This window comes from Macaca fascicularis, chromosome 11, assembly GCF_037993035.2.
Source record: "Macaca fascicularis isolate 582-1 chromosome 11, T2T-MFA8v1.1".
Lineage (NCBI taxonomy): Eukaryota > Metazoa > Chordata > Mammalia > Primates > Cercopithecidae > Macaca > Macaca fascicularis.
In genome coordinates this window covers 121,394,384-121,466,472 of record NC_088385.1, presented here as the reverse complement: position 1 = coordinate 121,466,472, position 72,089 = coordinate 121,394,384, and the positions used below count along the sequence as shown (strand labels likewise).

The 72,089-nt window shown below is 43.2% G+C and overlaps 2 long non-coding RNA genes across 3 annotated transcripts; both read left to right on the top strand.

Moving 5' to 3' along the window:
• Positions 1-35,809: 35,809 nt before the first annotated feature.
• On the top strand, positions 35,810-66,235 carry LOC123567589 (uncharacterized). Of its 2 annotated transcripts, XR_010579602.1 has the most exons (5): positions 35,810-35,921; positions 45,283-45,400; positions 54,654-54,684; positions 58,221-58,304; positions 65,688-65,995. It is a non-coding gene; the product is annotated as an uncharacterized lncRNA (long non-coding RNA). The 2 variants fall into 2 exon arrangements; XR_010579603.2 differs by lacking the exon at positions 58,221-58,304 and having other exon boundaries at positions 65,688-66,235.
• Positions 66,236-68,610: 2,375 nt separating this feature from the next.
• On the top strand, positions 68,611-71,079 carry LOC141407982 (uncharacterized). Its single transcript, XR_012419777.1, has 2 exons — positions 68,611-69,663; positions 70,621-71,079. It is a non-coding gene; the product is annotated as an uncharacterized lncRNA (long non-coding RNA).
• Positions 71,080-72,089: the final 1,010 nt, after the last annotated feature.

Below are 72,089 nucleotides of genomic sequence, written 5' to 3'. Positions count from 1 at the left end.
GTAGCAACCTTGCCCATGGCTGTTATGTATGTATATGTGTATATGTATAACTATACAGATATGCAAATATATGTATAGGGCTATAAAATACGGAGAAAAATACAGAGGTATACATACCAGAGGAAACGTAGGGAGGAGAAAAGGAGGAAGAATAAGTAAAAAAGGAAAAGAACAAAAGACTGCACATACGTGCAAGGCATGTAGGTGATCTCACCACGGATTCATATAAAATTGTGTATGTGGTAAGCATATACTTTCAGAAACTGCATATTTAAAACATGTTTTAAAACGATCATTCACGTCTGTGGGTCTAAAGAAGATTATAAAAGCTTTTATACCTTTAGAAGTGCTTTAACACGTTGGTTCATTTAATCCTATAAATTCAATGTGGGATAGAAGTTTCTGCATTTTACAGACCCAGAGAGGCTGAGTGACTTAGCCAAGCTCCTGAAACCAGTCAGCCGCAGGGCTGGGGTGGTCTCCACCTGTTCGACTCGAAACTTTGTGCTCTTTCCATTCCCTGGTGGAGGTAACACGCTAGGGTGAAAGGTTTGGGAAGGACAAAGAGAAGCCACGTAGCTTACAAAATCAGTTTCCTTCACACAGCTGGGAGCAGGCTTGGCATGTGGCTTCTTTTCCTTTCTTTTCCTTTTTTTAAATTTTAAATTGGCAATAATTATATATATTTGTTGGGTACAGTGTGATTATTTTGATATATGTATACATGGTGGAATGGTTAATTGAGATAATGAACTTATCCACCATCTCGAACGCTTATTTTTTTTTTGTGGTGGGAACATCTGAATTTTACTTTCTTAGCAATTTTGAAATATACAATACAGTATTATTAACAATTGTCACCAGGCTGTGCAATAGATCTCAAAAATTTATTCCTCCTATCTGACACTTTGTACCCTTTTTGATTTTCTTTTTTTATGTTTTGTAATTTTAAATATATTTACACTCATTTTTCATTTATATTTCAAACACCAACTCGAACCAGAGGTTTGTATTCTTTGGCCCACACTTCCCCCTTCTCTCCCCACCCCCAGACTCTGGTACCTGCTATTCTAATCTCTACTTCTGAGTTCAACCTCTGCAGATTCCACATATACATGAGATCATATAGTATTTGCCTTCCTGTGTCTGGCTTATTTCACTTAGTACAGTGTTCTCCAGGTTCATCCATGTTGTCAAAAATGACAGGATTTCCTTTCATTTAAGGTCAGAATAATATTCCATTGTGTATATATGCCACATTTTCTTTATCCATCCATCTGTCAGTGAATACTTAGGTTGATTCCATCCCTATCTTGGCTATTGTGAATCATATTGCAATGAGTATGGGAGTGCCGATATCTCTCTGACATACTGATTTCATTTCCTTTGGACACGTATCAGGAGTGGAATTGCTGGATCATATGATAGTTCCATTTTCAGTTTTTTTGAGGAACTTCCACTCTATTTTCCATAATGGCTGCACTAATTTGCCTTCCCACCAACAGTGTACAAAGGTTCCCTTTTCTCCACACCCTTGCCAACACTTTTTATCTTTCCTTTTTAAATTTTAGAATATTTTTAGGTTTACATAAAAGTTGTAAAGATAATACAGAGAGTTCCTATATAACTCACACCCTATCTTCCATGCTGTTAACATCTTACACTACTCTAGTACATTTGTCATAGCTAACAAACCAATATTGATATATCATCATTAAATAAAGTCCCTACTTTTTCCAGATTCCCTTAACTTTTGCCTAATGTCCTTTTTCTGTCCCAGGATCCCATCCAAGATCCCACATTACATTTAGTCCTCAATTCTCCTTAGGATTCTGTTGGCTGTGAGTTTCTCAGACTCTCCTTGGCTTCGATGACCTTGACAACTTTGAGAAATGCTGGTCAGTTATGTTGCAGAATGTGCCCCAGTTGGAATTTTTCTGATATTTTTCTCATGATTAGACTGGGGTTATGGGATTTGGGGAGGAAGACTGCAGAGTTGAAGTGTCACTTTCCTCATATTCTAGCAAGGGTACATGCATGACATCATCATGGATAATTTCCTTTGATGGGGTTCAGGACACGATAACCCAAAATATAGCACTTTGGCATTACAGAAAACAGCAGCAGAAGATCATAAAGCTTAAGAAGGTCACTCTCTGACCATTCATTCACCTGCCCTTCTCCCCTGAAGCAGGTCATTTGAGAGATACCCTCACTAGATAAAAGAACATCCTTAACCCTGAAGCCACAGAGATGCCAAGAATCTAACCAAACAGGCCTTGTTAAGTTCTCCCAGTTTATTACTATTAGATTATACCTTTTGTTCTTCAATCATCCTTCCCTGCAACCATTCACTCTTCATCAAACCTAAGCATACAAGTTTTCCTGTTTCCCTGGGTCTTCATTTCTGCAGGCTTTCACGTCCCATAACATTTGTATTAAATAATTGTGTGAGCCAGGCACGGTGGCTCACACCTGTAATCCCAGCACTTTGGGAAGCCGAGGCAGGCAGATCATGAGGTCAGGAGTTCGAGACCAGCCTGGCCAATATGGTGAAACCCCGTGTCTACTAAAAATACAAAAATTAGCCAGGCGTGGTGGTGCGTGCCTGTAGTCCCAGCTACTCAGGAGGCTGATGCAGGAGAATCACTTGAACTTGGGAAGCGAAGGTTGTAGTGACCTGAGATCATGCCACTGCACTCCAGCCTGGGCAACAGAGTGAGACTCCATCTCAGAAAATAAATAAGATAAAATAAAATAAAAATTAAAATGTATGTGCTTTTCTCTTGTTCACCTGCCCTTTGCCTTAACCATGAACTTAGTGATGGGTGAGAAAATGAAATCTTTTCTCCCCTACCACTTGATCACCTGGTGTAGGTACTATTTGCCAGGGTTCTCCACTGTGAAGTTATTCTTTGTTCCCCCTTTCTATACTGTACCGTTCGGAAGGAAGTCACTACACTCAGGTCACCCCAAAGGTGCTGGAGTTAGGCTCCACTGCCATGACTGCAGAGAATCTACATCGATTATTTGGAATTCTTCTGCATAGGAGATTTGTCTCTTCTTCCTGGAAGGAATGTCACCTTTCTTCTGTGTTCCCTGGCATCGTGCACAGAGATCTGTTAGACAGCTTGATGCTTCCCATCCTGGTTAGAATATCCACTGGGGAGCATCTCCCCAGAGCTTGAGAAACAGGCTCAACCTCACATCGGAACAGGCAGAAAGAACTCTGGCTGAGGTTTGGGGAAGCTGTATTCTAAACCCTGGTCTTGCCACCTCCCATGGAGGTCCTGGGGCAATCACTTTCCATCTTTGAGTGTGTTCTAGTTACCACTGGTGAGTAACAAATTAACGCACCACTTGGTGGCCTGAAACAATTATTTTGCTCACAGTTTTGTGTGTCAGGAATTCTGGAAGGGCTTAGTTGGGGAGCTTTTGCCCAGGGTCTCTCATACAGTGCAGTCAAATGTTGGCAGATGCCAAAGACATTTGATGGTGCAATTGGTCTGGGGATCTATGGTGGCTTACTTATAGTTGCCAGGTGACACCGGCTGTCAGCTACTCAGCTGGGCAGTTGACCACAGCATCCACACATGACCTGACCATAGGGCAGTCTCAGGGAAGTTGGGAAGTTGGGCTTCTTATTTGGTGGCCCAAGGTACAAGCAAGAATGTTCCGGCAGATAAGGTGGGAGCTGGTTCACCTCTTAGGACTCAGCCTCAAAAACACATGGCTTTATTTCCTATATAGCCCATTGATTTTAAGAGGGTCACTAAAGTCAGCCCAAATTCAAGGATAAGTGACATAGAACCCATCACTCGAAGGGAGAGGTGTCAAAGAATTGACAGCTGTTAAACACACACACACACACACACACACAAAATTAATATATTTTACATATTTTGTACATATTTTACTCTCTCTCTCTCTCTATATATATATATATATACATATATATATATATATATGGAGCGTTGATCCATATATGGAGTCTTGATCCATCACACAGGCTGGTTTGCAGTGGCATGACCATAGCTCACTGCAACCTCAAACTTCTAGGCTCAAGCGATCCTCCTGCCTCAGCCTCCCAAGTAGCTAGGACTACAGGTATGTATCACCACACCTAGCTAATTTTTAATTTTTCTTGTAGAGATGAAGTCTCACTATGTTATCCAGGCTGCTCTCAAACTCCTGGGCTCAAGCGATCCTCCCACCTCAGTCTCCCAAGTAGCTGGGACCACAGGTGCGTGCCACCATACCTGGTTCGTTTTTTGTATTTTTGATAGAGATGGGTTTTCGCCATGTTGCTCAGGCTGGTCTCAAAGTCCTGAGCTCAAGCCATACACCCACCTCGGCCTCCCAAAGTGCTGGGATTACAGGTGTCAGCTACCATGCCCAGCCTAAAAATATTAGCTTTTATCAAAGGGTTTGAACCCCACTGGTGCTGTCTCCCTTTTATGAAGAGGGAAGTAGGCACTGTGGTGAACAAGTACAAACCTGAGTTCCCACAGCAAGCTAGGAGTCAGAGCCAAGACTCAAGACCAGGTCTCCAGGCACCAGGGGCTGTGTCTCTTCCTCAAAGTCTCACGACCCTGCAGAGGGAAGTAGAGAAAGTGGCCCCGGCTCAGTTGCCAGACAAACCCCCAAAGAACCCGGCCTTCCTTTGACACTGCGTAAGGGTTTTCTGCCTCCCATTCATTAACTCAAGAATGCGTTTATTCAGCAATATGCTTCCTGGCGACCATGCTTGCACACAAAGGTCTTTAGTTTGGGAGGTGGCCAAATTGGAGCTCTTGCCCTCTGAACTCATGTGGGTGAAGGTCTCGAGGGCACCGTCTGCTGAGAGAAACTGACAAATTATATGGAAATGGCAATTTCTCAAGCATCTTGGCTCCTTGTCAGGTTGGGAAGCCACATCCTAAAGGTAGGAACCTACACACCCAGCTTGCTGCAAAGACTGGGAGTCTCCATCCAAGGCTCTCTGGTTGGCCAGGTTCAAGATATTCACTGGTAATTAATACTATATTAATATTAATCTAGCAATGTGCTTTTTTTTTTTTTTTTGACAGAATCTCACTGTCGCCCAGGCTGGAGTGCAGTGGCATGATCTCAGCTCACTGCAACCTTCATCTCCGGAGTTCAAGCGATTCTTGTGCCTCAGCCTCCCGAGTAGCTGGGATTACAGCCACACACCACCATGCCCAGTTAATTTTTGTATTTTTCATAGAGAATTTGCCATGTTTCCCAGGCTGGTCTCAAACTCCTGAGCTCAGGCAATCCACCTGCCTCAGCCTCCCAAAGTGCTGGGTGGCGTGAGCCACCGTGCTTGGCCTGCAATGTGCATTTTCTTATGTATATTCTGGCAATGTGCATTTTCTTTTTTTAAATTTAAACAAAATTAAATTTTTGTTATTATTTTGAAAAAGGTTTGTGGGTACATAGTAGGTGTATATATTTATGGAGTACATGAGATATTTTGATACAGGCATACAATACATAATAATCACCTCAGGATAAATGGGGTATAAATCATCTCAAGTATTTATCTTTTCCTTGTGTTACAAACAATCCAATTATACACTTTTAGTTGTTGTTGTTTTGCCAGTCAAATGGTTTAAATGGGTTATTTATTTTTCTTCGACTTTTAAGTTCCAGGGTACAGGTGCAGCATATGCAAGTTTCTTACCTGCATGTAAATGTTACATGCAGGTAAATGTATGCCATGGTGGTTTTTTGCACAGATCAACCCATCACCTAGGTATTAAGCCCAGTATCCATTAGTTATTTCTCTTGATGCTTTTCCTCCCCCGGCCCCATCTTTTAGTTATTTTGAAATGAGCAATAAATTATTGCTGACTGTGGTCACCCTGTTGTGCTATCAAATACTAGATCTTATTCCTTCTGTCTGACTATGTTCACATCCATTAACTATCCCCACTTTCCATCCACTCCCCCACTGCCTTTCCCACCCTCTGGCAACCATCATTCTACTCGCTATCTTCATGAGTACAGTCGTTTTCATCTTAAACTCACATTAATAAGTGAGAACACACAAAGCTTGTCTTTCTGTGCCTTGCTCATTTCACTGAATATAATGATCTCCGGTTCCATCCATGTTGGTGCAAGTGACAGGATCTCATTCTTTTTTGTGGCTGAATAGTACTCCATCGTGTATGTGTACCACATTTTCTTTATCCATTCGTCTGTTAGCAGATGCTTAAGTTGCTTCAAATTTTGGCTGTTGTGAATAGTGCTGCAATAAACATGGGAGTACAATGTGCAATTTCTTATGCATATTCTAGCAATGTGCATTCAATCTTTACAATAGTAAGTACCAATATTATTCTCATTTTTCAGATAGAGAAATTGAACCATAGAGATTTAAGATCACATGTTCATACAGATTTATATCCAAATTAGTCTGACACAACATTTCCTTACTATAAACTATGCATCTTGACACTTGATTTTATTCCTTAGAGCATTATAATGCTTATACTATACACTGCATTCACTTGCCTTATGTTGCTCTCTATTTTTTTTTCAAGGATGTCAAACTTCATCCCAACCATACTGGGATACCTTGAGGTCTGGGACTAAGCTGCTTTTCTCTCTTTTCTCTGGTGGAGAGATACAAATGAATACTTATTAAATGTAACTCAGAATTGACTATTTATCTCTTTGCTTCTGACATAGAAATGTGGACAAGTTATAAACTACCTTGTACATTTAGACAAATTGTTTTTCTACAAATATTCTATGGAGTTTAAAAATAACAGCAAAAGATATGGCCATTCCTCACAATTGTAATGGCAATGAGGAAATATGCATTCGTGAAATGTATTAATAATTTCCTATCTCCAGAGAGCCAAGAATTTTAACTGTATTGTTTTTCCAGATCTGCTGACAAGTTGCAAACTTCAGTTGAGTGGGGCTTCACATTCTCTTCCACTTCACTGACAAGGCCGTTTGCAAACAAATCCAGTCCCACCAGTGGGATGTTCTATATGCAATTTTTAAAATTATATTTTAAGTTCTGGGATACATGTGCAGAACGTGCAGGTTTGTTACATAGGTATACGTGTGCCATGGTGGTTTGCTGCACCCATCAACCCGTCGTCTACATTAGGTATTTCTTAAATGCAATTTTTAAATCTAGTTACCAGAGACCATAATTCCATCTTTTCTCTTTTGTACCTTCGTTCCTCCAAGGAGTAGACTAGTGTGGGAAACAGAGTGCTAAATTAAGGGTTAGAATACCTGGTTTCTTTTTTCTTTTAAACTATAAAAAATATTCTTGAAAATTATAAATACATATATTCAGAAAATGTGTAGCTCAATGACCTACTGCAAAATCAACACCCACGTAACCACTACTGAGGTTTTGTGTGAGACACCAGGAAAGTCAGTTGAGTGACCAGTGTCCCCAGCTGTTTGAAAAGGATCTTCTCAACCATAGTATGTTTTATTTATGTATGTATGTATTTATTTATGTATTTATTTATTTAATTTTATTTTTTAAGTTCCGGGGTACATGTTCAGGATGTGCGGGTTTGTTATATAGGCAAATGTGTGCCACGGTGGTTTGCTGCACCTATCAACCCATCACTTAGGTATTAAGCCCAACATGCATTAGCTCTTTTTCCTAATGCTCTCACCCCACCCCATCCTCCCACGACAGGCCCCAGTGTGTATTGTTCCCTTCCCTGTGTCCATGTGTTCTCATTGTTCAGTTCCCACTTATAAGTAAGAACGTGGTATTTGGTTTTCTGTTCCTGTGTTAGTTTGCCGAGGATAATGGCTTTCAGCTTCATCTGTGTCCCTGCAAAGGACATGATCTCATTCCTTTTTATGGCTGTATAGTATTCCGTGGTATATATGTACCACATCTCTTTCTCCAGTCTATCATTGATGGCCATTTGGGTTGCTTCTTTGTCTTTGCTATCGTGAATAGTGCTGCAATGAACACGTGTGTGCATGTCTATTTATAAGAGAATGATTTATATTCCTTTGGATATATACTCAGTAATGGGATTGCTGGGTCAAATAGTATTTCTGGTTGTAAACATAATATGTTGTTTTTAATTGCTACCTCCTACTCCGTGAGTTGGATGAACTATAATGTATCAGTGTCTGTATTGTTGGCCCGTTAGGTGGTTTTTGTTTTCTTCTTTATTATGAATAACCTTTTAAGAAGTAGCTTGTTCCTCAATCTTGTTCAGACTCATAGTGATTCCTTAGGAAAAACTCACAGAAAAGGGATTTCTAGGTCAAAACGGAATGATTTTAGAGCCTTCACAAGGCAAACAATTACTATGAAGAAGAAAAAAAATTCTACTACCAGAGTCTATGTTGCCAAATAAACTTGTGTCATAGAAAACATTTACTCATTGAATGAAGATGCTGTTTTCGGGAACAGACAATCAAGAGGGAAGCATGCAGGCAAAGAATGGTCTACTTTGGAGGCAAAAATATTTCAAGTTGCCATTTTCAAAAATTGTAGTTTAGTCCAAACTCTCTTGCTTCCACAAGAGGCTTTGAAACAGTTTAACATGAAAGCACCAACATCATGAAGTCTAAAGCCATTACAAGCAGACCACAATGGCAACAGCCAAGTTGCAAAATTGCTTTTTAAAAGCACTCAACACCCAGCTCATGGTGAAAAATCTCTTTTAACGTCCAGCCAAGACTCGGCCGCTAGAGGGCACTAACAATACATATTTCCAGCCAGTACCAACACCGCAGGAACCGAGGTTGGTTTTTGTCCCTTTCCATCCTATCAGCCAGAAACACAAAAGGACAATGGCCCTGCAAGCTGCCCCAAACCAGTGGAAATCTTCTAGCAAATAGGCCAGAACCTTTGCTGGCATGGGTCTTCTATCTTCCAAATTCTGATAACTTTAATATTCTGTGAAAAAAGCTTGTAGCTTTAACCAGGAAAGGAAATCTATCAGCATACGGGGGGAAACAGACTTTGCTCAAAATAACCTGTGGCTTTTTAAACAAAGTTTTTGATGACTTTTTTCACTTCTGATAAATCAGTTTCACTACTGAATGACATAACCCTCATCAATTTCCTCTCTCTGCACCATTTGGCTTCCAAGGAGGTACTCTTGGCTTTTATTTCCTGTATGTTAAATAAAATTTAATAAGATTGATGGCTTAATGTATAGCCAAATATCATAGAGCCTATAACCAGAGTGTTTTGTAACTATTAATAATTAATACAAAATGGGTACCCTATGGGTGATGTACTTATTCTTGGCATCCCTAAAAGCAACTCCAAATCTCCAGGCTCTTTGAGCTGAGAGATGGGTGATAAATAGTAATGAATTAGAAGAATTGAATGCTTTCTAAGTCCCACAATGTTGGGGTTGCTAACATTGTATTTGTACAATGTTAGCATCTGTATCTGTTTGCTGTTTCTCTCAACAAAACACACACCTGGCTTCACTGAGGAGGACAGAAATGGCCTTAGACATTTATCCTATACCTCAAACCAAAGTAGGCTGTCTCTGAACAGTCTAAGCTTTCTTATTGACCAGGCTTCAGATTCCAATCCTGGCTTCAAAGAGAATTCGCTCCTCCATGAGCAGAGGGGAGAGGAAGAAATCAGTCATTGGCTTTAAATTGCCCTGTAGCTTTTATTCTTAATTGAAAAGGTGCCTGGAATGCTAATGTTTTCCCCCAACATTAGGCCTAAAGAAGAGGAACAAGTAAAGGCATTTGAGTCCAGTTTTGAAAATGGAAGTGCACTCATAATCATTCATGAGCCCCCATTTTAGCAAATGAAGTTGCCCCACATTCAGAAAATATCTTCTTGGTTACCCCCTTGGCTACAAAGACACATGTCTTCTTTTTAATGCTCTCTTCATTTATCCTCAGCGAGTTTCTGCACCCCTGAGCTTGAGTCTTTTTGGTTATCAGCAAACCACAGGAGCCTGATAATTTTGGAAGGGGCACATTCCGATGAGAAAGCACCTATCTCCATAACTTTCCGCTACGGAAAAAGAAGAAAAAGGCTTGGCAAAGATAAATGACTCTGGTTTTCATTCAGATCCAACATCCATCTTGGCAAAAACTAAAACCAGTTTGCAGGGATTAAAAACGTGGCACAGTGGTTAGACAGTCATTCCAGCAGATGAAGGTCTGTGAAAAGATAAGCCCAATTCTTTGGAAAATTAGACACTTTGACAGCTAATACCTTGACTTTCTTCATATCCTTTTTTTTTTTCTTAAGAGAAATTTCTCCTCTATGCTTTCCTTTTCTCGCTTGAATGTTTATCCATGGAAATGCTTGGTTATTTAAACCAATAACAAATCTCTAATATTGCTCTTGGCCGAAAACTTCTGAAAGAGGATGTGACAGAGACTTTCTTCAGAAAACAAGCACATGACCTTCCAAGTTGCCAGGCAGTACCTTAGACTCCATTAGAGCACAAAGAGAAAGAAACCCATTTAATCAAAGAGCCTTTTCCCACACCCTCCCCTTCCCCTGCTCAGTGTTTTGAATCCGCTGAGTGTTGTGTCAATGTTGGTTCCTAAGTTTGTGGTTTGTCAGAAGGGTTCAAAGGCAGCGTCTGATATTTGGATGTAGTATAACTCAATGGAATGTCTTGATCGTGTCTCAGAAATGCACTCTACCATGAGGCAACAGGTCAGTGATGGAGGCCAGAAAAATAAAAGACTGCCCAGATTATCTGGGGGAAGTTTACCCTCAAGACGGGGTGTCACAACCACCAGGCTGAGGGAGTCCTCTCTGTATTGCTGGCTTTTCTCCTGCTCTTTCTTGGATGCATTTGTGTGTTTAAATCTTCGAAGATCACTGGTCTTAGAGACTCAGAACTTGACAGTAAAAACTTGCTTTGGATCAGAGAAGTTCCCAACGTATGCTACAGAGAATTTAACATAAATTTAAAATCTAGTGCATTTTCACCTAGTGGGGACACTTCAAACTGAATGCCAATAAGTCTCCTGGGATCCGGGTAAGAATGACAGAGGAAAGGGCTATGAACACTTTGTGTAGGGTCAGGTAGATGTTTAACACCAAGTTAAAGATGGGTAAACAAAAGCCTGAGATGCACACCTAGAATCGGGATAGATCCAGCGGCTTGCCCAGGAGCACTTTCCAACCGATAGTGATGATGGTGGTGGTCGTGATGGTGATGGCGGTGGTGATTATGGCGGTAATGATGGTGCTGATGGTGATGGTGGTGCTGATGACAGTAATAACGATAGTAGTGATGGCTGGTATTAGTGCTGATGATGGCGATGATGGTGGTGATGGTGGGGATGGTGATGATTGTGTTGGAGAGGTGGTGGTGAGGTTATAGGGATGGTAGGGATGATGGAAGCAGTGGTAATGATGATAATTGTGTTGTGGTGGTAGTGGTAGTCGATATGATGATGGTTGGGGGGATAGTAGTTATGGTGGCAGTGGTGGTTATGGTGACGGAGGTGGAGGTGATGATAAATACTGGATTTCCAAATCTGAAGGTTCCTAGTACCTAACTCTCTTAGACCTTTAACCTGCTATGTTTTATTAAAGGATGTTGGAGTAAACATCTGCCACCCTGTTGATCACCAGAGTCGATCTGGCTGGTCTGGCTGGCTACGTGGGTGTCCCCTTCCTCCCTCACCACTCAGTGTGCATTCCCCCCAAAGCTGCCCGCTCAGTCAAAGAAGACGACTTTTACTGATAGTCGGCTTGTATTAGAGTGCACAGAATGTTGTAAGGGTGGTGTCAAGTTTTAATGTTTAACGTGTCAAGTTTATTTTATTTTTTCATGATAAAAATAATAAATACTCATTGAAGTATATGTGAAAAACATATAAAAGTTAAAGGATAAATAGCAGGTATATCTGAGAGGCACAATTTCAGGGCATGTTTGCTTCTGGTTTTCAATATGCATGTTTTGAAGGACAATTTTTTTTTTTTTTTTTTTTTTTTTACCACATATTGGTTTTGTTTTTGTAATCCGAAAAAAGAAAGAATTTAGAGTGTCAATAAGAGCCCTTATTGTAATGCTTCCCTGACACAACAGTGTCTATATAATCACTCTGATATTGTAAATGAGAAAACTGAGAGTCGAATTTGCCCCGGTATCCTACCGAGAATAAATGGCAGGGCCAGAGTTTAAACCCAGGTCTCTATAACTCCAAAGTCACGTTCATATTCAACGTATGTCACTGTCTCCCGAGGGTGGCCCTTTAGGTCATCACAGAAACACTGTCCCCAAGGATGACAACTCAAGGATGTGAGGGCGACCTGGCTGCAACATCTGCCACCCCACTGATCACCAGGGCTGATTTGGCTGATCTGACTGGGTAGGTGGGTGTCCCCTTCCTCCCTCACCACTCAGCGTGCATTCCTCCCAAAGCTGCCTGCTCAGTCAAAGATGACGACTTTTACCGATAGAAGAGCGCTGTTCTTCAACCAAGGGTGTAGGAGTAGCTGCTCTGCCCTCCCTCCTAGAACCTCCAGACAAGCCCTCCAGAAGCCTTATAATGTGGTCTTCTGATAGTTTTTATAATTCAAGCTTCTTAGACCACTTCATCCTGAGTTTTGTTCCAAAGCAAATGTTGCTTTAGCAAGATTCTTGTGAACTTGGGGTCTAGTCTTCCTGGAATCATAGTCTTTTAAGAATTGGACATGTTCTTGGCAGGCTTCTATTCCAAATTCTATCCTGAGTGCAGAAATGCTTTCTTAACATTCCAGGTAGATGGTCCTCACTTTGTTCATGAATGCTGCCTTGACAGGGAGATCTTGCTCCCCAACAAAGACACACACACACACACACACACACACACACACACACACACACACATGAAGAACTCTCCCTTTTAAAATCTCAACCACATGTTGAGCTGAAATTGACTTCCCAAGTAAACTTCATCAATTATTCAGAATGAGGCTATTTTCTCTTCAACAGCACAATTCTCTACATATTTGTGGGCAGCAGCTTCTGTCCCCAGGATTCGCAGTCACAGACCACTTCATCTGTTTGTCTAAACCTCTGGGATCCCTTCCTCTTGGTATTTCCCGTCCTTCACAAACACTGGAACCCCAGACCTGAATCCTAGTGCTGTTCCCATCCAACAGAACCTTGGTTCAGATGCTATTCTGTGACTGCAGTCCAACGTGCCTCTGAATTATTTTATTTATTTATTTATTTATTTATTTATTTATTTATTTATTGAGATGGAGTCTCACTCTGTCATCCAGGCTGGAGTGTAGTGGCGTGATCTCGGCTCACAGCAACCTCCGTCTCCTGGGTTCAAGCGATTCTCCTGCCTCAGCCTCCTGAATAGCTGGGAAAACAGGTGCACACCACGTTTGGCTAATTTTAGAGATGGGATTTCACCATGTTGGCCAGGCTGGTCTCAAACTCCTGACCTGAAGTGACCCACCTGCCTCGGCCTCCCAAAGTGCTGGGATTACAGGCATGAGCGACCATGCCTCATGCCTGGCCAACTCTGAGTTATTTCTTTAAACAAATTTATTGAGATATAAATCACACACATCACACAATTCACTCATTGAAAGTAAACAACTCAATGATTTTCAGTACTTTTACAGATACAGACAATTCACCACGGTCCATTTTTGAACATTCAAAAAGAAACACTGTGCCCTTTAGCTGATTCCCCTAACCCCTGTCCCTCCCAGCCCTGGTAACTAGGGATCTGCTTTCTCTGTATATAGATTTTCCTGTTCTAGACATTTTATATGAATGAATTGTGCAATATGTGGGCTTTTATAACTGGCTTCTGCATTAGTTCGTTCTCACTCTGCTATAAGGATACTGCCAGAGACTAGGTAATTTATAAAGAAAGGTTTATAAAGAAAGGTTTTAATTTATAAAGAGAGGTTATAAAGAAAAGTTTAATTTACTCAAGTTTCACATGGCTGGGGAGGCCTTAGGAAACTTATGATCATGGCAGAAGGCGAAGGGGAAGCAAGGCACATCTTACATGGTGGCAGGAGAGAGACAGCCAGAAGGGGAAAGTGCCAGATGCTTATCAAACAACCAGATTTCCTGAGAGAACTCACTCACTCTCACAGGCAAGGCAAGGGGGGAATTCACCCCCATGATCCAATCACCTCCCACCAGGTCCTTCCCTCAAAAAGTGGGGATTACAATTCAAGATGAGATTTGGGTGGGGACACAGAGCCAAACCGTATCAGCTTCTTTCACTCAACATCGTGTTTTCAAGTTTCATTCAAGTGTGGCACGTGTAGGTACTTCTTTCTTCTTATGGCTGAATAATATTCCATTGCATGGACAAACCATTTTGCTTATTCATTCATCAATCACTGGACATTTAGGTTGTATTCCTTGAGTTACCTTGATCTTATTATTGGTGGGTTTTAGTAACTCAAACCGTCAAGTTATAGTCACAGCAGCTGGGATGAAGCCACTTCTTTATCCTATGTTTTGGCATCACATTAAAAAATAAGCATGAGCTTAAATTTGTTACTTAACATGTTACCTAGCAATATTCCAAATTTTAGGTTCTTTTAAAATCACGCAAATCTGAGATATTCTTTTTATCATCTATAAACGGGGTTACCTTCAGGGTCGTTATTGGTGATAAGATGGACAGAGGTGTGTACAAGGCCAAGTTTGACACTGCAACAGTGTTTTCCCAAAGCAAGTTCTCTAAGTATCTAATTCCATGAGATACGAATAGATGTCATGAAAAAGTGAACCATCACCAAGAGGGCATGGACCACTTCTGTCCCTTAGTCTGTTTCTATCCAGAGACCAAAGAAATGTCATTTTTCTGAAGCAATGGGATCCTGTGGGAGATGGGCGCACAGGGACCCAGCGGGTCACTTGCACTAGACCAAGTTTGAAGACTGATCACCAATCTCCCTCTGCCACTGCAGTGAAGGTCTTGAGTAGACAGTAGCTTTCTGGAAAGAAGTTCCTCATTGTTTCTCTTTCTGGTTCTTGGGACACATCTTCCATCATCCCATAGGAATTAGTGCCAAGGCCTAAGGTGACTTTGGCTCAGTGAGAAGCTGCATTTGTTTTCCACCCAAATTCCATGTTGCAAGAATTCTTGGCTAGCAGATGAAAGGTGTGTAAGCCTGTATATAAGACTGGAATCTTCTGCCCCCCTGTAACACATTCACCCACCCCACTATTCTTTGCTCTGACAGGAAGAAAATTTACCCAGATATCAGAGAGGCCAACTTGGCAATGGTATTTTCCAGGAGGTCTCTGTTTTAGTTAAAGTTTAAATCAGAAGGGATCATGCAAACTCTAAGACTCCCTTACTGTGTTTAAAACATTTTTTTAAAGAGAAAGATCAAAGATTTAGGACCTCAGGGAGAAAGGGTTGGAGGGAAGAATAACGGCAAAGCATGGATAGAAATGTTTGTGTGGCTTAAAAGACAGGCCGGCTTAATACTTTCTTTTATTGTTACTGTTCTTCCTCAGGTAGACCCCAAATGTCTCCTCATAGTTATGTAATAATTGCAACATTTGGAAAGTGCTTTGCAGCAGTTTATTAATCGCTTGCACATATATTCTTTCTCCTCCTCTTCCTCCTTCTCCTCTTTCTTCTTCTCTCCTTTCTCCTTCTCCGGCTCCCCCTCCTCCACCTCCACCTCCTCCTTCTTCCTATCTCTTTTTGTCTTTCTGTCTCTCTGTCTCTTCCTCTGCATTGAGATCCTCACAATAACCCTTCAAAGGACATGAAGGACTTACTACCTACGAGAAAACTGAGCCTTGGGCAAAGAAAGAGACTAGCCTCCCAACTAGTAAGATGGCGGAGCTGGGCTTTGCTCATTCCCAGCTACCGTTTTCTCTCCACTCTACCAAGTTACCTCTCAGGAACAGAATTCTGGGCCCCCCTGGGCAGTGGGCTGGGGATTGGGGGTCTGCTAGTTATTGAAGCAAAGGCACTCACAGAAGCCTGGACTTCTCTCTGCCCTAGTTAATTCTTAATCAAGTGCATCGCCTCCTCCTCATCCCAGATCAGCTGCCTAGAGACAATTATATGATTTTATTTTGTTTTCTTTGTCTGTTTGTCTGACCTGCTTATCTTGCCCGCTTTAAAGTCAGCTTCTAAAGTGCACATTAAAGGTGATTAGAAGACTCGGTGCTGTCCTCGGTCATTAGTGAGTGCTTTGGAGAGAGTGCTGCTTCCAGCGCGCGGGTCCGGGTTCCCTCCATCATGCATCACTGACCGCCAGCAGGCCTGCCCCGTTCCTCTGGCTTCCCTCACCAGTGTCTGCCCCTGATGGAGCTGCAGATCGGAGGGGCCGGAGACGAGTTTAATTTAAAGACGAGCCCCCCTTGTGCTGCTAAAGGAAATGGCGTGTCAGCTACGTCAAAAATAGATACTGTTGCGCAGATATATGGACAGGGAGGTGGACGCCGCCCCTGCCATTCATTACCTGGATTGCCTTTAAATGTCAAAACAAATCCTTCTCCGGTCCTTCTCCAAAACTTAAATCATCAAGAGAGACAGGGTCAGCCTCTGCAGTTTGGAATGCTGGAGGAGAGGGGGATGGGGTGGACGATGGGGATGGGAGGGGAGTGGAGAGGGCTGCCTGTGCGTCTAGGCATCGGTGTGTCTCCTGAGCAAGGATTTTTCCCTGCTCCCTTCTGAAAGGTTGTTCAGTTGGAGCCTGCCACTGCTGTCCTGAGATGGATTTCACAATTCCGGGCGAGTGCCAGTAGTTGTATAATATAAATATAGATGTGGATGTATATAAAAGTAGTAATGCATATTGTGTACGAATATTAACAGCTGATGTGAGCATAAGTAATAGCATGACACAAATGTGACAAAAGTTACACAGGTTTACACTAGTCAGTGCTTTATGTGCAAGGCATCTGATTTTCATCTTATTTAATGCTAGAGCAACCCTACGAGGTTTATAATTCCCATTTTTCAGGTGAGGGAACGGAGGCTTGGAGAGGTTGAAGTACCTGTTTTAGTGTTGCACAATGCTACCAACTGGCAGCACTTCGAAGCCTGTAGAGTCTCAGGCTCAACACTGGATACGTCATCAAAAAGTTCAGACCAGAATTCTAGCATGAGGAGAGAAATGCAATGACTAGCTTACATTGGCATGGATGTCTTAAAGCCAAAGAATAACTAGATTGTAATAAGTAAAGTAATTTATATTGATTGAAAAAAATCAGTGCATGCATAGGAGGCTGGGAGTGTGAGCCAGACTCCCTGGCTTCAAATCCTGCTATTTCCTAACCATGTGCCCTTGAACACATCGTTAATCTTTTTGCTCCACAATTTCCTCATCTGTAAAATAAGGATAATAACAATACCTTCCTCTTAGAGTGGTCAAGGCAATAAAATGAATTGATACATGTCAAGCACTGCAATCATTTCCAAGCATAAGATAAACTTTTAATAAATATTAGCTACAATTAAGCACACATGTATTTAGTTTATTCTGTTTTTTAAATCCTCTCTACTAAATAACCATATGGCTTCCCAGTTAGAGAATTCTAAACCATTGAGATTTTCCTGAAAATGTGGAAAGTTCAGATAGATAGACAGATGGGGAATTTGTTTTGCAGCATTTACATATTTGAAGAAATCATTATGTTCTGGGTCACACATGCATATATAAAAACACTAGTGTTTTTCAAATATAATTAAAATTGCATAATTATAAATATATTTTTAAAAACAATCCAAATGTCCATCAGCTGGTCAATGGATTCATAAAATGTGGTTGGTTTAGTATATCCGACCATGGAATACTGCTCAGCAAAAAAAAAAAAAAATCTGATGCATGTTACAACATGGATGAATCTCTAAAACCCTATGCTGAGTGAAAGAAGCTAATAGCAAATGACTTCATATTGTATGATACCATTTATATGTAGTGCTCAGAAAAAGCAAATTCATGGAGACAGAAAGCAGATTAGTATTTGTGTGGGTCTGGAGATCTAATTTTATCCTATGAGTAATCTCGGTATAACACAGATGCTCCCATGCTGTGAACCGACCACATGCTGTCTTGGCCACCAGCCCTATCTGGATCCAAGGACTCTACTCTGAGAGTTTGTCCTACCTCCCTAACCCCATGCTTGCTCAATCTTCTGTCCCAAAGTTCAGAGTGACCGTGCTCTGCAAGTTACTCGCATTGGACAAGCTCTGGATTAATGTTCAGTGCCCCAAGCTGGGTTCCTGTGAAGTGTGTTCATCCGTGCCTCTCCAGCCTGTCCCAGATTTGGGACCGGAGAAGGTGTCACAGCCTCTGAAGGAGTGTTTCTCAGCTTCGGCACTATTGACATTTGGGGCTGGATGATTCTCTGTTGGGGGAAATGGGGGTGTCCTATGCATTGTAGGACGTTTAGCAGTATCCTTGTCTTCTACCCACTAGATACTAATAGCATCCACTGCCTCCCCAACCCCCCGTGGTGACAATCAAAGACGTCACCAGCTATTGCCCAGCGATCTTGGAGAGACAGGTCACTCCCAGTTGAGATCCACTGTTCTGGAGGAATCATCTCCTGTTTGTTTTTTCCCACCCCTCATCTTGGTGCTCTCAAGGACTTTGGTCACATCATAAAGCTAGTGAAATCTGGTTGGCTGAGGAAAAATCCTCCTAAGGAAATATTTGCATTTTTATTTTGGACAAAGCCACTTCTTGTTGACAGATCTGTTAGCAACCAGAACTTATTAAGTTTTGTAAAGAAAATGCAATCTATATTGTGTGATTACAAAGTCATTATATTTTTGTTTATACAATCAAACATTACAACTATATATAATTTATACAGTGACAGTTTCCCGGAAATCCCATACATTTAGAAAACCCCCATTAACATTCGACCTATGGGCTTCCATACAAATGCACACGTATGCAAAATACATGCACACTTTTTAGCATCTTTTCCCTGCCATGGAAAACGGGATGTGTCACTGTGTTAGCTCTTGCCACAAACAATGCTGCATAACAAAATTACTCCAAAGCTCAGTGGCTTAAAACTGTTATCCATTGTCATGCTCACAGGTCTGTGGGTCAGCTGTAACTCAGCGCAGCTATGCAGGACTTCAGCCTGCACCTTGCGTCCAGGTCTGGCTTCCTGGACCAGTGACCATCCGGGTCATGTGATCTGCTCCATGTGTCCATCCTGGAGTCCAGGCTGAAAGGGCAGTGACTACCTAGGACTTATTTTTCTTTCATGATAGATAATCAGAGTGCAAGAGATCAAAACCAACTGCACAAACACATTCTAAGCTTCTGCTCACATCATATCTAATAGCATCCCTTTGGTCAAAACAAGTCATGTGGCCAAGCCCAGAATCAAGTTATGGGAAAACGTACTTTCAACCACAGCAAAGGTGTGGACATGTGATATGACCTCAGAGGAGTGGGTCATTGGGACCAATCATTTAATCTATCCCATTTAGAAGAGAAGTGCAGACATGAAATGGTATCCGTGTCTTATAATCACTGGTTTCAGACCTTGCCTGACATGGTGCTCACATCATCCCTCCCTCTTCCCAACTCTATTTTATGTAGCTTAGTGGCCAAGATTTGTACCGACAGCCATAGGATCTCTGAAGAAGCAAGTAATCTGACATTGGGAAAGTTACTTAACATTGCTTTTCTTCAGTTTCCTCATTAAAAGTTGTGGCAAAGCCACATAACCTGAGAATCCACACATGTCCAGCAACCACAATGGGACTATTGAGGAGAAGCTTGAGAGGGAGGAGGGTGGGAGGAAGAGGGGTCCACCCCTGCCTCTGTGTAACTATAGCCTCCATGAGTCCAGCTCCAAGTACCTGGTGGAGAGACTGGGTCTGCTGTTGGTCAGGAGGATCAACAGAGCTACAGAGAACAGAGGAAAGTGAGGGCATGCTGGACCTGCTGACACCTCTGCACTTGTCACCTCATCTAACCAGGATGGCCCTCCAGGGCTACTGGCTGCTGCTTCATCTACCCTTCCACTCTTACAGAAATTCAGTTTTTGGCCAAGTCTAATTTGGACCTGGAGACCAAAAGAACTCTTGGAAACACAATTCCAGCTTAACTAAGTTGACACTCTACAAACCACCCCATAGCCCAGAAATAAATGTGTTGAGTCTGAAGTATCCACTCAGAGCCCTACTGTGTGATGCAGAGGCTATTAAGAAGACATAAAATACTGTTTGTGGTTGGGCACAGTGGCTCACACCTATAATCCCAGCACTTTGGGAGGCCAAGGCAGGAAGAGCACTGGAGCCCAGGAGTTCAAGACCAGCCTGGACAACATAGTGAGAGTCCATCTCTACAAAAATTTAAAATTTAACCAGCCATGGTGGTTTGCACCTGTAATCCCAGGTACTCAGGAGGCTGAGGTGGGAGGATCACCTGAGGCCAGGAGTTCGAGACTACAGTGAGCTATGATGGCACCACTGCACTCCAGCTAAGGTGACAGAGTAAAACTGTGTCTCTAAAACAAGCAAAGGTACTATTGTGTCTTTTGTCTGAAATTTTGCAGTAGAGACAAGACAAAGACACGTGAACCATTAAGAGACCTCATGGATATGCAGGATGCCACCAAATACATATGGCCAAGGCCCTGTAATCTGAATGGAGGAACCTTTGATGTCTCTGAAGTGTTGTAATCTTTGACAAAGACAAGGAAAAGTGAAAGTTAGCAGTGGACAGATACTGGGTTTCCCACATGTGAGAGATGGACTCGTTATTGGCAATGTAAATTCTCTATACTTGATATACACATCCACACTCTTTGACATGTGACTTTGCAAGATTTCCCACTAGAATGGGTGGACTCTGCTCCACTTTCATTAGTTTTGGCATGTGACCTGATATGGCCAATCAAATGTTAGGGAATATGACACAAATAGAGGCTATAAATGCTTGGTTCTTATGCTTCTTCCATTCTCCATGTTAAGAACATGTCCTGAGTGGCCACTGGTCCAAGAAGCAGTGAGAGAGATGATAAATCAGACCTTATCCCAATCTGGAAATGGAGCCCTCCCAGCTGAGCCCAGCCATGAGCAGCTGAACTACAGTCAGCTCCTGGATTCTTGAGCAAGAAATCAAAGCTTGTTGCTTTAAACCATTGAATGTGGTGGTGAGGGAGGGATTTGTTGAATGCTGAAAGCATTCTTGCAGCACCGTGGCCAATATACCGCATAAGCCACTTAGTGATTAATCTGGAAAGACTTGAGATCTACTAAAACGTCGTGATCCCCATGTAAGGAAATTCAGGTGCAAAAAGTGATAGCTCAGTATAGCAGAAGGAAATACATGTGGGTAGGTCACTAACATCCACTTTTTATTAGGATGACTGACTGAGTAGTGGAGTGGGAGATTGAACCTTTAAAACAAACCACCCTGCTTTAAGGGACCTCTAGTTCTATACAGAGCTTGCATGTAAATGTACCCTTCTCTCAAAATATTATGGCCCCTCACACTAAGATTTCTTCATGATATTTATTGTTCAGTTGAGTTATGTTTTCTGTAGAAAACGGGAAAATAGGCCAGGCGTGGTGACTCACACCTGTAATCCCAGCACTTTGGGAGGCCGAGGCAGGCAGATCATGAGGTCAGGAGATCGAGACCATCCTGGCTAACACAGTGAAACCCCGTCTTTACTAAAAATACAAAAAGAAATTATCCAGGCATGGTGGCGGGCGCCTGTAGTCCCAGCTACTGGGGAGGCTGAGGCAGGAGAATGGCGTGAACCCAGGAGACAGAGCTTGCAGTGAGCCAAGATCGTGCCACTGCACTCCAGCCTGGGTGGCAGAGTGAGACTCCTTCTAAAAAAAGAAAGAAAAGAAAAGAAAACTGGGAAATAAAATAAAACAATGAAAACAATGTTTAAAGAACCTAATTCCACCACCCTGGGACAGCTTCTGTAAGCTTATTAGCACACAGTCTTCTGTATGCATATTTTTTAAAAGTGGGATCATACAGTGTGCCGTGTTTTATAACCCACCCAGTCTCCACTTACAAAGAGACTATGCATATTTACTTTTTGTAATAGTTTCCTAAAATATTAAACATGCTGACATAATCTAATCGACCAGTTTCTGATTGCTGCACACCTACATTCTTTCTGGTTTCCTTCTATTATAAATAACACTGCAACGAACATCTTATACCTAAATATTGGTGCAGAGTTCTGATTATTTCTTTAGGATAAATTCCTAGCAGTAGAATTACTAGACATCAAGGCTTTTAAAAGTATGTTTTAAATTTTCCCTCCAGAAAGGTTTATTGATGTGTACTCCTGTCCTCGGAGTTTAAGAATGGGTACTGAGGCTTAATGAAATCAAGGAATTTCAGAGTTAGTCCATATTTTCAGTTAGCAGTGAAGTTCATCAGGACCTTTCAGCCTGGGCTCCAGCAACGGTTCATGTATTCAATAAAAATTTGTAGAGTGTATACTATGTGTCAGGCACTGGGGATATAGCAGTGAACAGAGCAAATAGACATTTTTGCCCTGGATATTTAAGGTCCAAAGAAAAAGCCAACATTGAAAGATTGGCTACTTTTGGAGCTTGACATATACTCGCGGGGACCCATTTCTCCAAAATCGTGGAGCAGTCACTTTACTCTCTGAGCAGATCGGCTTTCCTGCTATTTTCAGGATTCCATTGTTCTATCCCAGACACCACAGAAGAAAGTCAAGGAGGTAGGTAAATTCTCCTCAAGTGAAAAGGAGAAGTCCTGACAAACCCCTCCCCTCGAAAGTGAAAGGGAGAAAACTAAATGAATTAGGTCAAATAAATTTAGATCTGCCCGCCCCATCCGCCCAGGAGACGCCGCCTGGTGTTGTGATTTCATAAACCATGGAGCACTGTGCGGGGAGTTTGGGATGACGTCACCTGAACACCAGGATGTATTTATGGCTTCATGCCTAACGCTACCTTTCACTTCTTCTCTTTGGGTAAATACATCATGGGCCCATCACGGTGAAGCCAGCGAGTGCTGGCTGAGTGGTTTATGGCTGTGCCTGTGCTGGGAGGTGTGTGTGCAGGACTGCTTGGCAGATCCCTAGGTGTGAGTTTCTAAGATGCTGGGCCCTGGATCCAAAAACCAGGGTATCATGAAGCCTGCTTTTGTCTCTTTCAGGATGTTTTCTTCCCCCTTGCTTCCAGCCCCTGTCCTCAATGTCAGCAAAGCCCACTCCCCTTTCTCCCATCTTTTCTTTCTTGGGTGATAGCCAAAGAAAGAAACCAACTTCCTCATCGACCTCCCTGAACCAAATTCAAAAGCACTTCAGCTGACACCTCTGCTATGTTGACCTTTTGGCTTTTGATTTGGGTGAAATTGAAGGTAAAAGAGACATGAATCCAGCAACTGAATTTGACCTCTTAGGCAGTTTGAGGAACAGGGGTGTCCCCAGGAGATGGCAGGGGACATGGTGGGGAGAGGACAGAACAGAGGGACTTTGGGGGATACCAGCTCCTCTGGGAAGACTTTGCTGCCTCCATTCCCAGGTGAGTTAGTTTTATGTTTTCTAGGCTCACCTCTGACATGGAATCTATCACACCTCAAAATAACACAGGATGGGAGTGCTCAAAGGTGGAGTCCATGGGCCTTGCATACAATCAGTATGCAACAAATGCTTATTTAAAAAGTGAATGCCTGAATAAATGAATGAACACATAAATAGAAGTTTCTCTTTCAGCATCTGGGCTTCTTCCACTTGCCATTTAACTTGGTATTTTGCCCATCCATTCAACAAAATGTAGGGATCCCTGACCGTTCATCAAGCTCTAGATTACACTGGTATTAGTTATTTACACAATGATAATTTCCTGAGTGCCTACTGCGCATCAGATTGTGGGTTTGATTCCAGTGCTAAAATGTGATTAGTAGTTCCCAGTTTCATGATGTTCAGTTGAGACTGGAGAAAAAAATTATCAGGCAATTTCAATTTCAATTGTTTCATGGATGGGGAAATTGCACTATGACAGAAAAGGGAGTTCTGAATCAGACTGGTGGGATGTCCTGAAAGTCTTTTTGAAAAAGAAAAGATGGGGGTTCTTGTAGACTTGTTTTTGGAAAAGACTTCCTATTAGCTGTCTGGCTCAGTTGTCAACACACAAAAGTCCTTGGCCACCAAAGAGACCACATGGTATACTTAATAATAATGCCTCCCATTTTTAAAAATTGCTGCCATTTGAAAAACAACTGAGTTGGCAAGGATGTGAATGAGTGAGACTTCCAGACCACTGTTTAGAAAATGGCAGGATAAAATGGTGTAACTGTGTTGGAGAGCAAATGAACAATAGCCAATAACTTCTATAGGATGCATGTACATTTCAACCAAGCAGTTTAACACCTGCTGTGGCTCCTAGAGAAACTCTTATATATATACACAGAGAGCTATATACAAGACTATCCACTGCAATATTGTTTGTGATGCTAAAATCCTGGAAACTACCAACATGGTCATTAACTGGACAGTGAGTGAGTAAATTGAGGTGCATATGTTCAGTGGAATGCACCACAGTGGTTAATAATAACCAACCAGAAATGCATATGTCAACATAGGTCAGTCTCAGAATTACAGTGTTAAGCAAAATTTCCACCAGAATATGGACAGAAGTTTTTTAATGTGAGAAACAACATCCTATGTTACATAATATATATTATTTAAGGATAAATATATACATCCAAGGTAAGAATGTAAAGATATGCATAGGAATGATAAACCTCAAAATCAGGGGGTTGGTTATCCTTGGAAAGGGAGGATAAGAGAGGCAATTATGGAGAGTTACGTAGGAGGTTCCACCTGGATCCATAAGTTTTTATTTTTTAAGCTGGATATTGAATATATGAGAGTTTATTATATTTATTCTCTATACTTTTATGTGCTTGCAATACTTCAAGACGCAAATTTTAAAATGCTGCTGTATACATACTATTATGTTCTTTGCTTCTCATGGAACTTTGTGAAATAGAAAAGCAGGAAATGTTATTTTCCTGGCTGGGCTTTCAAAACCCGTTGTATGGATTATTTAAGACTCATCACAGTAGCACCATGAGGCAGGTGTGATGATTGTCCCCATTTCACAGATGCAGCCACTGAGGCCCACAGACGGAGCAGCTTGCCCACCTCATGCAGTTATGGCGATTTGGGGCAGCAGGGTTTGAATTCATGACCCACAGCCTCTTTGCTCAGGAGGCATAGAGTGTAGGAGTTAAAAGGGTCACCTCTACCACATTCCTAGGCTAAACTCACAGCTCTACCTCTTCCTACCTGTATGACCTTAGGCAAGCTCATCTCTGTGCCTCAGTTTCTTTACCTGTAAAATGGGGCTAATTATAGTAACTTCCTCACGAGGTTGTGTCATGAGGATTAAAAACATTCAGAAGTTACAACAGTGTCCGGCACATAGTACATGCTACGAAAGTGTTCCTTGTTATTGTTTCTAATTATGCCTGAACTCTACACACAGGTGACCTTCAAGCCATGCTACCATCAGGCACTGCTTGGAGCTGGGTGGTGGTCAAGTGTGGGCTTCCAGCTTAGGGAATGAGGGGACTTTCAAAGACACAGGGACCCATAATTTGGCCAGCAGATGAAAAGAATCGCTGATAGATGCATGAACCAGGCACTTCTCCTCCCTCCATTTATTTTTCAGCCTTTCCCCCTCACCATCACTCACTGGCTCTATAAACAGACTTCCCAGTAATCGTTTTCCTTCCCTTTGAAGTCTCCCATCCATTCTCTCCTCACTCTTAGCCCACTCCCCTTCCTCTCCAAGGAGGACCTCGTGTTGGCAACAGTTTCCAACTGGACGGGGCAGAGATGCAGTTCATAACACCCTGTAGAGGGTTAGTTCAGTTCAATCCAACACGTTTCTCTAAACACCTACTGGGTGCCTTTGAAAGAACTTGGCTGAGGAGAGAGAGCCACAGGGGATGAAAGAGAAAGACTCAATCAACTAGGTTGGAAACCAGGTTTTGTCAGAACGTCTCCTGGAAAGCTTCCTCATCTTTCTGAGCCTCAGTTTTCCTATCTGTACAGTGGGGAATAATAATAACACCAACTTCACCGTTATATGGGAGGTAAGTTATACACTAAATGTGAAGCATTTGTCACCACGCCAGGAATGAAGCAGCTGAGCTAATGACAGTTTTCTTATTTCTGTTGTTATTGGTGTGATGAAGAAGTAAGAAATTTGAATAATGTCCAGCTTGTGGTCTAGAAGATTCGGTAAGGGGAACAGCCATCTGCTTAGATCCAGAACCCAGGGGAAATCCAGGTCTTGAGGGAAGAAGACCAGTTCCATTTGGAACATGTTGAGTTTGAGATAGCTGAGTATGGTCCACATGGAGATATCAAGGGTGCATCTGGCAATACAGGTCTGGAGTCTTGGGGTTCAAGTCAGGGAACAGTCATAATTCCTGGGATCCTGATTCCCACTTTTTGCAATGACCACACAAACCCACTCTGGAAGCTTGCATATGGTAGAAGAGGCTTTTGGCGGTCCCCTTCCCCCTATGCACACAAACGTCACTGAGCCAAGTCCCAGAGATATGCCACTCAAACGAAAAGCCCAGTTTAGACAATGACCAACTATAATGCCCTCTTCACCAGAAAACAACATCCAGCCTTCTCCTCCAACTAGAGAAGGAGACCCAGAAGAAGGGGCAGTGATGATGTTTCAGGGAGATTTTCACTTCCAAGAGCTCATAGCACACCTGAGATATAGATCCCACACATGTTCCACATGAACAGCCCAGTGTATGCATCTACATCTATACTATACTATACTACATCTATAGTATTGAGTAGGTGACAGCTACATGGCCCAGAGGAGGAGAGTGGTCCTCTGAGAAGCCTGGCCCATTGGCCCAAGAGTCTCCTTGATAAATAGGAAGAATGTGACTGGAAGTGAGAGAGAGTGGGACGCCTGAAGAGTGGCATTCAGGCAAGGCTCTTCTGGCCCAAGACTAGGACTAAAACAACACAACTGGGTATGTAATAAGCCTCCATCAGCTAAAAGGCATCACGTAGCTTGTACAGAGTTTGGAGAAACACTAAATTTATTTGAATTAAAAAAAGTCAAAATCTGCCCCCTAGAAAAGTGTTATCAGTATAAAAATCAAAGAAATGTAAACTAAAACTCGAATCTCTCTTCCTCCTCCCTGCATCCCCACCCCCCACCCCAGTCCCTAGAGGGGTCCGCAGTCATCAATTTGTGTCATTACTTCCTGGCACTTTCTCTAGGTGCATTATATAAGAAAGCTTCAATGCACGTATGCAATCAACACAAATGGTTTATCTTTATTTTCAAAAAAAAATTAAAAACTTTTTTGACCGGGTGCAGTGGCTCACACCTGTAATCCCAGCACTTTGGGAGGCCGAGGCGGGTGAATCACAAGATCAGGAGTTTGAGACCAGCCTGGCCAACATAACAAAGCCACGTCTCTATTAAAAATTAAAAAAAAAAAATTAGCCGGGTGTGGTAGGCACCTGTAATCCCATCTACATGGGAGTCTGAGTTAGGAGAATCGCTTGAACCCGGGAGGAGGAGGTTGCAGTGAGCTGAGATTGCATTATTGCCCTCCAGGCTGGGCAACAGAGTGAGACTCTGTCTCGAAAAACAAACAAACAGAAAAACAAACAAAAAACACACACCAAAAAAACATTTTTTAAGGACAGGGTCCTGGACTCCCAGGCTGGAGTCTAGTGCCACAATCATAGGTCACTGCAGCCTCCAACTCCTGGGCTAAAGCAATCCTCTAGCCTCAGCCTCCTGAGTAGTTGGGACCACAGATGCACACCACCAGGACTGGCTAAGTTTTTCTGTTTTGTAGCAATGGGGGCCTTTCTATGTTAGCCAGGCTGGTCTTGAACTCCTGACCTCAAGCAATCCTCCCGCCTTGGCCTCCTAAAGTGCTGGGATTACAGGCGTGAGGTACTGTGCCTGGCTTAATACAAAAGATTTTTTAAAAGCTCTTGTTGGACCCATATTTGTGAGAGGAGATAAATGATTGCCCATAAACACGTGTATTTGGAAAATTCGCAAATGAATATTGGTACTTTGATGCATTGCATAGGAATTCACTGAGCATCTGCTCCACACGAGGCAACATGTGTATTTATTTGTGTGCAAAACAGCAAAGGGGGCTGATTTGGACTGCATTCCCTGTTGGCGTCCGCACTCTTATGTGCACACGGCATATGTAATGTGGACATCCATTTTTTATCTCAATTGGTTCCTTACCCTGGGCCTGCTGGTAGCTGCTTGGCTCATTGCACAACGTGCAACGGTGCACCCAAGCCGTCCCCACCCCCAGCCTTTGTGGGACTCCTCGCTCTTTTTCCCTCCTTCTTTGGAGATTTTATTTATTATCTGTGGGGAAGTGTATTGTTTGGAGATTCTGGTTTCTATTTCTCCACTGGCTTTGACAGATACTCAGGGAAAGGGGGTGCAGGGGGAGAAGAGAGCATTTGGTTTTGTTTTATGATATGCCGTGGAGGCTCTGTTAAATTCTCAGAGGCCTTTGGGCCCGGAGGACCATGTAAATGAAAAGGCAACGGTGATGGTTTACGAGGGCTTGTGGAGAGAACCATAATGATACAGAATGAGTGTGGTCACTCTTTGTAATGTAAGCAGTGGAAATAGCAAAACTGGATTTAACGTGGGCAGTAATTTTAACAGTGCTAATAATACAGCAGCCATCATGGTATCAATTCATTTTATGCAAACATGAAGGGGGTGCTAAGATGCATTATAGCACAGAGACTCCTTGATCCACTTCTGAGATCAGACTGCCTGGGTTTGGCTGTCTCTGACCTCCGCCACTGTGTTCCTTTTCTGTGTAAACTTGGGTGAGTTACTTGGTCTTTCTGAGTTTCAGTTTCCTCCTCTGCAAAATGGACATCACAAGAACTATGTCTATCTTCTAAGGTTGTTGTGGCGCTTGATATAATGCCTGAAGCACTGTGCCTGGATGGCGAAGATTGAATAAATCTTTTCTGTGGCTTTCAAGCACAATGCATCCTCTTTGTAACACTGCTATGAAGACGTGATTTCATCTCTTTTTATGGATTAAGTAACTTTCATTAAACTATGTTGTCTCCCAGAGAAAAGTTCAAATCCTTGTTATCATGAGCCCAACATGTCCAAAATCAAAATCACTTATTTCTTTCCTCGTTCTGCCCAAACCAGCATTCTCTAAAGTCTCTGTGGAGTCTTTTAAAATGCATCATTCATCCCAGCAGTCTCCAATCTCAGTTGTGCATGAGAATCTGCAGGAGAGCTTTTTAAAAAATACCTATGCCTGGTGTTCAACCCAAAGATTTTGGTTTAGCTGCCTTAGGATGAGGCTCAAGCATTTCCAGATGATTTGAGTTCACAGCTAGAACTGAGACTAACAAGGTACAAAGCTGCCCAAGGGAGGGGCATTCTCCTTCTCCTGAATTCCTCCTCACTTTTGAAGAACCCTGTTGAACTCACTGCTGAGACACTTTAAACTCTTCCTCATTCTCTCCAACCTTGGAATCAATTGCATGCTTGTCGCTTCTCCATTGGACTGCTGAATAAATCTCCCTCTTGGCTTCTGGACTTTCAGTATATCCCTTGTCAATGGTCAACCTGCCCACCATTCTAGCTCCCCAAGTGTTCTATTCACAGCATGCATCTGATCACAATGCTTAATCTCCCAATGGTTTGCCATTGCCTATACGATTTAGTCCAACTCCCCAGCCTCTAGTTAGAAGCCCTTCTAAATAGTCTCAACCTTCAGCCTCATCTGCAACCTCCTCTTTTACCTGAACAATCACTATTTGATCATGCTCTGCTTTCCACTACATTTGTGCTTGCCCAATAGTAAACCCTTACACATTCCCCAGCCCAAGCCCCTCATCCACCTCCCAGGCAATATGGATTGCTTCCTGGGGACTTTTTTGCCTAATATGATACATGCTGTAGAAGTATGTACAGTATGGTTTTTATTTACATATCCGTCTCCCCCATTTGCCTTGGGAATTCCTCAAGTTCAAGGACTGGGTCTTATTCATCCACATGCTTATTCATCACCCTTCAGAAGCATTTGTTGAGCAGAACAAGCTGTATCACTTTCAGGTTTTACTCTGTGGCAGATTCTACTTTCCAAAGGCTGCCACAGTGATATCTTCTATTCTACATCTTCTTCTTCAGCATGCCCCTGTGCACCATGTGGGAAGTCTAGCTTCCCTCTGCTTGAATATGGGCAGGTTTGTGACTGTTTCTACCAATGGAATGGGGCACAAATGATGTTTTATGACTTCCAAGGTTGGGCCACAAAAGTCAATGCAGCATCAGCTTTGTTCCCTAGAGCACCTCTGCTTGCATCCTTAAGCCTTCTGGAAAAAGTCTGACACCCCTGAGACCACCATGTTGTGAAAAAGCCAAGTTGCACGGGAAGGCCAAATGTACGTGCAATGTAGACAGTCCCAGCTGAGCCCAGCCTCCAAGTGGTTCCAATACAGGCAATAGATACACGAGAAAAAAAACTTTCAGAAGACTCCAGCCCTCGCCACCAAGTCACCTCCAGGCATTTGACTCTTTCCAGCTCAGATCTCAGACACTGTAGAGCAGCAGTAATTCACCTTTATGGTGCCCAGTCTAAATTCTTGACTCTTAGAACCTGTGAGCATAAAAGATTTGTTATTGGAAACTGCAAAGTCTTGGGGTAGATTCTTATGCAACAATAGCACCTAAAGGACTCTCTTTTCTCCTTTGTTCGATATGCAGCCCTGCACTGGCTCTGCCTACCACCCCCTCTCATATCATCCTCCCTCACCAGGATGCACCTTTGCTGGACTTTCTGCTCCTCTATCATCCCTACCTGGCTCCACCTCAGGGGCCTTCACCATTGCTGTTCCTTCTATCTGGAACAGTGTCCCCTCTGCCTGAAACAGTCTTCCCTACCTCTTCCTATCACGGTGCCTTCTTGTCATTATTGAATTTTAATTAAAATCTGCTTTATATGACGTATATGTTATAGAGTACAAACATGTAAATAATTGATAATTACATGTTGTAAACATAGCATGAAAGTTATATTTTATGTAATAGCCAATACATTCACAAAAACATGCTCAACATCATCAGTCATCAGGGAAATGCACTATGTATATACTAAGATGGGTAAAATAAAAAAGGTTGACGATACTAAGTATTGACAAGGGTGTGGAGCTGGTGGGAATGACAAATGACAGAACCACTTTGGAAAATAGTTTGGGAGTTTCTAATAAAACTATACATAGTCATGCACACATATAAGCTAGCAATTCCACTCCTATGTATTTACCCAAGAAAAAGGCAAACCCATATCCACCTAAAGAGACATGCATAAGTGTTTAGAGCAGCTTCCTACATAAGAGCTAAAAACTGGAAACAGCTCAAGTGTCCATCAATGGGGGGATGGACTAACCAACTGTGTTTCATCTGTACCACCCATACTATTTAGCCACAGAAAGGAACAGGCCAGTGATACTTGCAACAACATGGATGGATCTCAACCACACTGGGCTAAGTGAAAAAAGCCAGGCACGGGAGGCTGCTTACGGTATGATTCCATTTTAACCACATTCCAGGAAAAGCAAAACTAAAGGGCAGGAAACAGATCAGTAGTTTTGGGAGGCTGTGGGGGCTTGGTGATTGGGGGCAAATGGACAGGCTGTAAAAAGATTCAAAGGGACTTCGGGGGCAGGAAAATGTTCTGTACTTTGATTCGGTGGTAGTTATGCAATGAGACGCATTCATCAGAACTCCTTGAACTATATCATTATCAAGGGAGAATTTTAACGTACGTAAATTATCTCGATAAACCTGTCTTATGAAAAATCACTTCTCTAGGGAGGCTAAAGACTTCTCTGACCTTGTTTTATTTAAAAGATATCCTCATGCATCATAATTCTTTCTCACATGACTTTATTTTTTCATAGTACTTAATGATTTCTAAAATTATATATAAAACCACATATATTTAATTTATACTATATATTTTATGTAAATAAATAAGAAATACATATTTATATAAATAAATAAGAAATATATTTATATAAATAAATAAGAAATATAAAATATATGTATATAAATAAGAAATATAGAATATATTTTCTATAATAATAGTATATTTTTATATAAATAAGACACATAATATATTTATATAAATAAGAAATAATATACATTTTATATAAATAAATAAGAAATATATTTTTATATAAATAAATAAAATATATATTTATATATAAGTAAGAAATATTTTCTATAGATAAATAAGACGTATAATATATTAACATAATATATATATTTTAACTTGCTCACTGTCTGTTTCTCCTCTAGAATGGCTAACTCCTGAGGCAGGGATTACATTTATCATGCTTCCTTCTCTATCTCTAGTTCCTGCCCACCGAGTGGCAGACAACGAATCTTCAAAATAAATATTTATTGAATTAAGGGAAAACGAAGTGGCTTAGGCAAATACATGCAGTGATCTAAGCTGTTAAAAAAAATTTTTTTTTTAAATCCTGAACTGAGTTACTTTCAAACTAGGCAACTTCTCAGCCAGAGCCCACTCTGCCAGAAGAACCTCCAGCCTCTTCAGAAGGGGCAAACGTGGATGATTTCGGAGTGGACTGGGATTAGGGGACAAGACGAGAGCTTTCCCTGGACAGCGCAGGTCAGAAAAGAAATGTCCCTCTCCCAGGCATGGTTCACTTCGCCCATGCATGGCTGTGGCGTGTTCCGTCCGATCAAGTAATAAAAGTATGGTCAGGAGGTCTGCAACCTTTGGGCTTTGTTTTGTTTTATTATTAAAAACCAAACATGTAGAACACAAAGATAATTTGGTTCTGCATGAGGCTTCCCTTGGCTCCTGCATCTGAGGAATTTAACAAGGGAGAAAACAGGGAAATACATACATAGCTATTTGGTATAGAGATTGAAAGCAAAGTTTTAATTGAAAAGATTATTAGAGTAACCTCTCTGGGCAAGTTGTGATCAGTAATCCTGCCCAGATCATCATATTCTGGGCTTTTTAAAGAATCTGGAGGCAGTCGGGGACTGTAAGACTTTTGTTTTGTTTTTTTAAAAAAATTAGCTTTAGAAGGAAGAGTAGAGTGATGGTAGAGCCAACTTTTAAACATCCTTCTTGAAATGGTTGGAATTGAGTTTCAAACCTTAATGTGCTCCCAGGGACAATAATACAGGCTGGAAAATAATTATTTTCCAAGTTCCAGAGCTGCTTTACCCCTCCATCTGTACTGTCCCTGGCCAAGTTAAGTTCCCACCCAGGGCACATTGCCCCATTTAATTATTTTTTTTTCTGCTCCTCCCTCCTTCAGCATTATAAGGGGGGCAGATCCTTCATTGTAAACCCTTGGGATCATGCCAAGACCACTGCTAACAAAATAGTTTAGAGTCGAGCCGTCGGAAGCTTGAAAAGATGACACACACCACAGTTCAAGTTGAACCAGATTCCTCAGGTGTAAAATCAGGCAGCAATAGGAAGCTATCCTTTTGTATCTCACTTCTTTCACTCAATGTTATGTTTGTGAGATTCATCCACTTGTTTGCAAGAGGCTGTAGTTCATTCATTTTTCGCTGCAATATGGTACTCTTCTCAGTGAATTTGCCACAATGTATTTATCTATTTCACAGTGGATGATGGTTGCTTAGATTGTTTCACTTGTAGGGCTTTAGCAACAGTGTTGCCATTAAGGTTCTTCTACACATGCTGGTGACTATGGGTACCACTTGTCCTCCAATATTCTTAACCTCCTGGCCCAGAAGTTCAGAACCCTTTTGGAGTCCCGGAGCTCTTGGATAACCTGACGGAAGCTGAGCCCCATATCCAAAATACACAGACACATACACACAGACAGAGACAGAGACAAAAAGACAGAGACAGACACACACAGATATAGAGAGGCAAAGGTGTAGACATGCACAATATTGCATATCATTTTAGGGAAGTCACAAGGAGCCTCAAGTGTATGCAGGGATCACCTCAACAACACCAGCTGTACTTTGGTCTGGGAAGGGATTCAGGGAGACCTTTTCAGGAGTGCCTGACAAGCCATATCTTTGGGCAAAACCAGAGAACAATAAGGTGAGTTTCCCTCCAAATCTGCTTCTGAATACTTTTGTTTTTCCTCCTTGGTGCTGGGAGGTTTCCAGCCCCAGAGAGGGAGAAACAAGAGGTCAGTTTCCCCAGCATAACTCCAAACCCCATAGCACTCCTGCAAAGCCTGGTCTGCTCTGTGTGGATGTCTGTGTTTGCACCAAGGGTGAGGGCAAGCCTGGAGCCAAGAATAACCCATAATTCTGCACACAGCAGATTGAGTTTCTTGCAGAATTTGCTCCCAGAGGTAACGGTAATGGCAGGAGCTGAGCATGGCTAAGGCCTCAGTGAGTGGATACACTATGTGTGTTGGAAAGCACCCACAGCAAAATTTGCAGACAGTGATGGGCTCTGGGGGGCATGCACATGGGTCCAGCTGTGTTGGGCAGTGCCACTCAGGCCTGGTCCACAGGGTCCCTATGCTGTAAAGGATTCTGCCCTCTCTTCTGACTGTGCCCCTCCCTGAAAGGCAGAAGAGTTGGCAGGAGCCACTTTGCCCCATCATTGGTACTCCCATGTTCAGGGCATGCAGAAACTGAGATTTCTGTTACCTTACTGCAGCTTGGCCACCCGGGATCACCGGGCTGTGGGTGACGCACCCTCTAGTCCCAGGATGCTGCAATTCCCACCTATGTCTCTTTCTGCATTGCTCTGTGTGTGTCTCTCGTCTATTGCTCTCCCGCTGCTTCTATCCGTGTCTGTTTCAATAGCTCACTGTGTTTTGTTTTCCTGTATGCATCTCTTCCTCAAGCTGTCTCCTTCCTTGATGCTCCTCTCCCTCTGTTTATCTCTCTGATGTTCGCTCCATCTCTCCTTAGCCGACAAGCCTCTCAGTGCCTTTCCCCCCATAACTGGCCATTGGGGACAGCTGCCGGCAGTGACCCCAGAGCCCTTATGTGCCCACTTTGCCTTCCTCCCTCTGCAGTGCCAGCCCTGGGCCACTGCTGGAGAGGGAGCTGCAGAATGAGCTCAGCTCTCTTTGGAGAGACCTGCACCCACTTTCTCGCTCCAAGCCCCAGGGCTCCTTGCGGTCAGAGGGGCTTGAAAACAGCCTCTTAATAATTAGAACTAGGTTTCCCATGAATCCTAAAAAATGTATTTCGTCCCTCTTAGCCCCAGGGCAGCAAAAAGACTGGAAACTCCCTGAAATCAATCGAATCTGCATTTCCCAGGCTTCTTGAAAAGGCAGCTCCCTGCACCAGTCGGGAATCTTCCCAAGTTGATGCCTTATCTCAAAGGGAAGGAGAGGGAGATAGTTTTGAACTCATCCCTCTTCCCCAGCTCCCTCCTGCAGGAGCCTCAGGTCCTGGAGTCCAGAAGGAAAAGGACTGGGGGACACCGCCCCGAGTGTGAGGAGGTGCTCTCGCTGGAACCCGGTGCAGGTGGAGCTTCAGGAGCACCCAGGATTTCCTGCTTCGAGTCCGGGGTCGCAAAGGAGACCCCCAGCTAATCAGCCTCGCCTGCCGGATCTTGCCTTCTCCAGAAGGTGAAGAAGGCATAAATTTTTAAATTCCCCTCCCCTCCCCGCCAAAATGGATTGAGATTACTCCAGGCAAAACCGTTTCTTCAAAAATTAAAATTGGGAACGTTTCCATTCCAAGTCAAATGGCTGAGCAGAGAATATTGCAAAAACTTTCCCAAGTTGCGCAAAAAACGGTTCCATTCCCGGCTCCCGCCAAGCCTCCTGAAATTGACTGCAAGCGTCTGCCTGTCCCTAAAGGGCATTTTTCCAGGCAGACGGACCATAGTTCTCATTAGATTTTCAAAGAGCTGCGAGGAGCCCAACACTGCCACCACCAAAAGGGTGAAAAGGTTAAGGACCCTTACAAAGGTACGCAGCGCCGCGATTACACTTCGAAGAAAACCTCTGCCTGCCTACCCGCCTTATTTTTTTTTAAATCTCCCTCCCCTTCCTCCTCCTCCTCCTCCTCCTCCTCCTCCTCCTCACCCCACCCCCTTTTTCCTTTTGCAACTTTTCTTTGACATTTCAAAGCCTCTCTCCTGGTTTCGATTTGAAGCTCCCGGATAAAATCGATCAATTTCAGAAAAAAAAAAAAAAAAAAAAAAAAAAAATAGGGAAGGATTCCGGTTCTGGAATTCGAAGTCCTCCCCCTTCCGCGAGGGCGGAGCTGGAGCCAGAGGCAGGCAGGCATCAAAACTTTGCTTGGGCAGGCACCTCATTCCCCCCCTACTTCCCTCTTCCCCAGACATTTTTCCCCCCCGAAAAAGAGCGGGATCAAAGAAAAAGGTTTAACGTTTTCGGCAAGCGAGCACCAGGCGCCCTGCGCACTTAGGGTCGGGGAAGCGGGATGTTGAACCTGCCCCGCCCATTTGGCGGCGGGAAGCCTCCACATCTGTTTACTACCTGAATCTGCGACCTCAGGTATTTCAGGAAGCCGGTCCGGCGACCCTAAAAGACTGCGAGGTGGCCAAAGTCATAAACTGGAAGACAGAAAGCGACTCTTGGATCTGAGACCTAATTCCTGTTTTATTGATTAAGGAGGGCAGGCTGGATGCAGTTAGAAACAAGATGAAAACTTGAAAGACCCCGCACAAGTCCTCTTCCGCTGGCCTTCGCCTTCCAAACAGCTTCTGTGCCGCTCACCCCAGCTCACCCCTCTGGGGAAGGGGACGCCCAGGGAGGGGAGGTGGAAATTTGCAAATGCGGCCCTTACAGGAAATTTAAAAGGAATAAAGGCTAAGGGGGCAGAATTAAATCTCGTTTTATTTAGTAACAGTGTGGGCTGCGGGTAAGAGGGCGCTATCCTGGTTGTTGATTTTTTTCTTGATGTAAAATTTTTACATTTTGTTCCTCATGGGATTCTTTTTGCATTCATTTTTGGCTTTTTAAATATACTGCATTAAAATATTATTTGTCTTGATTACCGAGATATTTTCACCATCTTATTGGCCCATGCAAAGCCTCATTCTGGTCCCTGCCCTCTTAGCCGGGCAGCTGAAAGGGGTCCTCAAAGTCCAAGTCTTGGCTGGGAGACATTTGGGAATTTGAGTATCGCTGAGAGGAACAGGCATTTAGGAAATGAAGAGAAGGAGACAGAGGAGATTTTAAGGGTGCTGAGCTTGTTTCCTGATTGGAAGCCCCGGGTCAGATCAAGGCAAGAGAGAAATCTCATTTTCCTCCCCTAAGATATGACTCCATTCACTGTGACATTTCTGGCTGTGATTGAGAGCAGGGAGGCTCGGCCATCTGACGTGAGGTCAGGGGCCTGGATTTTGTTCCTGGGAGCCCAAATCAAACTTACTGTGTGGCCTGGGACAAGCTGTGCTGTGCTGAGACTGTAGCCTCCTTAGCGGATTTTTTTTTTTTTTTTTTTTTTTAATGGAAAAGACCAGCCAGAGACATCCAGAATATGTTAAATAAATCAGCTTTCCAAAATTCTTCTTGGTTTAAGAGTAGATTTCCCCTACAAAGCTTCTATTTGATTAAAAGACTTGTAATAATGGTTAAGCTTTAGTGAGCGTTTGCCCCAAGTCTGACACTTTTAATCTTCACAACAGACCCAGGAGGTAGAAAGTATCTTTCATTCGTATTTTACAAATGAAGAAACTGAGGCCAAGAGAGGGGAAGTCATTTGTATACAGCGGCTGAATGGCGAACTTCAGAGATCAGGCAATTTCCTCCAAAGATCCCCTTCTTACACACTACATGTCTGTGAAAATTTCACTGCATTTGCATTTAAGAACATTTGAGGACAATGAAAGTGTGAATGGATTTGGAGAGGGAAGGCCACCTGCTCTAGAAGAAGCCACCCCAGGATCTGCATTTCTCTACTGTCTGCATTCGAATTCCCCTTCAGAGCAGCTTCCTCCTTGCCCGGCTCGTATCCCGCAGAATGAACTACATCGCCATCCAAAAACAGCTGTTTTTTAGCCAGTAACAACCCAGGCATGTACTCTGTGTACCAGAGCATTTTCAATAAGCCACAGATCCTCAGGCTGAGAAAGAAGCCACTGGAGGTTCAGAGCCAGGCACGGGGGATGAGGCAGACAGAAAACATAAGACAAGAAACTGAGAAACAGGGAATGTCCTGATGCTGCCTAAAATTCCAGGAAAAAAGGCACACAGTGGTTAGAGGAATGGGTGCTGCAGCCTGAGAACGGTGGAGAGGACACAAAGCTGGTTGGTTCCCCATTTAGCCTTTGGTATCTCTAGGGTATTTGTTTTTAGAGAAGAAACATCTGTGAGGGTAAAACACTTCCTGAGTGAAGCAACTGTGTCCCACAGAAGTTGGGACACATCTGATTTTATGATGCCTTCAATGCAGAAGTAAACAAGATTAGATTTTTATAAATAATTTTTTTTGGAGACAGAGTCTCCAAATACTTTCATACAATACTTTTTCATACAATACTTTTCATACAAATACTTTTTTATTTTTTTTGAGACAGAGTCTCGCTCTGTCGCCCAGGCTGGAGTGCAGCGGTGTGATCTCAGCTCACTGCAACCTTTGCCTCCTGAGATCAAGTGATTCTCCTGTCTCAGCCTTCTGAGTAGCTAGGATTACAGGCACGCACCACCGTACCCTGCTAATTTTTGCATTTTTTAGTAAAGATGGAGTTTCACCATGTTGGCTAGAATGGTCTCAAACTCCTGACTTCAAGTGATCCACCTGCCTCGGCTTCCCAAAGTGCTGGGATTGCAGGCATGAACTACTGTGCCTGTCTATGAATACATTTTTAAATGTATTCATAAAGGTTTTTCAGATTTGGGGTTCAAAGAAACACGTCATCAGAGACCAGATTGGCAGCTGGAAATGGATGACCTGTTAAAAAATCCGAATTATCTTTCTCTGTTGTTAATGAGTATAACTTTAATTCAGAGAGTGCTTACTTATAAATGCTTTAAACACATTTCCCCTTTTGTCTTCAGGCCATAGTTCTATGTGATAGATAGATTAACAAGTCATTCCTTTTCACCTGTGAAGAAACTAAAGCCCAGCAAGGTTAAGTTGCTCACCCAAAGTCACACAGTGGTAAACAGAAAAAATAGGATTCAAACCAAGGTTTTGTGGAACCCTAGATCCATGTCCTTATCCCACTCCAGGACCAGGGGCAAAGCTCATGGAACATACTCAACATTTTGCAAGGCTGTCCAGGGAGTGTCAGAGATTCAGTGTGTCAAAGAAATGCCAGATGTGATTTCTGAAGGCAGCCCCACAAAGTTCTCTCAATCCTTTCTCCTGGCCAAGAGGCAAGAAAGGAGCTGAGAATTGCTGTCCAGGATAGCCACAGTACTCAAAAACATGGGGCAAGGGACATACATGTTGAGAAATAGACTGCCACTGACTGAGACACAGGATCCCCAAGTGAGATTTCTCAGTGATTGTCACTTGGCCCAAAGAGACAATATCATCCAGTCTGTTTGAGCCAGAGCTTAACAGAGTAGTCAGCATTTGCTGAGAACCTGTGTGCCATTTTTTTTAAACCAAAGTGCTAAATCATTTATCTTTCTAATAATCCAGTGAGGAATTGTCTGGGCAGCCATGCACAGTTGTGCAGGTCATGCACTGCACAAAAGTGATGTCATTCACATCCTTCTATCCTTGCCTTTGCACATTTATATATATAGCTGCCCCTCAGTATCCATGGGGTACTGGTTCCAGGACTCCTTGAAGATACCAAAATCTGAGAATTCTCAAGTCCCTGGTATAAAATGGCGTTGTATTTTCATATAGCCTACACATCATTTTTTATGCTTTAAATCACCTCTAGAATACTTACAATACCTAATACAATATAAATGCTACATAAATAGTTGATATATCATATTGTTTAGGAAATAATGACAGGAAGAAGAGCCTGGATATGTTCAGTATAGACACTTGTTTTGTTATTGTTGTTTTGAGTATTTTCCTTCCGCAGTTAGTTGAATCCATGGATTCAGAACCCACAGAGGACTGACTGAATTTATTACAACCATTTTCCAGAAGATGGCAGTAAGGTGTCTTGTTTTAATGACAGTATATTATGACAAAATTCCAACGTGGAAGTAAGGTGACTTGAGGGAAGGATGCCTTTTTCTAATTGCATAAAGACACAGTGTGGGTAGTGACCCTGGCTACGATCATTTTTCGCATTCGCAGCTGGGCACACTGAGGTTAAAAGTGGAGTGCCTGACTCAGATTCACAGAACTGGTTAGATGGTAAGTCAGCCCTCAAACAAGCCCATAGTCTGGGCTTCCACCCACTATATTGGGGCTCCTAGGAGGTTGAGAAACAATTTGGAATCACCCAGATCTGGGTTTGACCCCTACCTCTCCTGTTTAAGGCTGTTGTAAAAAGTGATTCATACCCTCTGAGCCTTGGTCTCTGCATCTGTAAAATGGGTACAATAATAATTCCTCCCACAAGCCTAAAATTTATATGGAACCACAAAGACCTTGAATAGGCAAAGCAAGCCTAAGTAAAAGAAGCAAAACTGGAGGCATTATACTACCTGACTTTAAAATATACTACGAAGCTATAGTAACCAAATCAACATGGTAGTGACATAAAAACAGACATATAGACTAATGGAACAAGATAGAGAACACAGATATGAATCCACACATTTATAGCCAACTTGTTGTCAACAAAGCTGCCAATAACATACAATGGGGGCAAGGATAGCCTCTTCAATAAATGGTGCTGGAAAACCTGGATAAACATATGTAGAAAGAAGAAACTAGAGCCCCATCTCACCATATACAAACATCAAATCAAAATTATTAACAACTTAAACATAAGACCTGAGACTTTTAAACTACTAGGAGAAAACACTGGGGAAATGCTCCAGGACGTTTGTCTGGGCAAAGATTTTTTTTGTGTAAGACCTCACAGCACAGGCAACCAAGGCAAGAATAGACAAATGGGATTACATCAAGCTGAAAGGCATCTAAACAGCAAGGTAAACAATCAACAAACTGAAGAGACACTCCACAGAATGGGAGAGAATATTTGCAACCTACGTGTGACAAGGAATTAATAACCAGAGTATCCTGTAGGAGTTGTATTTTTAAAAAAAATAACCAGAATACATAGAAGTTCAAACAACTCAGTAGAAAAAGGGGAAGGAAGGAAGGAAGGAAGGAAGGGAGGGAGGAAGGAAGGAAGGGAGGGAGGGAGGGAGGGAGGGAGGGAGGGAGGGAGGGAGGAAGGAGGGAAGGAAGGAAGGGAGGGAGGGAGGGAGGGAGGGAGGAAGGAAGGAAAGAGAGAGAAAGGGGAGAAAAAGAAAAAAACAGGTATATGAAAAAGTATTCAATAACTCTAATCATCAGAGAAATGCCAGTCAAAACCACAGTGAGATATCATCTCACCCCACATAAAATGGCTTTTATCAAAAAGACAAGGATGAACAGATGTTAAGGAGAAAAGTGAACCCTTATGCACTGTTGGTAGGAATGTAAATTTGTACAGCCACTATGGAAAGCAGTATAGAGACTATTCAGAAAACTAAAAATAGGCCAGACATGGCAGCTCATGCCTGTAATTCCAGCATTTTGGGAGGCCAAGGTGGGTGGATGGCCTGAGGTCAGGAGTTCAAGACCAGCTTGGCCAACATGGCGAATCCCCATCTCTATTGAAAATACAAAAATCAGCCAGATATGGGCCTGGCGTGGTGGCTCACACCTGTAATCCCAGCACTTTGGGAGGTCGAGGCGGGTGGATCACAAGGTCAGGAGATCGAGACCATCCTGGCTAACATGGTGAAACCCTGTCTCTACTAAAAATACAAAAAAAAAATTAGCTAGGCGTGGTAGCAGGTGCCTATAGTCCCAGGTACTCAGGAGGCTGAGGCAGGAGAATGGCTTGAACCCGGGAGGTGGAGGTTGCAGTGAACCAAGATCGCGCCACTGCACTCCAGCCTGGGCGACACAGTGAGACTCTGTCTCAAAAAAAAAAAAAAAAAAAAAAAAAATTAGCCAGATATGGTGGCGGTTGCCTGCAATCCCAGCTATTCGGGAGGCTGAGGCAGGAGAATGGTGTGAACCCAGGAGGCGGAGGTTGCAGTGAGCTGAGATTGTGCCACTGCACCCCAGCCTGGGCGACAGAGCAAGATTCCATCTCAAAAAAAAAAAAAAAAAAAAAAAAGAAGTGTATATATATATCTCACATTTAAATATATATATACACATACAATGGAATATTATTCAGACATAAAAAGAATGAAATTCTGTCATTTGCAGCGACGTCAATGGACTGGAGGTCAATCTATTGACTGAAGTAAGTCAAGAACAGAAGGACACATGTGTCACGTGTTCTCACTCACATGTGGGAGCTAAAAAAGTGGATCTCATGAAGATAGAAAGTAGATCTGTGGTTACCAGAGGCTGGGAAGGGTGATGGGGAGAAGAGGTAAGGAGAGGTTGATTAATGGTAGAAATATACAATTTGATAGGAGAAATAAGATCTAGTATTTGATAGATCAGTAGGATGACTATAGGTCACAATAATTTACTGTATATTTCAAAATAGCTAGAGGAGAACAATTTGAATGTTCATAGCGTAAAGAGAAGATGAATGGTTAAGGTGATGGATAGCCCAGTTACACTGATTTGAGCTTTACAAGTTATATGAATGCATTAAATTATCACATGTATCCTGAGTAATATGTACATCATCTATTATGTATCAATTTATAAAAGTTTAAAAATAGTCCCGACTGCAGCAAAAAAGAGATAATATAAGCAAAGTGTTTCGTTCAACACCTGGCATGTAAACATTGGCTAGCGTTATTATGAATTGTGTCTGATTTGTACATGGTCGAATCTTTGACTTTCATGTGTCTTACATGGAAGGAATCCAGACCAAACCCTACCTCCCAGCACACAGGATTGGGAATGTTAACAGGCTTTCTAGTCATCATGGTTCCTGGAAGGGTCTCTTGTTGGGGACATTCTGTCATTTCTATTTTCAGTCCTATTTTTCTTCAGTTTGCAGCTGGATACGGAGGAATTATTGGGAGGGGGGAGCTAGATGAATTGTCCAGCTGTGGCTGCCCTGCGTTCTCTCAGAGACAGAGAGAGAAAGGGGGAAAGAAAGACAAAGAAAAGGTGGTAGAGGGAGATTGTCAATCCAGAAATATTCACGAAGCCCTAAATTTATTTTGCAAATGATGACTTTAATAATTCAAACCCAGCAAATGGCTGGGAAAGCCAAAGTACCACCTCATTCAGCACCTTAGTGACATTCAGAACTAAGAAACCTGTCCTCTCATTGCAGCCTGATGATGTCACCAGATGCTGACGATGGAATTTCCACAACCTCCCCCACAACAACAAAATTAAGTTATTAAGACCGCTGGGGAACTTACAATGCTTAACGTTTATTATATAATTGTTATGATTATTACCACTCTAATTTATTTCCCTACTTAAAAATGTTCTGGCAACTGTAACTCATTTTGGGCTGATCCTCGCAAACCAGGAGACCTCGGATTATTTAGAGAGAGAGAGAGAGAGAGCGTTCAGCCAGGTGCGTGAGTCTCATATTTCCTCAAAATTGCTGCAGGGCCTCACGCAATATAGAAATAAGCAAAAAACAGTGTGTGCATTATATCAATATTATGATAATGTGCACCGAATGCAGATCCTAAGTGATTAATTCAGTCATTTTCCAAGTTTATCCCTGGAGGTTTAGATCCTAAAGAGGCCATGAATGAACACAAGCACACACATAATCCCATCTTCCTAGGGCTCTGTGGAAAAACACTTTAATGCAAAATGAGGAATGAGAAATTAGGTATATATAGTAGGAAAAGCAGCTTTTTAATTGTAGGCTTAGTCTTGTCTCTAACCTGTGGGCAAAGCGGGGGGACTCATGAGCTATAAAGGAAATAAAAGTGGCTGAATCATATCATTATGTGGTATTTCACCAGTATGTTAATATTATAGAAATGAAAAGCTCTTCTATGGAGAAGTTTGCATCTGAGGTTAAACTGAGTATTTGATCTGAAGGGCCTGTGAGTAGAAAAAGAAATTGGACTCCTGCATGGACAGTTAAAATGCCAGTGGATTTATATTAATTGAGCCATTGAATGTTTTATGTTCAGCAAATGTGCTACCCTGTTATAATGATGATATTAATATTAAGGAGAGTTTATTGAGTATGAGTATGCTCCATTGTGCTAAGACAGTAATTCTCAGTGGCAAAGGAGGTGATTGTGTCCCCCCTTCCCTCCCCCAGGGGACATTTGACAATGTCTGGAGACATCTTAGGCTGTCACAGCTGGCGGGGGTGCTGCTGGCCTCCAGTCAATGAAGGTCAGGGATGCTGCTACGTATCCTTCAATGCACAGGACAGTCCCCACATCACAGAGTATCCGGCCCCAAATGTCCGTGTGCCAACAGGGAGAAACCAGTGCTAAGGCTTTGCATGCATCAACTCATGTAATATTTACCACAATTTTTCAAACTAGATATTACTAGTTCCCCCATTTTACAAATGAGGTAATGGGGCTTGGAGAAGTTAGAAGGACTGTCCAAGGTCACTCAAGGACTATTGGAGGCATTGAGAAAAAGACTCCCCTCTTGTCTCAGTTCACAGCTGGAAACAAGGCAGAGAAATGCTCTCAGATAATCCCTGTGGCTCCCATCTCATGCTCCCATGCAATCTCAGGTGTGTGGCCCGTGGAAGCTTCCACCTCCAGCCACCTACCAAATCACCTCTGTGTAGACAGAACGTACTCCAAGCCTGGTAGACAGGTACACAATACTATCTGCCCTGAGCAAATTCTGAAACAATATAAACCAATCTATCAATGCTTATCTCTAGGGTCAGATTCGGGAGACTTCATTTTTCACCTTAATCATACATTGAGTGCGTAACAATTTCATGATCAGAACAAAATGGTGATTTTAAAAATATATGGAAAGCTTATGTAGTAATGGGGGAAATAATCGCAGCAAGGGAAACAAGATAAACAGGTGCATCTTCTGTGGCTACTCTTGGTTTTACAAGAAGGTAAACCATAGTGTCAGGATGTCCACCTTGATGGAGGAAACCTGGAAGCCAGGAGCTGTCACTTTCTTACGAGGTAGGAAATGAATGCTTTCTTTTTTATACTTTGTCTATTAAATGGACTTACAGTATACTAATATATTTTTTATTATTTTTCATAAATTATGTTTACAATAATAATACAAAGTACTTCTGGACTAATTTTATTTATTTATTTATTTATTTTGAGACAGAGTCTCCCTCTGTCACCTAGGCTGGAGTAGAGTAGCACGATCTTGGTTCACTGCAACCTCTGTCTCCTGGATTCAAGCGATTCTTGTGCCTCATCCTCCCGAGTAGCTGGGATTACAGGTATGTGCCACCACATCCAGCTAATTTTTGTGTTTTTGGTAGAGACAGGTTTCAGCATGTTGGACAGGCTGGTCTCTAATTCCCGACCTCACGTGATCCACGTGCCTCAGCCTCCCAAAGTGCTGGGATTACAGATATGAACCACCGTGCCTGGCCCAACCTCTGGATTAATTTTAAAAACTTATTTATTTATTTATTTAGAGGCAAGGTCTTGCTCTGTCACCCAGGCTGGAATGTACTGGCATGATCATAGCTCACTGCAGCTCAAACACCTAGGCTCAAGAGATCCTCCCAACTCAACCTCCCAAGAAGTTTGGACTACAGGTGTGAGCCACTGTGCCCAGGTTAATTGGGATTTTTTTTATGCAAAAGAATGTAAACCTTTAATGTATATTTTTCTGAGACATCTTTCCATAGTTTTCTATAGATTCTCAAAGAGGTACAAGAGAGTCCAAAAATGATAATTGCAACTAACATGCATTAAGCACTTAGTTTCAAGAATCATGCTAAGCATTCCACATACATCATCTCACTTACTATCCCAATAACTGTATGAGGTCAATAATATTTTTAACCTTATTTTACAGATAAAAGACAGACAGACTCAGAGAGGTTAAGACACTTGTCTAAAGACCCACAGCAACAGAGCCAAAATTTGAACCCAGACGCGTCTAGCTTTTAACAGAACTTTAATCGTCCACCTCATAAAAAAAGTTAAGAAGCACAGGATTCAGTTATTCTTTAGGGACCTTCCAAGTGTGCCATTTTATTATTTTCCAAGAGAGTTTCAGGAACATGTGAAACAGAACCTTATGCGTCTAAAAGAATTCTTCCAGCTAAGAGCTAGGGGACAGCAGGTACACGCACAGTGAGAAAAAGACTCAGCTCTCTGTTCACTGCTGGAAACAAGGCAGAGAAATACTCCCAGATAATCCATGAGGCTCCCATCTGGGGGTGGGGGTGGGAGAAGGTGACTTTCATCAAGTTAGAAGGGGGTGAAAGTGAGAACTTGAAGAGTGCATGGTGGAGACAAGCATTTGGAATGGTCATGATGGTTTTAAAGCTGTTTTAAAAACACTAACAAAACTGAAGGCAGGCTGGGAGTGTGGACCCGTCAATCAAGGCAAGGACTGCAAATAGTGTGTTCCCCTTTGGCGAGACTCCTAATTAACCACAAGCCATCACATCCTACATTTGAGATGTGCCTGCCTTATGGCTCATTGGAGGGTGGAAGAGTATGTTAAATATGTCCATGCGGTGAGAGTAGATGGTGGAGAAACCCACAGTGGGTTATTACCTGGAAAACGGTGGCTGGTTTTGGTCGCCCAAGGTCAGGGTGAAAGAAATAAGGCAACTTGGATTAGATACGGTGCCAGGACCAGGGTAAGGAGAACGAGGCACTCTGCTTCTAATGCAGAATTTAAGGGAGCACTGAAAACTTCAGTAATCAAAATAAATAGTATCTTAATTGAACTTTTTTTTTTTTTTTTGAGACAGGGTCTTGCTCTGTCACCCAGGCTGGAGTGCAGTGATATGATCATGGGTCACTGCAACATCTGCCACCTGGGCTCAAGCAATTCTCCCACCTCAGCTTCCTGGATAGCTGGGAATAGAGTTGCGAGCCACCATGCCTGGCTAATGTTTTGTGTTTTAGTAGAGATAGGGTTTTGCCATGTTGCCTAGGCTAATCTCAAACTCCTGGGCTCAAGCGATCTGCCCACCTAGGCCACCTGGGATTACAGGTGTGAGCCATTGCACCTGGCTCAACATTTTTAAAACTACAAAATTCATGCACAATACTCTGTGATTTTAAATATCATTTATATTTTAAATGTTAAATGAAAACAAGGTCTTATAGGTCCAGGTAGAGTGAATAAGATGAAGGCAGGATCAGATCCTGGTTTTATTTAAAATTATTGCTGAACAATTTTAAAAGAAGTCCCAGCCATTGTGTTATTTCACCCCTACAACAGTTCAGTGGGCATCTCTAAATAACATAAGCAGTCTTTTGCAAAACCTCAATGCAATATCACATGAACAACCTTAACTTATTATCATCTAATGTTGAGTTTAGAATCAAATTCTCCTGATGGTCGAAGACAGGCTTTTGTGATCGATTTGTTCTAATTGAGGCCTGAAGTGCACACAGTCACATTTGGTTGAGATACCTCTTAGTTATCTTTCATCTGGAGCAACGCTCCTTACACCACTGCCTTGTTGCAAAAACAAAGTCGTACATAATGCTGTGTGTTCTGAATTTGTCTGTTCGCTTCTTATGATGCCATTAAGTTTTATTTATTTTCTCCATTGATTTCCTGTTTTCAGTTTAATTGATTTCTCTACTGCTTTTTTTCAATAGAGACAGCATCTTGCTATGTTGTTCAGACTGGTCTTGAACTCTTGGCCTCAAGCAATCCTCCTGTTTCAGCCTCTTAACGTGCTGGGATTACAGGCACGAGCCACCACCCAACCAGCCTGTCCTTCACTTTTTATTACTTCTCTTCTTCTGCTTAATTTGAACGTGTTTTCTCTTCTTTTCCTAGTTTCTTAAGCTTCCACCTTAGATCATTCATTTTAGATATTTCTTGTTTCATATCTGCATTCAATGCTACAAATTCCCCCTTAATCACAGCTTTTGCTGCATCCCACACATTTTGATAAGTTGTATTTTTATTTTCATTTAGTTGAAATATTTTTAACTTTCTCTTAAAATTTCTTCTTTGATCCATGTATGATTTAGAAGCATGTTGCTTAATCTCTAAGTATTTTGGAATTTTCCAGATATCTTTCTTTTATTGATTTCCAGTTTAATTATCTTGTGGTCTGAGAGCATATATTCTATGGTTTCTCTTCTCTCAAATGCGTTAAGATGCGTTCATTGCCCAGAATGTGATCTAGCTTGGTGAATGCTCCATGTGACCTTGAGAAAAAATGAGTATTCTGTTATTGTTGGGTGAAGTGGTCCATAGATATCAATTGCATCCAGTTGATGGAGGGTGGTGTTAAGTTCAACATGGCCTTACTAACTTTCTGCCTGCTGGATCTGTTCATTACTGAGAGAGGACTGTTAAAGTCTCTAACTGTAATAGTGGCTTTTTCCATTTCTCCTTATGTTATACCAGCCTTGCATATTTTGACTTTCTGTTGTTAGATGTATGCACCTTAAGGACTATAAGTCTTTGAGAATTAACCTCTTTGTCATTATGTGAGGTCCTGGTGGTGTCATTTAACATATCCCCCAAACCCCTGTATTTCTAGTAAATAGCAGTGAGCTCTAGAAATCTGTGGTGGACATTGTCTGGGTCCCATGCCTGTCCTCTTGACTTTACCACTTTAGCGCACACCAGCCCACTGTTAACTAGCAGTGCTTTCATCTCTTTGCCTGAAGGCTTTCTTGGCTACCAGGGTCCACTGGCCAAAGTGCTAGGGATTCAACCATCCCTTATCAGGAACAGTCCTTAATCAATGACTTATAGGAATTGCTAACCAAATACTCCAGCTGCTCCATCCCTTGGGTGGGATGATGCTGAGTGGCATAAGTTTATGCTGGCTGCCAGACTGCCCAGGCTGGGTTAAGCTCTAATCACCCACAGTGCTAGGTTGCCTGACAACTCACCCTCTACTGACTGCCTTTCCTTCCCTGCCTCACTTCCTCACTTCCCTGTCAGCACTTTCTGAAAATACCTCTGAAATACATTACATGTACTTGAATTCTCATCTTAAGACTGCTTCAAGTCTGGGCAAATAGTGAGACCCCGTTTCTACCAAAACAAAACAAAACAAAAGCTGGGTATGGTGGCACACACCTGTAGTCTCAGCTACTTGGGAGGCTGAGGTGGGAGTGAGGTGGGAGGATCACTTGATCCAAAAGGTGGAGGCTGTAGTGAGCCATGTTCCTGCCCCTGCACTCCAGCCTGGGTGACAGCAAGACCCTGTCTCAAAACAACAACAACAACAAATAAACTAAAAACAAACAAACAAACAAACAAAACTTGACTGCTTCGGAGGGATCTCAAACTAAAACAAGGGTTGAATCGATTCAGATAAAACATTTCCCTAAGAATATTTCATAAGGGCCTTACAATGTCCAATTGTTCCCACTTTGAGCTGAATGCTAAAATTGATCAGGGGGGTTGACTGATGACAGGCTGATCCCTCTATTGTACATTTCTTCATCAGCCTTTTATCTAACGATTTCATCTGCAGATGATCGCTGCCTGCGTCTGCCTCATTTACTTTTAATATGTTAAGTGTCAGAGAGAAAGAGAAAGCTAATAATATTATCTGAGCCCTTTGGTCAAGCCATACCTGAAGCCATACTGTTTCTGGACTTCCCAGTTTCAAGAGCAATCAGTTTCTGTTATGGCTAAGCTGACTGGAGTTCAGTTTCTATCCCTTGCAACCACATGAGTCATTGATCAATACAAAAGTCATGAAATATTGCTGTGTGTTCCAGAAGAGGAGATTCAAATGTGCTCACAAACCAACTTATCTACCAAGCTGGGCACAACTGTCTTCTGTTGGTTGATGTTCTCTGTCCTAAGTGGCTTCACTATTGTCACAGTGATAGGCGACCCTGTGAAGGTGCCCAGTGCCAAAGTAGCCTTCTTTCCTCCTTCCCAAGGTCACATGGTGGGTAGGCAGATGTAGAGAGAATGATCCCTTCCCCAACTCCATGCTACACCTTGGGGCCACCAGCAATGGTGATGACTCCAGAGTAAATCACTTTGCTAAAGTAGACCTTTCATTGCTTCCCATCCCTCCCCATCCTCTCCAAGCAACTCTCAAACACACATCTATCTTCTCAAAAACACCCCTCCCTCGAGGACAGTGAGATAGCTCAAGCACGGACCAACTTTCCTTGTAATAAAAACACACCTCTGTTAGCACAGAGGTTAGCAATCCTCAAAACACACCTCCAGCTCACTCACACTCATAATTTCTCACACTTTTTGGTGATCTCCCCAGAGCCCAGAGTTGAATTAAAATCTTCATTTTTGTTTCCTATTTTAAAAATGTATTTGTTACTTCTCCGCAGAGTTCACAGAGAAAAAAGGGATCTTCTTATTTTAATTGACAAATAAAAATTGTATGTATTTATCATGTACAACATGTTTTGAAATATGTATCCAGCATGCCAGGCATGGTGGCTCACACCTATAATCCCAGCACTTTGAGAGGCTGAGAAGAGAGGATCACTTGAGCCCAGAAGTTCAAGACCAGCCTGGGCAACATAGTGAGACCTCCAGCTCTAACAAAAACAACAACAACAAAAAGTGGGGGTTTTGTTGTTGTTGTTGTTGTTGTTGTTTAATTAGCCTGTGTGGGTTTAGAGACTACTGGGTTTTACCAATATATGATTGGGCAGGAACTAGCCATTTTATTAGAGTAATTCTAAATGTCTTTTCAATTTTATTTCTATTTTGAGATCAAGTCTCACTCCATCACTCAGGTCTTGTGCACTTGTAATCCCAGCTACTCGAGAGGCTGAGGTAGGAGGATCACTTGAGCCTGAGAGGTCAAGGCTGCAGTGAGCTGTGATCGCACCATGGCACTCCAGAGCTGGGCAACAGAGTGAGACCTTGTGTCAAACAACAACAACAATAACAACAACAACAACAACAAAACAAAAATAAGTATACATTTTGGAATGGCTAAATCAAGCTAATTAACACATGCATTACATCATAGACTTATCATTTGTTTGTGGTGAGAACACTGAAAATCTACTCTCTTAGCAGTTTCCAAGAGTACACTGCATTGTTATTAACTGTAATCATCATGTTACACATTAGATCTTGAAGATTTTCCTCCTGTCTTCCTGATATTTTGTATCCTTTGACCAACATCTTCCACACAGGCCCCAGAGTCTCTGTTTCTTAAAATAGAATACAGTTTATGATTTTTAAGAGTTTTTCTCATGGGCTTTTAAAAAATTGTCATTCTTAGACAAAATTTATTTTTTCAATAATTTTACTTTAAAAATTATCAAAATAAAAATGCAGTTGAGATAGCACAGTTAGGAAAATAGAAACATAAATTAACAGCTTTTACTTATAAAGCAATTAATAAATCTACAAGAAAAATACAAACATTTAAACATAATATGAATAGATATATGCATTTGTAATGTTTAAACACTCTATATTCTTCCATTCACCACTCCGCTTCTAAAATTCTATTCTTAAGAAATAATCATGGCTGTGTCCAAACATTTCCTTATGCTCTGTCGCCTCGACTGGAGTGCAGTGGTGCGATCTCAGCTCACTGCAACCTCTGCCTCCCAGGTTCGAGCGATTCTCATGCCTCAGCCTCCTAAGTAGCTGGGATTAGAGGTGCCCACCACCACACCTGGCTAATTTTTGTATTTTTAATAGAGATGGGGTTTCGCCATATTGGCCTGACTGGTCTCGAACTCCTGACCTCAGGTGACCTGCCCACCTCGGCCTCTCAAAGTGCTTGGATTACAGGCATGAGCCACCGCGCCCGGACACATGGGCTGTTTTCAAAATACTCAACCACAGATACAGCAGGGACATTAACGACTCCAAAAAGATTGCTGGCCATAATAACAGACACAATAGAATTGGTGGATGCCAGCTGAATACTCGGTCCTGGTTTTCCCCTCTTCTGTTTGGTACTTTTGAATCCTCAAATTGAGTCTGAGGTACCTGCTTACATATGTGAAGCACCTGGAGCGTTTTCAAATGATTTTTAGTTTTTCCACTCTCCTTCTAAGGCAAGCAGAGATTGGTGAGTTATCTCCTCATCATTTCTACTCGGTACAGATGCCACATCCACTTTATTCAATCAGCCTTGGACACTGTACACACAAGAAAGCTGACATTGGTTCTGATTAAACAAAGCCTGAGGAGCTCGTCCAAGTCTCCTCTCTCCTCTATCCGCTGTGAGCTGAATATACGTGAGCTTCTGTTTATGGAGGAAGATTAAATATAACAAAGGAGAAGAGGAGACTTTGGTAGGTTTTAAGACTTCAATTTCAAACCAGTTGGGAGCAGTTGGTGAGACACACCAACTTCAAAGAAAATGTTGCCTCCAAGCTGATGATGAACCAGGTGTGTGGAGGGGAGGCACCTGGGGTCCTGATGTGCCGTAGAGGACCCCAGATTCTGGGAAGCCCCAGGATGATGGTGGTAATACATTGTGCTGCTCTGAGACCTTGCATCTAGTGATCTCTGGAGCAGTCCACATTGAATATCTGTCATTCAGTGTAGCCACTTTCATCAATGATCTTAGCTAGATCTGAATAACTTGCTGCAGCTTCTCCAACAGGACTTGCTGCTTCACCTTGCATTTTTACATTATGGAGACTGCTTCTTAAACCTCATGAACCAAGAGCTGCCAGCTGCCAACTCTGGTTCTGCAGCTTTCTCACCTCTCTCAGCCTTCACAGGATCATAGTTAGGGCTTTGCTCTGGATTAGGCTCTGGCTTAAGGGAATGCTGCAGCTGGTTTGGACTTCTATCCAGACCACTCACACTTTCTCCATATCAGGAATAAGCCTATTTCACCTTCTTATCATTCATTTGTTCACTGGAGTAGCATTTTACATTTCCTTCAGGAAAATTTCCTTTGCGTTCACAGTGTGGCTGACTTTGGCGCAAGAGGCCTAGTTTTCTGCCTATCTCTGCTTTTCACATGCCTTCCTCATTAAGCTTAATCATTTCTAGCCTTTGATTTAAAGCAAGAGAAATGTGATTCTCCTTTTCATTTGTACACTGAGGGGCCTTTGTAGTGTTATTAATTGGCCTAATTTCAATACTGTTGTGTCTCAGTTGTGTCTACAGCTCCCACAGATAGTGATTTCTCTGATGGATTTAGGCCAAGTATATTGAAAATTTTATGGAAAAGATTCACTATTCTAGATACCATTAAGAACATTCATGATTTATAGGAGAAAGTTAAAATGTAAACATTAATAGGAGTTTGGAAGAAATGGATTTCAACTCTTTTGGATGACTTTGAGAGATTCAGGATTTCAGAGGAGGCAGTCACTGCACATGTTGTAGAAACAGCAAGAGAAACAGAGTTAGAAGTGGAGCCTGAGGATGAGGCTGAATTGCTGTAACCTCATGATAAAACACGAATGGAGGACGAGTTGTTTCTTATGAATGAGCAAAGAAGGTGGTTTCTTGAGATGGAATATACTCCTGGGGAAGATGCTGTGAGCATTGCTAAAATTACAACAAAGGATTTAGAATATTACATAAACTTAGTTGATAAATTAGCAACAGGATTTCAGTGGACTGATTCCAATTTTGAAAGTTCTACTATGGGTAAAATGCTTGCAACACCATACTACAGAAAAATCTTTTGTGAAAAAAGAGAGTCAACTGGGCACGGTGGCTCATGCCTGTAATCCCAGCACTTTGGGAGGCTGAGGTGGGGAGATCACAAGATCAGGAGATCAAGACCCATCCTGGCTAACATGATGAAACCCCGTCTCTACTAAATATACAAAAAAATAATAATAATAATAATTAGCCGGGCATGGTGGTGGGCGCCTGTAGTCCCAGCTAATCCAGAGGCTGAGGCAGGAGAATGGCATGCTTGCGGTGAGCCAAGATCGTGCCACTGCACTCCAGGATGGGTGACAGAGCGAGATTCCATCTTTAAAAAAAAAAAAAAAAAAAAAAAAGAGTCAACCAATGCACTAATCTTTATTATTGTCTTATTTTAAAAAATTGTCACACCAACCTTCAGCACTGCAACCCTGATCAGCCAGCAGCCATCAACATCAAGGCAGGACCCTCCACCAGCCAAAAGATTACAACCTGCTGAAGGTTGAGGTGATTGTTGGTGTTTTTTAACAATAACATATTTTTAAGGTATGCACATTGGTTTTTGTAGACATAATGCTATTGCACACTTAATAGACTATATTATAGTATAAACATAACTTTGATATGAACTGAGAAACCAAAAAAATTGTGTGACTCAATTTATTGCAGTGATCTGGAACCGAACCTGCAATATCTCTGAGGTAGGCCTGTAGTTAGGAAGGTTTTGGCTCAAGTAACACAAAGCCAAGATTCAACCGGGTGCTAACAGTGAAGACATGATTTCATTCAACAAGAGGACTAACGTAGGGTAGGTTTCAGGGCCAGTTGATTCAGCAGTGCCACCGTGCCCCCAAGAACTCAGGTTTTTTCCATTTCTTTTGCTTTGCTGCCCTCAACATGTGGACCTTGCCTTCAACTGGATTTCCTGTTCTCAAACTGACTGCATCTAGACCTGAGACATCCAGAGGAATAAAGTGGAGGGTGAGTGGTGTCATCTTTCCCCATATCTCTGTCTTAGAAACAAAGAAACTTTCCCTAGAAGTTTCTTTTCCATGATTCTTTGGGTTGCGTGGGTTCAGCAGGACAGATCTCACTTGGAGTCTGTCTTGAGACTGCAGTCAGATGACAGTTGGAACTATAATCATTTGAATGGCAGCTGAGCTTGGTGTGCAGGATGACTTCTTGTCTAGTGCCTCAAATGGGATGTCTGGAACAGCTAGGGGATGGCCAGGCATCTCTCTCTGTCCGTGCAATCTCTCCATGTGGTTAACTTGGGCTTCCTCACAATATGGCACCCTCAGAGCAATCAGACTTCTCACATGATAACTGGCTTCCCCCAGAGCACATATGCCAAGAGATCTAGCTGGGAGCTGCAAGCCATCTTATGACCTAGACTTGGAAATTCCACAACATCATTGTCATCATACTTTGTGAGTCAAAAGTAAGCACAGGGTTAGCCCAGATTGGAGACCAGGAGACAACACAAGGTCATGAGTACTGGGGGGCCCAATTAATTGGTAGAGGGGGTCTTTGGAAACTAGCTACCATAGTTCCCTTCCTCCCAGAAAACTCCTATATGTCATTGGCCAAAACTGGATTATAGGCCCTTTTCTAAATCAATGGCTGGCAAGGGAAATGGAGTCAGTATGATTCACCATCACATCAAGGAAGGCACCACTATGGGGGTCAACAACATGGTATTGAGAGAAGTAATCCAGGGGAGACCCACCTTGCTTCCCTTACACTGCTGTGAATTTATTATGATTGGTCCTTATAATGATCTCTTTCTCCAAGGTCCAAAGATCACCTTATCTCCCCCAAGACACACTGGAGAAGCAAGAGCTAGGGCCTCAGCCTTGTAACTAATCCCCTGCCATAAAATATAGCAAAGTTACAGCAAAGTTCTCTTAGACGTTTTTTTTTTTTTTTTTTTTAGTTCAAACTGTCCTCTAAGTGACATGGACTAACTGTGTTCCATGCCACTTAGAGGGTCTTGTCCCATGGTATTGGAACAACACCAATAATTTGTTTAGGTTCTGGACTCCTGGGAAGTTCTTCTGTGTCCACAGGTGTTTCTGTATGTCCCATAAAATAGGCAACTGAGATGGGGAGAGAGAGAGCCTGAGGTTACAGAATGAGAACTGGACAAGAAGTCAAAAGGCCTCTTGTTAGCCAGGTGGTCTCAGACTAAATGGCTTTAACCTCAACGACTCTTGGATTCTTTACTTGTAAATGATAATAATAGTAATAACATCCTCATAGAGTTTTTGTGAAGTTTGTATGAGATATTATGCAAAAAAGATATAAAATGATATATAGAAACCAGATATTCTTGAAGAAGGCAGAATAGTAGAATGGGCAGAGGGGAGAAGTGGAATGGGAAGACTTGGATTTGGGTTCTGCCCTTTCCTGGCTGTATGTGTTCTTGGGAGAAATGCCATCACCTCTCTGAACCTCAGTTTCCTTATATGTAAAAGGAGGGGGTGGTAATGTCTACATATCTGCCCCACAGGATTAGTGGAAGCTGAATTGTGATAAGAGGTGTGAATGAGATTTGAAACTCATTAAGTGCTCTATTGATGGAAGTTATCATGCAAGAGGAAGCAAACAAGAGTCACAGACTTTTTTTCTTTCTCTTTTCCTTTTCTTTTTTCTTTTTGATACAGAGTCTTGTTCTGTCACCCAGGCTGGAGTGCAGTGGTGGGATCTCTGCTCACTGCAATCTCCGCCCCCTGGGTTCAAGTGGTTCTTGTGCCTCAGCCTCCCGAGTAGCTGGGATTACAAGTGTGTGCCACCACACCCGAATAATTTTTGTATTTTTAGTAGAGATGGGGGTTTTACCATGTTGAGCAGGCTGGTCTCAAACTCCTGGCCTCAAGTGATCCACTGGCCTTGGGCTCCCAAAGTACTGTGATTACAGGCATGAGCCACCACGCCTGGCCCAGAATCATAGACTTTTTAAAGAGAGCATTGGATGGGTTACAGTAGCTGCCTTGGACTGGGTGCCCAGAAGCAGATCCTAAGACAAGGTTTGTTTTGTTTTGTTTTGAAACAGGGTCTTGCTCTGTTGCCCAGGCTGGAGTGCGGGGACGGAAACATGGCTCACTGTAGTCTCAACTTCCTGGGCTCAGGCAATCCTCTCACCTCTGCCTCCTGAGCAGCTGGGACTACAGAGGTGCATACCACAACACTCATCTAATTTTTTTCTGTTGTCGTAGAGATGGTGCTGAGGGTGGGGGTGGGGGGCGGTGTCACTCTGTTGCTCAGGCTGGTCTTGAAATCCTGGCCTCAAGTATTCCTCCCACCTTGGCCTCCCAAAGTGCTAGCATTACAGGCATGAGCCACACACACCCAACTAAGACAAAGTTTTAAGTAATTTATTTGGGAGGAGATGCCAGGAAATACAGCAGGGGTGTGGGGAAGTGAGGCAGGATGGGAGCGAGTCAATACAGGGTGAGTTGTCCAGCAAGTGAACTCTGTAGGATATTGGAGCTTAATCCTACTGGTGAATTGTGAAAGTCAGTGTAGACCACATACCCCTGCGTTAACCCATCCAAAAGGCTGCAGTATTTACATACCATGTTCCATTGGTCATCACTTGAGAGCTGCCCTGGGGGTAGAGGTGAAACAGCAATTCCAGTTTGCCTGTGAACAGGGAGGGTTTGCCCACTCCAGTGCCACTCCTCAGGCAAAGAATTTCAGGTGCTGTCAGTTAGAAATCAGGCTAGCATGCTGGAAAAGAAAATGCGAACAGATACAGGCAGGCTCTAACCGTACCTCTCTAATAGAGGACCACAGTTATCTCTTAGATCTAACCTACTGACAAGGCAGCAGGTAGAGTGTAGCCATGGTCAGCTGCAAGGTGGTCCACTGCACAGGGGCCATTCTCCTTGTTCAATCCCCATAACAACCTATGAGGTTAGACAAGTCAATGCATACAGAATGGTTTGCCCAGTGCCTGGCATGGATTAGGTGCTTGGTTACAATTAGATATTCTTCTTATTCTGCAAAGGAAGGGCATTCTCTATGCAGAGAGACTTGGAATCTCCTCTCCCTGGTCCTCAGTGACCTTTGAGGGGTCAGTGTCTGAGTTTGTTCATCCTTGAAAGGGAATCCTGATTGCTTCTCATCTCCCCGCCATCTTCCCACTGGGCAGTCATCATGAGTACAGGGCATTTGGGATCCTTCAGCAGGGAGACCCAGGAGAGGGTGACCGTGAACCTCAGAAGCACATCTCACTTCATCCTGGTGCAGGGCTTCTCTCTCTTTTCTCAGAGCTTGGCTTTTGTGCATCTGGAAGTCCTTCTCATCTCACTCAAATGCCCATAAACCTCTTTTTTATTAGTCTTTTCCTGACCTCCCACCACCCGCAGTCATTTTACAATGACTACTTCAGAGATATTGAATATACGTATAAAGGAATCCACACCACTGAGGACAAAGAAGGGAAAGTCATTTTCTTTCCTCTTCCTTTTTTTTTTTAATCTACAAAAGAACTCTTTTTATTTTCATTTCAGAAATAGCAGAAAATGTGGACACACAAAAGAGGAGAAGTGTAATAGCATCCACAGACCAAGCCACCCAGAGATCATCAACTCTGTGTATGTCTTTTAAGATATTCTTCTATGCATAAAGTTCACATTCTTTGACTACTTATAACTTCAATTTTTTTTTTTTGAGATGGAGTCTTGCTCTGTGACCTAGGCTGCAATCTCTGCCTCCTGGGTTCAAGTGATTCTCCTGCCTCAGCCTCCCTAGTAGCTGGGATTACAGGCATGCACCACCACGCTCGGCTAATTTTTGTATTTTGATTTTTTTTTAAAATTTTTTTAGATGGAGTCTCACTCTGTCACCCAGGCTGGAGTGTAGTAGTGCAATCTCAGCTCACTGCAACCTTTGCCACCCAGGTTCAAGCGATTCTCCTGCCTCAGGCTTCTGAGTAGCTGGGATTACAGGCACCTGCCACAATGCCCAGATCAATTTTTGTAGTTTTTAGTAGAGATAAGCTTTCACCATCTTGGCCAGGCTGGTCTTGAACTCCCGACCTCACGATCCATCTGCCTCAGCCTCCCAAAGTGCTGGGATTACAGGCATGAGCCACTGCACCCAGCCAATTATTGTATTATAGTAGAGACAGGGTTTCACCATGTTAACCAGGTTGGTCTTGAACTCCTGACCTCTCAAGTGATCCACATGCCTCAGCCTCCCAAAGTGTTGGAATTAACAGTTGTGAGCCACAGTGCCCAGGTGATTTCACTTATTTTTAATAAGAAGCATTCACATGGCTTGTATTTTAAAGGCTAAAATAGCATGAGGAGTGAGAAATCTGCCTCTCATCTTTGTCCCCAGCAGTGAATTTCCCCAGCCCAGAGCCACCATCATCCTCATTCCTCAGGAATCTGTCTCCTTTTACATATGCACTGGCTCACACTAGACCTAGACCCACCATGAAAACATGGCTTATTTCTGAATTTATCTCAGAGATGGCTCCTCTTTTCCTTCTTTTAATGGCTGTGTAACACTTCACTGTAGGAACTAATCTGTGACTTCTTTTTGGTTTTTTGGAAGCAGGGTCTTGTTCTGTCACCCAGGCTGGAGTGCAGTGGTGTGATCATGACTCAACCTCAGCCTCCACCTCCTGGGCCTCCCACATCAAGCTCCTGAGTGGCTGGGACCATAGGCATGCGCTACCACAACGTGCTATTTTTTTTTTCTTCTAGAAACAGGGTCTCACTATGTTGCCCAGGGGCGTCTTGAACTCCTGGGATTAAGTGATTCTCCCACCTTGGCATCCCAAAGTGCTGGGATTACAGGTATGAACCCCCACTTCTGGTGGTTGAGATTTCTTTAATCCTACTGTTGGGCATTTAAAATGTTTCCAATCTTATGTTATCCTAAAAGATGCTGTAATGTAGAAATATCATTGTGCAAGTTTGCAAGCATCTCTGGAAATGAAATTGCTGAGTCAGAAGGCATAAGCATTTGTTATTTTAATAAAACATACAGACATTTTAAGATAATGCATTCAAACTCGTTTTTAACCTGTTTTTTGTTTGTTTGTTTGCTTTACTTAATAGGGAGAGAGAGAGAGATCAGAGCTGTCAGAAGATATTCCATTTTGTACATGCATAATACCTTTATTTAACCCATCCTAAATTAGGAAATAGACTCCACTTTTGCAAAATTGTAAATCATTGCAGACTTGCAACTGCTCTGTGGCAAATGAGAAATGTATTTTGAACCATGAGATTGAATGGGAAATATTAGAACAGTGAATCAAAATCCCGCTCAATTAGGCATTAAGGAGTCCGAAAAGAACGAGAAAAATCCAGGTATCAAGAGTCGGTATTTTTTTTTTTTTTTGTAATGAGTAAAGGATAAGGGATCCTTTTAAGTGATTCTTTTCCCCAAATGAGGATTCAATGTTTCAACTCATCCCGTGCAAATAAATTATTTATAAATTACATTCCTCTCTTTTAAAATAAACACCATTCCCCCAGAAATTTAGATAAATAAAATGTCATCTATTTATCAAATTGACTCGTGGTGCTTAATAACCCACGGCTGAGCTAAAGGAATGGTTATCTAACAGCTAGGTCAAAAGTGCAAGACTCCACAGTTATTAATGCTAAGCCTAGCCCGGCCATTGATTAGCTCTGTGGAGCAAAGACTGGGAGGAGGGGGACTGCCGGCACTTTGGTTCCCTGGGTCTTCTCCCCTCTTAGATGATACCATTTTCCCTGGCCTTGGCTTGCGTGTTTAACAATGTTTGTGTAGCACTCAGATAAAAGGTGGAGGGTGAGACTTAAGTGGTTGTTAGAATTGTCAGCCCCAAAGTCATCAGAATTCCGATTGATAACCCACACTTAGAGTGAGAGGAGAATTTGTTTTCTTAGGGAGGCTAATTTTCCCTTTTTAATGACCTGGGAAAACGCTCCAAGTTCACTTGCACTTAGGAGCATTTTTGTCCAGAATCTTAATTTTTTTTCTATAAGAACTGAGCTTCTGAGCTAACGGAAAGGCTCATAGTCTAAACTGGAAGGTCATGAAAAATAGGATTCAGGAACACAGAGATGAACTCAGAATCATCCTACAGTTGTGGAAACTGAGGCCAAGAGAGGGACCAAGGTTTCTTGACTCTTGGTCCCTTGCTCTTTTCCTTAATAGTTCCATGAATTGCCTCCTATTTAACCCTTGCTGGACCACTCTCCGGAGCCCATCTCCCCATTTAACAGGTAGGTAAACTGAGTAAGGGATGGGCCCACACAAATTTAAGCCCAATATCCGGAATGTCTTAATTTTTGTTTCACATCATCTCTGCTCCTCAGAAACCTTGGACCCCATTTCCATATTCTCCTAGAATATGGAATATTTAAAAATATCTGGCTTCACAGGTGTGGTGGCATGCACCTGTAGTCCCAGCTACTTGGGATGCTTAGGCACAAGAATGGCTTGAACCCCGGGGACAGAGGTTGCAGTGAGCCAAAATTGTACCACTGCACTCCAGCCTGGGCAATAGAGTGAGACTGTCTGGGGAGAAAAAAAAAAAAAAAGACTGCATCAGAGAAAGACTACAGGGTTCTTGGCTGTAGCCAGAAAACAGCCTCAGCTCCCATTATTCATTATTTCCTGGGGTGTTCAGAAGGTTTGGGGTCAAATTCTGCATCCCTGCTTCTGAACTCTGTAGACATGGAAAGTGAATCTCCCTAGGCTTCAGGTTCCTCATTTATAAAATGGGAATAATCATGATACTGACCTAGTAAAGTTGTGAGAATGACACAACCAGCTTCCTTTATTAATACCCCATATTAACATAGATGGTACATTTGTAGAGACAGGGTTTCTCCATGTTGCCCAGGCTGATCTCAAACACCTGTTCGAGACCTGTTTGTTCATAATTAATAAAGCAATATTGATACATTTTATTAAAAATAGTCACTTCACCTATCTATGCAACAAGTCCCTTCCTGCGAAATGGATACACTGTCTCCATGAAGGAGTTATTTTGAGGCTGCAATGAGATAATGTATACACCATTCTCAGTGCAGTGTCTGACACATAATAAACCTGAAATAAATAGTAGGTATAATATTTACCTGTGATATTACAAAATGAGTGGTACAAATAATATTTATTGTTACATCACTTTGCACAACTTGTCTCCTTTGTATCTCAGTGTCTTTTAAAACTAAGTGTCAAGGCCAGGCATGGTGGCTCACACCTGTAATCCCAGCACTTTGGGAGGCTGATGAGTGCAAATCACTTGAGTCCAGGTGTTCGAGACCAGCCTGGGCAACATGGGGAAACCCTGTCTCTACAAAAAATACAAAAATTAGCCAGGCGTGGTGATGTGTGTCTGTATCCCAGCTACTCAGAAAGTTTAGGTGAGGGAATCGCTTGAGCCAGGGAGGTTGAGACTGCCGTGAACCAAGATCACACCACTGCACTCCAGCCTGGGTGACAGAGCAAGACCTTGTTTCAAAAAAATAAACATAAAAATAAAAATAAATGAATGGCAAAGGTGTCTGTAGCAATATTGTAATTGTGGGGGGCATAAGAATGACCCGTGCTGACTGCTCACATTGTAGATGCTGCAGAACTGAGGTTCTGATTCAGTGAAGGTGGAGTGGGGCCCAGGAATCAGGGTTTGTAGCAGATAGGTCAGCTGACAGAGAAGCAGGTAGTTGTAGACCACTCTCTGGGAAATGCTGCAATAAAGGTGGGGCCATTTTGCACAAAGTCAACAAATATTAATGAATTCCTTAGTTCATAAACACCAAGGAGTCACGGATGCCTACTGTGTTGCAGTCACTGCAGAGCAGCTGACTACATAGACAGAGGCAGGCCCTTCCTCAGAAACTTACAGGCTACTGTTCCATTGGCTAAGCCAACAGGCTTCATTTCTAGCTGTGAAAAATTTCCGCCTCATCTCCCCTCTCTCCAAAGCCAGCCAGCATGCATGTTTTCTGCAGGCCAGTGGGCAAGAACGTCTACTGGTGATTCCTTTAAGGGTTTTGGCAAGAGAGGCCAATAAATAATTAACTTTCTCCAGAATGGCTCAGTGCCTAGAACTTCAGACCCTTTGTAAGGGGACCTTCTGCTCCCACCCTCTCATTGCTCCGTGGCTCTCAGTGGCCCCGCTGTCAGAAGGTTTCAAAGCATTTGGGATTACTTAGCCTCAGGGGCACTGGGCCTCTCTCCAGCCCACTGAGACGCTCAACATTGCCATTTTCCTGTTTCAGCTTTGGTGGGTTTGTTCATTCATAGTAGCAACCAAATGTCCCCCACCCCAGTCTAAAAGGTCCTTCTTCTAGTTCCCTTTGGAGACAAGACTTTCTATGTTAACTCCTGGCCTCCCAGAATAACCTCTTATTGCAAGCCCATCTGATTGATTTCACCAGACTTTGCCTCCTTGGTAGTCTTTGTTGGTCTTTCCAGACAGCTCATTATCAGACATGAAAGTTTGAGTGGGAAGCGCTCCCCTCCTCTCACTGTGGTCCTGCTCAGGTTAGCAGGGTGTCATCTGGGCTTAGGAATCCCTAGAATCTAGAATCATGGCGGCAAGGGCGAAGAAAACTTTGGGGGAAGCTCTTACACAACAGCCCCAAAGGGGAAACGCCCTTGAATGATGTTGTTTTCACTGAAGAACTGTGCGTACATTGTAAATGTCTCATTATGGAAAAGTTTCAAACATATACAGAAGCAGAAAGGACACTATAATGAACCACACCATAATTTCATCACTCAGCTTCAAATGTAGAAATACGAGGGAAGGGATGCTATGCATGGTGGCGCATGCCTGTAATCCTAGCACTTTGGGAGGCTGAGGCAGGAGGATTGCTTGAGGCCAGGAGTTCCAGACCAACCTGGGCAACACTGTGAGAACCAATCTCCATCTTTTTTAAAAATGTAAAAGAACCCATCTCTGCAAAAAATTTAAAAATTATCCAGGTGTGGTGGTATGCATATATATATATATATATATATATATATATGTATATATATGTGTGTGTGTGTGTCTACATATATGTATGAATACACATATGCAGATACACACTTATAAAAATGGAATCAAAAAAATACATACAGGCTGGGCACGGTGGCTCATGCCTGTAATCCCAGCACTTTGGGAGGCTGAGGCCTGTGGATCACTTGAGTTCAGGAGTTCGAGATCAACCTGGCCAATATGACGAAAAGCCATCTCTACTAAAAATACAAAAATTAGCTGAATGTGGTGACAGGTGCCTGTAATCCCAGCTACTTGGGAGCCTGAGGCAGAAGAATCGCTTGAACCCAAGAGGCAGAGGTTGCAGTGAGCCAAGATTGTGCCCTTATACTCTAGCCTGGGCAACAAGAGCCCATCTTAAAACAACAGCAACAACAACAACAACAACGACAACAAAGCACATACATACAGGACTACCTTTAATTTACTTTTCTTATTTAAAATAGGATTTTTGGCTGGGTGCACTTTGGGAGGCTGAGGTAGGCAGATTGTTTGAGTCCAGGAGTTTGAGACCAGCCTGGGCAACATGGTGAAACCCCGTCTCTACTAAAAATACACACACACACACACAAATTAGCTGAGTGTGGTGGCGGTCACCTGTAATCCCAGCTGCTTGTGAGGCTGAAGCAGGAGAATCACTTGAACCGAGGAGGTGGAGGTTGCAGCAAGCCGAGATCACACCACTGCACTCCAGCCTGAGTGACAGAGCAAGACACCACTCAGTCTCAAAAAATATATATATATATTTTTAGTGGTTGCATAATATTTCATCTCCAGATAAAACATAATTTTACCAACCTCCTATTTTTGGACATCTAAGCTTTTAACTTTTTTGTTATATATTTCCCTGCTATGAAAATTCTTACAGGTAAATATTTGCCCATATTTCTTTATGTGTTATTTCTGTAGAAAAGTTTTCTAGAAGTGAAACAGTTATAAATGAACCTGTAAACTAAAATGCAAACTGCCAAAGTGCCTCCAGGAAGGTTGTTACCATTTACATTCCCTCCAGTATTGTAAACTGGACTCATTGTTTCAGTTACCATTATGTTCCCCCAAATCCTTGATGGGAAGGCCCCAGAGACCTTGTAAGCATTTCTCATTATAATGATTCCTCCCCAAATAAGAGAGCTCTGAGGAGAGAAAAGATGAAGGAATAAGAAAGGGGAATGATGGCTATAGGAGGAAAACAGAAGAAGTGGAAAAATGAAGGAACGGAGGGAGGGACAGATGGATGGAGGAAGTAAGGGAGAGAGGGAGGGAGGGAGAAAGGAAAGGGAAAAGGAAGGAAGAAAGGGAGGGAGGGAGGAAGGAAGGAATGAAGGGAGGGAGGGAAGAAAAGAGGGAGGGAGGAAAGAAGAGAGGAAAAAATGAAGGAAGGGATAGAGAGATGGAGGGAAGGAGAAAAGGAAGGAAGGAAGGAAGGAAAGCAGGCTCACGTAAGGGCAGAGGAAGAGACAATAGGAGTTAGAGAAATTGAGAAAAGGGAGGGACCAAGCAAAAAGGTGAGGGAGGTGTCATTATATTTTGATAGAGAACAGGAAACTGGGGGACCAGGAGACAGAGAGAGGCAGACCACATCCTTGGCTACTATTCTTCTGAACAAGGGACATGGCAGTGTGGATCTTCAGCAAGTTGCCACCCTTTGTCTCATGTCCTGGCTACTCCAGCCTCTCCAGTTGGGTTTCACAGGCCCTGGGGATAGCCATACTGGCCTCTCCCACCTGTCACTTGGGCTGCTGCCTGGAAGCCTTCACTTTGGAGCTTCATGGGTTTGTCAGGAAGAAACTGTTTAAAAATCATGTGAAGGACAACACCAATGCCATTTGGGAAAAACATATCTTGGTTTGAATAATTTAAACCAAAATAAATAAAAGAAAATTTAAAAATGTTAAGTGGTGATAGTGTTGGGGATGGTAGTGGCAGTGAGGAGTGAAATGCACAAAATAATTCCTTAAACTTTACTCTGCCCTGGCAGGGAAGACCCCATGGAAAGCCAAAATAGGCCAGGCGCATCTCCCAGTTCCTGTTGTCCAGTGAGTCAGGCGTTACTCAACCCTCTACCAAAAAGCGTGCCTGCCCCTCTGCACAGAATGGAAAATGAACATGGCTCTGCCCTGTCTCTGAGAGACCATTTAAGGCTTTGAAAATCTCCTGCAAGTTGAGTGACACTCCTGTGCCAAGAGCGGATGAGCATGTTTTGTTCCTGGGACATCTGCTATCTCTGATTGGAATGTAAGAGATGTCTGAACTTCCCGATATCCTCTCTCTCTCTCTCTCTCTCTCTCTCTCTTTCCCTGTCCCTCCCTCCCCTTGCTGCCCCACCCCCCATTTCTGTCCCCAAGCCGCTACAATGACCCTGAGCAAAAAAAAAAAAAAAAAACAAAAAAACAAAACCTGACTGTCTATGAACCCCAGGGAACAAGTTCCACCAACACCCACTTCTTTTTGTTTGGCAAAATCTCCTTTTATGTAGAAGGATTATCGATGAAAAGGCCATACTTTGCAAATGTGTCATCAAGTTAACCAAATAATAAAAATGCAAAGTGCAGAGCAGTTTGTATTGTGAACTCCATTTGCAATTTAAAAGACTTTTATATAAACATATGCCTTTATACACATGTATGAAGAATATAAACAGATACACAAAACGGAAACTTTGATATTAGCGGTTGGGGGGAGGGGAAATGGAGTAGAGGGCACAGGTCACAGCATACTCTTTCTGTTTGATATTTTTCATCATGTGCATAAGTGCACATGATAATTTTTTAGGATTTTAAAAATCCTATTATTATTTAGAGACTGGTGGATTTGGTTCAAATCTTGCTGTCCCACCTACTAGCTCCAGGAGTGTGGGTACCTGACTTCACGACTTCAGCAGTCATTGGTTGTAAAATGGGGCAATTGTATTGTCTGCCTTCTAGGGTCATTGCAAAGAGCACGTGAGTTAGCACATGCGAAGCACTTAGCACAGAACCTGACACGTGTGGTCAATAAATATGGGCCTCATCATCATCATCATCGTCGTCATCATCATCATCATTAGTGTTACTATCTGTGGCTGTTATCCTGACCCAAAGAACTTGGTTGTTTGTTTCCTGAAAGCCAGGAAACCCTGCAATATCACTAACCGGCTATTCTTTGAAGTAGGGCTGCCTGCTCTGCCCGGGGAAGGAGGGAGCCATGTGTTACAGTCCTGAGGCATATAGATCTTCCCTCAGCAGATCATTAGGCTCATGTTTGTCACATTTATTTTAAGGAAACTGGTAGGGAGAGGGTGGGATGAGGTTAATTGCCCTATGGATGCTGGGCGGCCCTGTTCTCCAGATGGGGGGAGGTTCAACAAAGCCTGGCGTGACCCCAGAGGCATGGCTAAGGCCCTGGCTCCTAGATCTTACCAAACAGAGAAATAAGACTTGCAGAGAGGGAAGAGGAAAGGGGTCACTGAGGCCTGAGCTTTCATCCTGGGGACTCCGGGTTTGCAGAGAAACCCAGATGGATTGGTTGTGTTTCTTACAGAAGTTTGGGAAAGCCCTAGACTTCATCTTATCCAGAATGAATCGGCAGAGTCCCACTTCCCAAGCAAGTTAAGAGTCATTCTGTGTGGAATTTTTCTCTGGCATGAATCATTTCATAGGGCAAGGAAGGAAGGGTGCAGGGCCTTTTCAGTTTTGACTGCTTCTCCTTTGGGTGTCAGACTGCTCCCCAAGACCAGCTAGTGGTGGGTGCAGGGGGTGGGGTGATTCCTTTCTTTCCATCAGCAGGGTTCAGACTTTCCACAAACCTTTAGCACAGACCTAACTGGGTGAAGTCCCTACAGCCATGTCGCTCTGGGATGTCACTTCACCTTTTCAAGCCTCTGGTTATTCATCCGCAAAATGGGTAAAATAATAGTTCTGCCGCACTGACTTTGTGGAAGGATTAATACATGTAAGCATTCATCAAATGGTAGCTACATATATGATGATTGTTATTATGTTTCAGTCTACCTGTGAACCAAGATTTGCTTTCTCCTACCCTGTAAGACCTTCATCTTCATAAAAAGAAAATACATCAGTGTCCGTTAAATTGTATGTTTCAGCCCTCCCAGAAAACAATCAGGAACACACAGCAGTCCCGGCTAAATGAGTAGAAAATGAACTCCCGGTGGATGGGTGGGGGCGGGGGGGTGACACACCTAATTCAATGTTGATTTTTCTGACCACCGAAAATATTCCTTTTTACGGACCTGCTGGAGCTCCTTAGATTAACAACCTCGGCCAGCACTCATCGCCCCCACCCTGGCAAAGCTTCCCAGCCAGGGAGAAGGTGTGACTTCAGACTTCGTGGTAAGGATGGGGGTTGGGGGGGCGGAATGCAGGCCGGTGTGTGAGGTGATTGTAACCAGAAACGCCTAGGCAGGCATCTCGCTTCTGTCCTGAGCGGCCGCTGGCAGGCAGCCGGGCCGGGAGCCGGGAGCCGGGAGCGGATCCGAGGTGCCCTGACTCGCCGCTGACCGCCCCTCCTGGGCTGGGCCGATAGCTTATCGGGTCCACTCGGGGGGCGCCCAGTGCTACAACCGGAAACGCGGCTGGAGGCCAGTGGATGCTTGATGGAGCAGTTCGAGCCGTGGTGCGCGCGCGCCAGGGCTTAGGCTCCAAGTAAAGGCCCTCTTTATCCATCCACCCGCAACCAGGTAAGTCATCGCCTCCACCCTCGGATCCGTTCGCTATAGGCAGGTGAACCGCTGGTATTTTATGGACACTGCGGAGCAGGGAGGGAAGTGAAAGTGTGAGCCAATGCAGGGGTCCCGGGAGGTCAGTGCCACCTCCGTGCCCACGGGCCTCAGAGTGGGGACATGAGCGCAGGGCTAGAGGAGGGGATGCTGGGACCCCGGTTGTGTACCCCAAGTTGCTGGTAAGGATGCACCTGACCTCCAATCCGCATTTTCTCTTTCCCACAGCTCGACCTGAGACTCCTGGACTCAGGTTTGGCGTGGGCTCCATTCCACCGCGATGCCAGCATGCATATTGGGGTGCCTTGTCTTGGGGTGGGAGAACCTGTTGTAAGAAGTTGTTTGTGGTATAGTCGAAAACGACAGAAATTTAGTCTGAAGCCTTGAGTTTAGGTCCAGGCTTTCCACTACTGTGCATTCCTGGGCCCCTTGCTTAACCTCTCTGGGCCCAGCCCCGTCATCTTGCAGAGAGAAATTCTATTATGAACTAAGTGAGTTGTTGGAGTTTAGTAAGATGTGGAGTTGGAAGATCTTTATAAAGTAGAAGGAGCCTTATTTTTGGTGGTCTATTGTTATTATTAGAACATTTTGGCACTGTCTAGGGAAAGTCAGCCGGCAGCACAGCTGACTGGTGTGTATGTTCCCGCGGAAGGAGACCCGGGCGGGGTCAAACAGGTTGGGCCATGGCCCTCTTCTGCTCAGAACAGGTGTCCCCAGCCTCGGGGAAAGACATTTGGAAGGAAAAGCAGGGGGCGTCAGTGACCCTCCGAGGGCTGCAGACGTTAGCCATGTGCTCCTCTGAGGCCTTAATCTCAGTATCCCAAACAAGCCGCTCAGGACTGGGTCCCTGGCAAATCCCCGCCAGTTCGGCCCCCAGTTCATTTATTCTAGCGCTTGGCCTGGGCTCACCGCGCGCCCTCACCCCGGTCCAGCTGCGCCTAGAGTTCACTCCGGGCAGCAGAGGACCCGCGAGTAGGCGCTCAGACAGACAGACGCCGCGGTGCCGGGCGGTCTCCGGCTGCGCCCGGGTCTGCGAATCAAAGGAGAAGCGTCCTTCTCTCACCCTCTCACCCCGCTCCGCTGGCTAGCCAAGCACGGAGCACGCCAGGCTCTGGCCAACCGGCTCACGTGGCCCAGAGCCCAGAGGTTCGCTGAGGCGGCTTCTCTTTACTTTAACCAGGGGGCCTTATAAGACCTCTTTAGGGGCCCCGCAACACTGCATACAGAATCGTCTGTTTAAGTAAGTGCTTTTTGTTTTCTCTCTCTCTCTCTCTTTTTGGTTCATCTTTTTAAAATCAGCTTCTCGGTGGGATCCACTTTCCCTCTAAGGTTAAGAACCATCCTTCTCCACCAGAAGCTCAGGGGGTTGTCGGGGCAGGATGGAACATTACAAGATTACAGGCCCCCGGCGGTGGTTTATACCTGTAATTCCAGCACTTTGGGGAGGCTGAGGCGGGAGGATCACTTGAGGCCCGGAGTTCAAGACCAGTCTGGGCAACATGAGACTTCCATCTCGATAAAAAATTTAAAAATTAAAAATAATTAGCCAGGCTTGGTGGTATATGCCTGTAGTGCTAGTTACCGGGAAGGCTGAGGTGGGAAGATCACTGGAGCCCAGGAGGTTGAGGCTGCAGTGACCTGTGGATGTGCCACAGTACTCCAACCTGGGCAACAGAGTGAGACCCTGTCTCAAAAACAAACAACAATAAAAAACAAGATTGTGTGTTCTTTTCTTACACGTACCCCTAAGGCACTTGGCTGTGAAAGAGAACACACACACATACACACTTCAAAAATGTCTCTTCCCAAAGGGAAACTGAGGCCCAGACAGGAGTTGCCACTGGTTGAAGGTCAGACAGCCAGGTAGAGGCTAAAAGTAACACATGGGGCTGTTGGTGCTTGATCTGATGCTAAGAATCAGATCTAATCGATTATTAGCTCTAAACAAGCTAATCACCAGTCCACAATTCAGCTGGAAACTGGCTTCCGCAATGCACTTGATTAAGACTCCTGGCTTTGGTTACTCTTCAAGGGTACATGCTAAACTAGTTGAAGAACACAACCTGAGTTTGCAGGCGACCAGTGGCTTGGAAAGATGAAAGGTTCAGCTTAGCTCTATCTTAACTAGCAGATGTTAAACCTTTAGGATGGTAAAGTACCCATGGAGACACTGATGAAAACTATGGACTTTCTCCAGAAAAATACACCCAAAATACAATTTTGAGAACAGCATTCAGACTCTGAAGACCTGTGACAGCCATCCATGGAGTCATGTTAAGAACCTCCACTCCAACTGACCCAAAGCTCACAGCCCTAGAGGAAAAGAAGCCTGTTTGAGGAATTCCACCTTGGCTCCATGTCTCTGAAGAGGCTTGTCCCAGGGAGTATATGGGATCCTCGCTCACACACAACCCAACAGCCGACCCACAATGGCACACCTGCCAGTATTGGCTTGGTCCTGCAAACCCCTGGCTAAGCATCCACGGCTCAGCTGAGGGCAGTGAGAACAGTTCAAGTCGCCAGCTGAAGTGGTCTTTAACACCCCCCCGGCCTTCTCAGCCTCACTGTTTATCCATATGAAGGGCTCTCCTTCCCGGCCCACTCCCACCCCCACCTTTCTGGCTATAAAAATAAACTATTTTTCCTTGTTAATAAATCTCCGCCCGGCGCCCTCTTTTAAAGAACTCAAAAAAAAAAAAAAAAAAAAAAAAAAAAAAAAAAAATCACTGCGCCCAGCGCGAGCGAGCAGGGAGATTAATCTCGAAGCAGGATTTATGTGGCGCGGGCATCCTCAAACAATTGAAGTCATAAAGTGAAATGAGATTCGGAGGCGGGTGGGGGAGGGGGAGGGCCTCGGGAACCGCAAACACGTTTGTGTAGCTAAACAATGTGGAAACTCTTAAAGACCCATTTCTGCAGACATCTTGCAGCAATGGCGCTTCTCTGTCAGCCCGCGGGAAAGAGAGAGAGATATATTAACTGAAGACACAATCTAAAATTACTTAGGGGTTTTAAACATGCGGACAATGGGGGCGGGCCTGCTGATAAACTGTTGTCCATATTTCCTTCTCTCAGGGTATTATTTCCAAAATATTCCACCCCCCTTCACAATGCCCCCTACCTCCCCGCCCCTTCTTTTCTCTCTCCATTCATTACTTTGACGAGTGTACAGTGGCTGAAGTCGAAGCCGGGAGGTACCAGAAGCCGGCACGCAGGATCCGGGTTTGCGCCCTCCTGCCGGGCGCAATTGCGCCTGTGCGTAAAGACGCTGGTGGGGCTCAGAGCCTGAATGCCAGGGCTTAGGTACATCGCCATCTACTTCTGGGGTGCCCTTTCTTAGGACGTTAGATTCTTAGAGGCTTTAGGGATTCTACTCAGTCTTTTAATGCGTGGCCTAGGTCAGGATCGCAGGCAAACCTTTTTCCCTGGCTTCAGGAGTAAGCGCGCAGGAACACATGCCCAGGCCGGTTCCGGGTCCCAGCCCTAATCTGTACACTTAGAGCTGGTGAGCTGGTTTGGACTCTTTGGCTCCAGATATACAACTAAGAGAGAAGCGGAAGCTAAGGCTGGCCCTCCTTGTTTTGGGGGGGACTTGTGTAGGAATTGCCATTAAGTCTGGCGAAACTGGGGCATGGGCTCAACACTCATCGTGCCCTGTAGCAACGC